At 36.4% G+C, this 69,232-nt stretch overlaps 5 protein-coding genes across 8 annotated transcripts; 1 reads left to right on the top strand and 4 right to left on the bottom strand.

Annotated features, from left to right (window-relative positions):
• Positions 1-8,710: 8,710 nt before the first annotated feature.
• LOC141338582 (uncharacterized) lies at positions 8,711-15,951 on the bottom strand. Of its 2 annotated transcripts, none has more exons than XM_073844175.1 (7): positions 15,821-15,951; positions 13,699-14,028; positions 12,980-13,101; positions 11,509-11,671; positions 9,500-9,811; positions 9,215-9,324; positions 8,711-8,901 (listed from the first exon to the last, which is right to left on the bottom strand). In XM_073844175.1, exons 2-7 carry the CDS (start codon positions 13,985-13,987, stop codon positions 8,881-8,883), a joined length of 1,017 nt encoding a protein of 338 aa, XP_073700276.1. In that variant the 5' UTR covers positions 13,988-14,028; positions 15,821-15,951; the 3' UTR covers positions 8,711-8,880. The 2 variants fall into 2 exon arrangements, with proteins under 2 accessions (XP_073700276.1, XP_073700275.1); XM_073844174.1 differs by lacking the exon at positions 15,821-15,951 and adding an exon at positions 14,810-14,897.
• LOC141338583 (CD48 antigen-like) lies at positions 14,958-18,199 on the top strand. Of its 3 annotated transcripts, none has more exons than XM_073844176.1 (5): positions 14,958-15,341; positions 15,452-15,751; positions 15,864-15,970; positions 16,067-16,169; positions 16,329-17,123. In XM_073844176.1, the coding sequence occupies exons 1-5, from the start codon at positions 15,299-15,301 to the stop codon at positions 16,358-16,360; spliced, it is 585 nt and encodes a 194-aa protein (XP_073700277.1). In that variant the 5' UTR covers positions 14,958-15,298; the 3' UTR covers positions 16,361-17,123. The 3 variants fall into 3 exon arrangements, with proteins under 3 accessions (XP_073700277.1, XP_073700279.1, XP_073700278.1); XM_073844178.1 differs by adding an exon at positions 17,160-18,199 and having other exon boundaries at positions 14,960-15,341; positions 15,864-16,169; positions 16,329-16,387; XM_073844177.1 differs by having other exon boundaries at positions 14,960-15,341; positions 15,864-16,169.
• Positions 18,200-27,567: 9,368 nt separating this feature from the next.
• LOC141337961 (uncharacterized) lies at positions 27,568-56,060 on the bottom strand. The gene is made up of 15 exons (XM_073843535.1): positions 55,935-56,060; positions 55,663-55,695; positions 54,970-55,002; positions 54,651-54,683; positions 54,321-54,353; positions 54,055-54,198; positions 53,825-53,962; positions 53,551-53,691; positions 52,286-52,328; positions 29,778-29,932; positions 29,486-29,518; positions 28,553-28,696; positions 28,320-28,460; positions 28,100-28,245; positions 27,568-27,848 (listed from the first exon to the last, which is right to left on the bottom strand). Exons 1-15 carry the CDS (start codon positions 55,999-56,001, stop codon positions 27,846-27,848), a joined length of 1,287 nt encoding a protein of 428 aa, XP_073699636.1. The 5' UTR covers positions 56,002-56,060; the 3' UTR covers positions 27,568-27,845.
• On the bottom strand, positions 46,830-49,876 carry LOC141338656 (uncharacterized). The gene is made up of 2 exons (XM_073844257.1): positions 49,667-49,876; positions 46,830-48,568 (listed from the first exon to the last, which is right to left on the bottom strand). Exons 1-2 carry the CDS (start codon positions 49,788-49,790, stop codon positions 47,649-47,651), a joined length of 1,044 nt encoding a protein of 347 aa, XP_073700358.1. The 5' UTR covers positions 49,791-49,876; the 3' UTR covers positions 46,830-47,648.
• Positions 56,061-66,621: 10,561 nt separating the features above from the next.
• LOC141338657 (uncharacterized) lies at positions 66,622-68,721 on the bottom strand. The gene is made up of 5 exons (XM_073844258.1): positions 67,730-68,721; positions 67,500-67,640; positions 67,288-67,425; positions 67,042-67,182; positions 66,622-66,787 (listed from the first exon to the last, which is right to left on the bottom strand). Exons 1-5 carry the CDS (start codon positions 67,872-67,874, stop codon positions 66,750-66,752), a joined length of 603 nt encoding a protein of 200 aa, XP_073700359.1. The 5' UTR covers positions 67,875-68,721; the 3' UTR covers positions 66,622-66,749.
• Between the last annotated feature and the right edge of the window lie 511 nt (positions 68,722-69,232).

The raw sequence follows: 69,232 nt of genomic DNA, 5'->3' as shown, positions 1-69,232 counted from the left end.
CTGGATACATGGTTCACAGGCAGTAAAACCATGTAATGATCACACTGAGTTACTCACCGCAGACAGTGACATTGAATATCTTGGATTTGGTCTCTTTGCTGTTCTTGATCTGTAGTTCATAAACTCTAGAGTCTGTAGTTTGGAGGTTTGTTATGGTCAGAGATCCAGTCTCACTATCCAGCTCCAATCTGCCTCTGAACTGTTCTTCATCATTCCCAGGTACAGAGAATGTATTGATTTCTTTATCAATTTCTGCTATGAATTTATTTTCACCTTGAATCCTCCACACCAGTTCCTGAGCTCCCTGTAATTCTGTATCATCAGTGCGTAGAGTGACAGAATCTCCCACCATCACTGACACTATCTTTGCTCCATCAGCACCAAACACACCTGCAGAACATACAGAAACTATTTCTAAACAGAGATTATGCTTGTAATGTGATCAGTAATGTCCTTATATATACTGTATATACAATATGCTCCCTCTAAACATAAAGATATTTTGTTTCTAAAAGATGTCTACTGCAATTCATTTGAAGTTGACAAAATTGTAGTTTGTTAACAAAGGAAAAATATATGTATACCCTAGATTTAATTCAATGTGCAATATTCTAATCTAGTACATACAACTGTCAACTGTCACTGTCAACAAGATTCTAACAATCAGAAGAAGGTATCATCTTTTCATTCAAGATTTTGTTTTCCATGTAAAATACAAAATCACTCAAAATGACATGGGCTACACCCAACACAACAGTGAGACTGTTGTTCTATTCCTTTTAAACTCCTGTTTTGTATGAAAATGTTTTCTGTTTACTTTAAATAAAATTCTCTCAGATGAAATGACTGGGGTTCTGGGTGACAATTATTCGAAAGCAGTAAAATGTATAAACATAGCAATTTAAACCCACCCCACCTAATGTTAGAAGAACAGGTTGTGGCAACAGCACTTATTTTACTCTACAGCGATAAATACGAGATTGATGGCGGTTTACTGCAAATACGTGTTTTTACAATTCCACCTGAATAAAAAACAAACTGCGACAATTATGTGTGTTGGCTGTTCATTTAAAATAGAGATGCGCAGAATATTAATAGGTCTACAGGCCGCCAGCGCCCTCTAGTGTTTACTACCAAACACACACGCAACCAACGCACCCAAAATACCCAATGGTGGTGTCATCAGTCATTATTCACTGTGATTTATCATGCATTTATGGAGAATAAAAGTCTGTATGTGCATTTAAGTAAATAAGATAACAGCAAATTGCCATTTTCTGTTTCCGGTTTATATTGAAACCGAAAGTATTGATAAAATCGTTTAAAAAGTAAATCTGACTCACCATTCACAAACAATAAAAGCCAAAAAAGGAAGGAATTGTTCCTCATACTGATATCGCGTCTGACCGCATCCAAAGTGATGGACAACAGTGATTCTGGGTAGTTATGATGGGCTGGTGTCAAACTGCCCAAGTCACGTGACTTCTGCGAAAGAGGAAGTGTTGCGTCATACTACGTGTAGCAAAGTGAACCAAAACCAGGGGTTGCAAACTAGGGGGCCGCGGCTCACTAGGGGGCCTCAGTGATCCTCCAGGACAGATCAAAAGATCAAACATTTTCAACACAGAGACAGGTGAAAGATAACTGTACCTGCCAAACAATCAAGACAAGTTCATACATGCAACCTAGTTCGGTTTATCTGTAAATATTATGTTCTTTATGTAGAAATCAGTTAAAAACTCATCTACTGGGCTTGATCTATATAACCTGTAGTTCTATCATAAAGCAATTTATCTACAGCATTTAACAGTGATGTAAATATCGTTACTGCCTTTGTTTACTATTATAATTGTTTTGCCAACCTGCATAAATTATGAAAGATTTAAGAAACAGCTAGGCCTTAAGTCACATTCTCACTTCTTCCTGTACTTTGAATATTAATGTGGGACTTGTGTTGTCATATTTGCAGACAAATTTATTTTACATTTATTCATTGAGAAATGAAGAAGATTTTTTATTAATCAGATCAAGTATAATCAACGTGACTATAGCCATTTATGCATCAAGTTATTTCACTATTATATATATTGCCTGTGTTTGAGAAGGCCCACACTAGAAAAAGTATAGCCATCTGGAAATGTGCAGACATACCATATAGGCTCAAGCTGCACATCCTGTTTTGACTTTAAAATAAAACCACAATACTGGATTTCATCACAGAATGTTTATTTTTCCAGATGTGTAGGTTTATATGTTTAGAGTGTATGAATCCCCAGCAAAATAAAACATTTGGTTTCCACTTAATTCATTTTACACTCATTTGAGCCCAAGTGAAATATATTGCAGTCTACTTTTAATTCAGGTTAGTTTAGCTAGCAGTTAGCAGAGTGACTCAAACAATTGTGTTTTTTGTTGAGTGGATAGATGTTTAATATAGGGTTTGCACTTACTTATCCCACAGTTTGGTCAGTTACATGGATGCAAGGCCATATCGTCAATACTCGGGTCTAAACAACAGCACGGATTGCAAGGTTAATGTACTACTGAATATGTTGTTTTGCTAATTTATACTGTCTAACGGGTCGAAGCTACTAAATCATATGGAGAATTAATTAATAAGCTTGGTAAACTTAAGTAAACTTGACAAACCAAAATTAATAGGTGGTAAATATGCGTAGGCTACAGGAAGTATTAATTATAGATATTAGCCTGATATTTCATCTACCTGACCAAAAAGGCTAAGAACAAACATAAATGTTGTCAAGATTCTTGCCCTGGAAATCCTGGTTCAGTTTCACCAACCACAAACATCTTTTGTCCATCAGACAGCTTTTTGCACTCTTCTCCTTGATGTGTTATAACTTTTGGCAGTCTATAGTAGGCTTATTCCAAATGTTTTTCTTGTTCCGACTGATTAGCACAGCCCAAATGACAATACTTAGCCATTTTCAGCTGCAATAATAAGCAAAATATGCGAGTTTCGTCTGGTTGTTTATGTTTAGTGACGCCAATATTGCCGATTGATGATGCAGCGTGATTTTAAAAAATAAAATCCTGATAGCATGATTCAGGTAGAGTGACTTATTTCAGTTTTTCGGTTCTGCTTACAGTAGGCCTGTATTTTCATGTTGCAGCCCGTTTTCATGTAAAATAGTAACGCTCAGAATAGTGTTCACTATACTAAACACACACGATTACAACTTACCCTCAAAATACCTTTAAAAAGTATTACGCAGTGATTTATCACAACGTATGTTTGTAGAAAAGTGCTAGTCTACATCTTTGTTAAAAAATTGTAGATATAAAAAATAAGAAGATAACTGTCTAATGTAGCTGAAATAAAAAGGTTCTAAAATTATTGCTGTAAGTAGTAAAATATGTACATATTGTGTGATTATTACGAAAACAAAACCAGACCAAACTGCAACTTTTGAGAAATTGTTTAGTTAGATGTTAAAATAGCGTAATCTGCACAATGAAATAAGACGTTAAAAAAGTCATTAAAAAGTATATATATCCAGGCCAAATTTGTCTATGGCATGGTTTGGTAGTTGTTTATGACTTATTTGTCGCTTAATAACTAAATAATTAAATAAATTAATAATTAATTAATAAAAAGTGCATCAGTCAGGTCACTTTGCATCTGCTGAGAGAGATACTGTCAAACAGCTCTGCAGGATGTGGTCTACTGGATGTCAGTCTGATAAAATAAAGTTCACTCAAAAAGTAGTGTTTGTGTTTGTGATTTTTTCAATATGCAGATCAGACACCCTACGATGACTTAAATTAATTGGTTACTGAAATTTATTGTAAAATTATAAACATAAGTCTGATTTGTTTGGCCTACTGGAATTCAAAGTGAAAATAAATAAACAAGCATTGAAGAATACTGCATGTCATCACATGCAATCAAAAAAGAAAAAGTGTAAACTTGTCTGAGCTTTTATGTAGTGTGAGGTCTCATCCCCTCATCTTAACTTTGGAACAAAACTGAATGCTTTTGACACTAGCAACTCTATTTCCAAGTCAAAGTGAAACCAGTTGCGGTCAAATGAATGTGGTTTCTCTTGAATGGACAAAAGTCTTGCTTCTTTCTTTACTGTTGCATGTGTGCAGTTGATTTATGGTTAATGGACAAATAAATAATTTTCCTTTAAATTTCCACTATACACAAAATAGTACCAATAGTTTGTCCATGCAGATCCAGGCTATTTCTTTATTTTGAGCTGTGTGTCAGGGATCTGTACTTGGTAAAATCACTATTAAATATATCTTGGAAACAAACTTGTTTCGTGGACTATATTATGGTGTTATAAAAGGCTAGAGATATAAATCAAAATGCGAAACTGAGCCGCAACACAAGTTGCTGCTTTTACTGACGCGTTCAGGTCTACACAAACACACGCACTTCTTTTTTTTTTTTTTTTCTGGTTTCTAATTGGCTGAAGAGTTTTTATCTGCTTACCTCACCATAAGTTATCTACAAACAATAGTTAAGACCACGAAGCAAAATGCGACCCTTTGACCGCAAGGTTTCAATTTGACTCAGAAAAAGAGCTGCTGGAGTTTTAAAAGCATTCCGTTTTATTCCGAAGTTAAGATGAGGGTATGAGTGTTTTTTTCCTCCCTAGACATCAAAAGATCAGCCACTGGACGGATCGGTCAAATGGTTCAAGAAATGATTCACACGCTTGTTTTATTCTATTTACATTTTTCCCCTCTTATTGGTGAGTAATAAATGTGTTTATGGATTTAGTTAATATTTATATATCTGTAAACTAAATATATATATACACACACGTTTAATTTTGTTCTCTAGGTGCTACAAAATATATAACTATCTCAGCGATGGAGGGAGATTCTCTCACACTCCCCACTGGTCTTACTGAAACACAGAACGATCACGAGATCGAGTGGCGCTTCGGATCAAGCAGAACTCGTATAAACAAAACAGCGGAGGACAACACTCTTCCGATATTCAGAGACAGAGTCCAGATCGAAAGACGGACTGGAAATCTCACCATCACAAACATCACTAATGAACACACTGGAGTTTATGAACTAAGTGACGATCTTGGAAAGACGGACATTAAATTTATTGTCACTGTTTATGGTGAGTAGCCTATAACAAATGTAAATAGTAATGTTTTATATTTAAGTTTTCTTTGTAGCCTATAACACCACTTTTATATAGGCTACTGTCAACTGTATTTATTCTTGGATTTGTTTTATTTTACTCCAGCTCCTGTGCCTGTTCCTGTCATCTCCAGATACTCTCCTCAATGTTCATCATCATCATCATCATCATCATCATCATCATCATCATCAGCGTTCAAAAGTGTTCTGCTGTGTTCAGTGGTGAAAGTGAGTCACGTGACTCTCTCCTGGTACAAAGGAAACAGTTTATTGTCCAACATCAGTGTGTCTGGTATTAGCATCGGTCTCTCTCTACCTCTGGAGGTGGAATATCAGGATAGAAACACCTATAGCTGTGTAGTGAACAATCCTGTCAGCACCCTGACCAGGCATCTGGACATCGATCAACTCTGTCAGACATGTTCAGGTAGGACAGTGCACCAGCGTTCCTTTACACTGTCTTACTGTCATCTTAAAACAGTAAGAGTATATCAAAGAGTTTTTTAAACAAGTAGGTACTTCTTTCTACAGACTGTGACCTCTACTGGAGTCAAACGACTGAAGCTGTGATCCGATTGGTCATCTCTGCTGTGGTGGGCATGGCTGCTGTTGCTGCTGTTGTTGTACTGGTTTATGACATCAGTTCCAGAAGAATTGAACTGGACAGGAAATCTAAGATCATCAAATAGAATAGTAATGTAAAAACAAAAACTGTTTATATCTTTTTATGAATGTATTTTTAAGAGAATATCAATATAATGATAATGGTGCATTACTTATTCTAATGTCATGTTCTGATACCAATCTATTACAACTGATATCATTTAATGTACAGTTAAGGAAACTGGTAAAGAAACTAATAAGACAATTAAAAGACAATAGGCATAAATTGATATTGATTTTTTGAAAATAAGAATTGTTCTATTCCTATACATTACTGGCAAAACTGGCAATTAAGTGTTTTATTTGGAAGATGTGTTTTTGTAAATTGTGTTCTGTTTTGCTTTTGACCTTTTTTGTAATTAAAAAAGAACATATTCTACAAAATATTCAATATTCAGAACTGTGTATTAAATGATAGAGTGCCTTAAATGATGATGATTATTAAAAGTAGTAGTATCTTTGGACAGAACAATAAATTCTTGCATTTGAAAAAAATGACTTTAGTCTAAACAAGAATTATGACTGAAGTCAGAGCAGAAGATCATTTATTGAAGCATATGTGAATATAACAATAACTGATTAAATAATCAACATTCAAAATATTTAAATAAATAGATAAATAATGTACATTAAATAAATAAACTACTCAAGAGCTGTGTAGTGAACAATCCCGTTAGCAACCAAACCAAACTGGACATCAGTCAACTCTGTCAGCCATGTTTAGGAAAGTAATGATATTAGCCTAATACATTAATACAGTACAATAATGTATAATGATATTTTCAATCTACCTGCAAGTTAACGTAAAGCAGAAGTTCTGATTGCATACAGCTTGTACATGTCTGCAAGTGCTCATAAAGGTTATTTGGCTTAATTTTATTGATGATTGTCTTTCTTTATCTTTCCAATACCCGGCCCACAAACTTTTTCACACCCCCAATGCTCATCTCTGATTGTGCTGGCCTCTGCTGCTGCTGGATCTCAGTTTCTTGTGTCTGCGGTTGAGAAATTCTGAGAGAGATTAGATCAGAGCATATTAGATCTTGACACTTCCAGCATATAACTGTTAAAACAGAAGATGTTTCAGCCTTCAGGGTGTTTCAGTTAAAATGAATTTACATAGACTTGCTGATTGACAACAAGCTGAAGATAGGTCTGCAAACTTGAGTACAAGTCTGTTCTTGCCTGGCATTGAGTAATAAAACGCTGTTATAAAATACTTTTGGGTGCTTATAAGAAGCACTGCTTCATAAGAATTTTGCTACAAACCAACAGTTCAGAGACCATTTTAACTTCCTCAAGTCTTGTGATTTTAGCAAACAATGCAGTTTTTGTCATATTGTTACAATCCTTAATGTTTAAAGATTAGATGGCATTGATTCTGGTGAAGCAATGAACTGATCTTGGGTTTTTATTTCGTGCTGTTTTCTGAGGGCCATTTAATTTAACAATATCATCTTTTGGTTTCAATCTTTTTGAAAATCCTGCATCAAATTCTGTTGCTCCAGTTACTGTCATAACCTTGGTTCCCTGAGAGGCGGGGCTTAACAGGTAACAATTCCGATCTTCTTCTGAGGAGGCAGTGCTTAATCTCCCTATTACATCATACATAGGAACATTCCAAAAGCTATGGTTTTGGCAGACTGCCTTCAATATAAGCTGTTTTTAGACTAACGACAAAGTTTTTATAGTTCAAAGACCTTTTAAGGCTGGGACACACCAAGCCGTCGAGCAGCGTCTGTCAGACTAGTTTGTTTGATGTGTTCCAAACGTTAACTCTCTTCAATGGGAGTTTCCACAACCGAGAATGTTGAATCGGTGTTGGGACCGTCTGTGCAATTAAGAACTCTGATTGGATGTTCTGTTTGGCCAACGAGTCAGTGCCCAAGAATTAAAGCAAAAGTGATGAAAACGAGTAAGCCAGGCTGAGAGACCAGCTAAAATCAGTCACTTCCAGCTTAAACCATCTACAACCAGCCAACCATTCACAGCTTAGGCTGTTTTCAGTCTCATTTGGTTATCCTAGTAATTTGTTCATGTTAGCTTGGTTTCATTTATTAATACAGTTGCAAATTTAGGTTTTAATAACATGTTATTAAATGTTGAAATTCAGTAAGACTAATGAATGCTTTAGACACATTTTTCATTGGCAGTTTTTGTTAGCTATATAAATTAACTAATACTAACTAATGGAGCCTTTAACAATAAAGAATCAAAACAGATTCAAATTATATCTAGTACAAAATAAACAAATAGCCTATTAAATCTATAGTATTTATTTAGTGCTGCCATGAATACCATAGCAAATACAATATCTGAATGGTAGCACAGCTGCTTTGTTATGGGGTTACCGGGGTGAAGGCTGCATTTCTGCTGTTCCATCAGCACCATCTGCTGTTAGAGCGTGAATCTTCACTTTCTTTCATTCAGTCTCCTGTCTCCTTCACTCGTTCCGCCATGTGCAACTTATCCGTCTTGGGCTTATTTAAAGGGTTACTTCACCCCAAAATTAAAATTCTGTTATTAATCGCTTACCCCTATGTCCATCCAAACCCGTAAAAGCTTTGTTTGTCTTTAAAACACAATTTAAGATATTTTGGATGAAAACCGGGAGCTTTGTGGCTGTCCCATTGACTGCCAGGTAAATACCACTGTCAAGACCCAGAAAAGTATGAAAGCCGTCGTCAAAATAGTCCATCTGCCATCAGTAGTTCAACCATAATTTTACGAAGCTACAATAATACTTTTTGTATGCAAAGAAAATAAAAATAACGACATTATTCAACAACTTTCTCCTCCTCTTCACCGTAGTGCCATTTTGGATAGTTTCCTTGTTTATGGTAAAATTATGGTTAAAAACAACTTACAAACCATCCACACTTTCGCTCTGGCGAAAAAAAAATAGTCTCAGTTTCATCAAGTTTGATTGGCTTTATTGTTTTTTGTACATAAATCCATATGTATCAGCGCTGCATGCACATAAAGATTCATGAAAATGGCACAACAATTATACTTTTCACAAATTACAATGATTATAAACAGTTGTTTTTATATAGTTTTCATGCTGATCCAGAGAGTGATTTACTTTATATTCACTGAAACCTGTTATAAAAACACATAAAGAATCACAGTAAAAACAATAAACAAGAAACAAGTAATAATTAATAATAGTTTTAATAATAATAATAAGTTATCCTTCACTACAGGATAACTTACAATAGGAAAATCAATCATCTGTTATCTTTTCAACAGTTTTATACTTAAATTAAAAACCAAAACTTTCTCAAATATACATGTAGAAACAAACAACTCAAGCTCAAACTCATAAAAAACTCAACTTTGCTTATTCATTTCTTTCAAATACTAAATCATTTCATTTTTAGCTCTTGCTGTATGATTTGAATGTAATACTTACACCTTTGCCTTCGTTGTCTACAAATTTTGCCAATAAAAACACAGTTACAGCCCAAACCAGACCAACACCAGCACCACATATCCCTGATGCAGCACCTGACTGAGGTGGAGCTGTAATGATAACAAAAGACAGTCATTAGTGTGAATGTTAAAAATCAGCTTTATAAAAAATGTAACAAAAAAGCATAGCATTTGCAGAGTTCAGATTTACCAAAAATATTTATTTTTCCATTACAGCATGTTCATAATCAGAATAATGCAAAAAAAAAATAAAAGTTCTACTCACTCTTGACAATAACTCTGATGGTCCTCTGTAAGGTGTATGCGCTGTTGCTCATGTGTAGATCATAATCTCCAGAGTCAGTGGTTTTGGAGTCACTGATGGTGAGATCTCCAGTCTCACGATGAAGATGTAGTCTGCCACTGAATCTCAAATCATCTTCATCACGAGGTCCAAACAGATTGGTACGTTTATTGATTTCAGCTACAAGATTACCTTCAGTCTTCCACTCTATCAGATCATATCCCCGTATTTCAATAACACCAGTATGTAGATTGACAGGATCTCTCTCCATCACTGATACTGACTTTACACCACCTGTAACAGGAACAAACACATATGGAGAACATGTAAATAAATATATGAATAGTTATTTTTTTTTAGAGAAAAGTAAAGAACAGGCAGCTCTCTGGGGAAAAAAATAATAACCTGCTATGACACTTTATTTTCATTCACAAAGAATTGAGTAAGAGGTCAAGAGTGAAGGCAGGTGGTTTTATTTGTCTGGAAACAAGGTTGTGTTTACAAGGTACAGGAAGAAATGCTGTTAAGAAAGAAATAATCTCAAGATTTTCAAGATTTTCACCCTGTTTAGATACACTCTTAAAAATAAAGGTGCTTCACAATACCATAGAAGAACCTTTTTTTTGTTTAAATTGTTCCGTAAAGAACCTTTAACATCTGAAGAACCCACCTGTTTCACAAAAGGTTCTTTGTGGCAAGAGAAGGTTCTTCAGATTATAAAAGGGTAAGAAAGAGATGGTTCTTTAAAAGAACCTTTGATGGAATGGTTCTCTGTGGAACCAAAAATGGTTCTTTTATGGAATCGCTGTAAAGAACCTTTTAAAGCACCGTTATTTTTAGGTCCCCAACAAAAAGGTTCTCTGTCAAACCCAAAGTTTGTAACAGTTCATAGCATAAGTTATCATGGCGATGGACATCTGCATCATTTCCTATAAGTCTCTAAGACGTCAGACCTCATCCTGTCAGATGTTATATAGATGTTTTAAAGGGGTCATCGGATGCCTATTTTCTACAAGTTCATATGATTCTATAGGGTCTTAATGAAAAGTCTATAATATACATTGGTTAAAAATTCTCAGTAGTAGTGTAAAAACACACCCTTTTACCTTGTCAAAATTATCTCTGCAAAAAATTGACTCATATTATTGTATGGCACTTTAAATGCAAATGAGCTCTGCTCGCCCCACCCCTCTCTGTGCGTTAAGCAGCATTTAGCGCATTTAGAGACGAAACTTGCCAACAAGCACCTTATTAAGAAATGCCATTTGCAAAGATGCATAAAAAAAACCCTTATACTCACTTATGCTGTGAGTGAAGCTGCATCAGGAATGATTTGCACGAACATACGCATATGTAGTTGGGAATCGGCACTTTCATTTAAAAAAAAAAGTAAAGTTAAAACTCTGCATCTTCAGTGGCTCAGATGTCGGGAATAAATTATTACTGCTATGTTGATTATTACATCCAACAACAGAACAGCATCAGTTTGTTCAATCGGATACATTCTTGTTTTCCTCTGCACCTGAGTCGACACAATGGTGATTGGACTGTTTCAGCAAGGTGAGGGCCGGTCTAAGGTAAGGCGCTCATGTCAATCTACTATTGTGGGAGTGTCCTCTGTCGGTGTGCGGTCACAATGACAGGAAGCTGAGAATGACCTGATTTTAAAAAGGGAATATTACTTTTTTTTAAGATTTATTTTGATAGAACAGATCAGAATTGACAGGATGCAAAGTGGGAGAGAGATAGGGGTGAGATCGGGAAAGGTCCTCCAGTCGGGATTCGAACAGGGGGCGCCCCGGAGCGCAACGGCGCTGTATGGATTTTTACCAATGGGTGGATTTTTTATCATTGTAGGGTGGTTGTGTATACAAACTGCCAACACACATTAATGTTCAACAACATGTAAAGTTAGTTTTGCATCCGATGATCCCTTTAAAAAAAATGTCTATGATTTCAAAATATGATAGAATTTAACAGAATCTACTCACCACCAACAGCAATAAGGAATTTTCTGTGCAAGACCATGCTGATGGTGTTGATCTCCACTTTATACAATCCAGACTGATCGCTTCGGATGTTGCTGATGATGAGGTCTCGGTTCTTATCATTCAGACGAATATTTCTCCATTTTGCGTCATCAGGGTTGTTTAATCCATTAACTTGCTTGAGACCATGGCCGGTTCCAATGTTTGTTAGTTTACTTTTACTACATGATTTTACTATCAAATTGTAATGAATTTTTACAAATAATACCCCAATTTAAAGTTTAAAGGCTTTAGCATCATTATTTATGATCGTAATGTCATAGACATGACACCATTTTAATTCCGAGCAAGAGTTGTCAACAATACACGCAACATCGAAACAGAGTTCTGACCAGTTTCTGTCTAGTAGTGATGAAAAATAAATCAAATTGTACAAACATCTGCACGGTTTTAACCGCAATAACCCAAAGAAAAAAATATGTTAGGACTTTTTGGTTTAAAAGTGCTGATGTAAGAGAGATATCGATGAATTCTGCCGTTTAAATAACATCCGATATAATTCTTTGTCCATTTTGTAGTAAATTATGCACTCCAAAGTTGTGTTAGTTGTACATCAATATATGAAGCTTTCTAGAGTCGTACGTAAGTAAAAATAAATAAATAAATACAACTCAGATCCCGGTGTTCTCTGCGCAGCGCTGATTGGATAATAATGTAGAATATTCTTAGAGCACTGCGGTCATCCAAACCTGCACAACCTACAGTATAATCTTTGCCTTATAGCTGAGAAAGGTACACATGGTAGTGTGGTGTACAAACATAATACTACATGTATCATATGCCAGTGTATATGGCAAGAGAATTCATTCTGTGCACTCATATTGCTTACCGCATATAGAAAACCTATGTCCTCTTTTCAACTATAACTTTAAAACTCAGACAAAGACTGGAGGGAAAATTGTATTAGTGGATGCACACTGCTGTATGAACAGGTGTAAATGTGTACCATCACTGTTCGTGTTAGTAAATGAATGCTTCAACAATTACGTTCAGTTTTAAATAGTGTTGAATTGTGTTTCATCCTCATATTAATGGGTTACTTTCACTAAAAACAATAATCTCATTATTAGTGGTGCCTCTTTAAATTTGAATTAAATCTTATTCAAGCAAGTGGCTTTAATGTCACATATTTTGTAAGTTGCTCTGGCAACATTTCATATATGTATTACTAAATATCTCTTATTCTAAATTAATAGAGCAATACTTAACAAAATAGTTAAGCGCCACTTATTGCTGTTCAACAGTAAGGTATTACAGTTTGATTCTTGGACATCAAACTGAGAAATAGCATCTTTCTAAAGAGCCCATAGTTATGTTTGTAGTCCAGAGGGTTCATGAACTGTGACTGTTTTCGTTTGTGTAGGTCATGTTTAGATTTGAGCTGAGCTAGTGGGGGTGACTGTTAACAGGTTAAGGGAGCAATAGGGATGACTTGATCTTCAAACTTCCACAGTATCTGATCATCACTTTGTATATTAATGTCAGTATGTAGAGTGACAGAATCTTCCTCCATCACTGACAAAGACACCACATCATCTGTCTCAACAACAAACATGAGAAGCACACACAAACATTGTTTAAAACAAATATTGACTTTATATGCTGATATTTCCATAAAACCAGAGGAGTCTAAATTCGGAGACAGAAAAGTTTGAATAAACTTTCCTCCTATAAAGCTATTTTTCTGTTTTAAGAATACATCGGAATTTCAAATGCATTTCAGATCCCGTAAATGTATAGCCTCATATGGTTGACATAAATACAATAATAAAGATAAATTAAACAATTGAACAAACTGTAATTCAATACAAAACTAATTTTGTGTAATTTTAAGACATCTGATTTGGTCATCAACATCTTTGTTTGTTTGTTTTTTTTCTTATAAAGCTGACATAAAAATTTCAAACTTCTTCAGATAATGTGAAGTAATTGTAAAACTAATAATTGGCATAAGTGACATTTTGTGTTATCACATTATACTTATTTTTACCACTTGCTGCTGTTGCAACAATAACATGATGATAATAAAAATAAATAATAATAATATAATAGCTTAACTCATAATGTTAAGAAAAAATATATTCATTCCACATGATCTAACCTGTCCACAGGCGATTGACATGAGTTACTCACCACGGACAGTAACTTGGAATGTCTTCAGTTTTGCATCTGTGCTCTTGATGTCTACACTATAATGTCCAATATGTTCAGTTCTGATGTCTGTGATGGTCAGAGATCCAGTCTGTTTGTCCAGCTTCAGTCTGTCTTTAAATATTGCACCGGGGCCATCATATGTAAAGGCATTTCCTCCATCTGCTTTATTCATTTTAGCTATGATTTCATTACCAAACTTCCATATTATCCTAGTATCCATCAGTATTTCAGAAACATCAGTACGTAGAGTGACAGAATCTCCCACCATCACTGACGCTGTCACTTCATCTGCATCAACATCAAACACACCTGAAGGACAAACAGAAGCAATTTTGTTAATTAATATTGTGGTATTGTAAACTTAAACAATACTTTAATATTTGTGCTACATGTTCTTGTGCAATGCTAAATTAAATTAAATAGTTTACATACCCTTGCAATTATCTATTTACCATAAAACCAGTCACTTTACCAAGTCTCTTAATACACCAACCTGTCAGTAGTCTGGTATATTTACAAAATGAGGTTCTTACAGTCTTACAAAATGAAGGGAAAAAAGTTGAATATTTATTTAACTTTTTTTTAACCTTGTATTTTCTGAGGCATAGCTATTCTGAAGAAGTAAATCTTGTTAAAACACTTAAAAACAAGTAAATCCCACCCTAGGTAGTCCTAATGTTACAATAGCCATAATTAGGAATTTGATAGTAGTTTATGGCAAATAGCAGGCCTACTTTGACGTATAGCCGCACCCTGAATAAGACCGACAGTAACTCAACCACACTAAAGTCCAATAAAGAGACTGACTGATTAAATGAGAGAATTACTTATTTCACCTTTTTTTATTATTTTCTGTTCTGTTTCGTTAAAACAATACACGCGTTCGTGTTGCAGCCAGCTTTCATGCAATCGGAATATTATAGGCCGTCAGCGCCCTCTAGTGTTCACTATTGAACTTAAGTGTACAAACAACTTCCTGTCAAAAATCACGTTTGTTTAAAAAAACTGTTGGTTAAAACAACAAGATAACAGTCTGTTTCTGATTAACTGAAACAAATATGTTAAATGCATACAAATATGTTTTACTCACCGTTCACGAGTAATAAAAACCCAAAAAGAAAGGTATTAATCCTCATTGTTATGTCGCTTCTGACCGCGTCTCACCTACAACAGCATTGAATGATGAAGGACTCGTAAACCTTCCAAGTCACATGGTTTTCTTGAGAAAGCGGGTGTGTCACGTCATAATTTATGTTCCAAAGTAGAACTTGGGCAGGTCAAAATTATTACGTTTATTCGAGGTTTGTAATCTTCTGCATAATCTTAGTCAGTAACAGGTAAGTCTGAATTTTTTTTTCGAAATTTCTGTGGAAGCAAGCTATAAACACAAGGTTACGCGGAAGCGCTCAGACCTAGGCTGACGAGTTTTGATCTGCTTGACTCACCGCAATTATCTACACGCAGTATTTATGACAACGAAACATTGTTAAACGCGACTCTGTTGTTTCATGAAATCGACCTAATTTTTCTTTTAGACATTAACGGATCAGAACGGATCTGTCTCAAACGGTTGAAGAAAATGATTCTGTATTTGTTCTGTTTATGTTTTTTTCCTCTGATAGGTGAGTAATAAATGTATTTATGGCTGAAACATGCTGAAACATTTAAGGATCAATGGGTTTAAATTATTTAAATATTAACATTGACATTTACATTTAATTTTGATCTCTAGACGCTGAAACAGATGAGATAGTGTCAGCGATAAATTCGGGTTCTTTCACTCTCCGTACTGGTTTTACTGAAATACAGAGCGATCATGAGATCGAGTGGCGCTTTGGATCGAGAAGAACTCTCATAAACGCAGCAGAGAAGGTGAACCTTCTTCCGATATTCAGAGACAGACTGCTGATCCAAAGAGAGACTGGAGATCTCACCATCACAAACATCACTAATGAACACACTGGAGTTTATGAACTAAGCATCGTTTCAGGACAAAAAGAGTTGCAAAAAAAATTAATTGTTACTGTTTATGGTGAGTATTACAGATGTAAACTTAGCCTATATGTACGTTTTAAATTTACGTAACAACTCTCTTACCTACCATCAACTGCATTTATTTTGGGAATTGTTTATTTACTCTCCAGCTCCTGTGCCTGTTCCTGTCATCACCAGATACTCTCCTCAATGCTCATCGTTATCATCATCAGCAGCAGTAGCATCCAAAACTGTTCTGCTATGTTCAGTGTTGAATGTGAGTCATGTGACTCTCTCCTGGTACAAAGAAAACAGTTTATTGTCCAACATCAGTGTGTCTGATCTCAGCATCAGTCTCTCTCTACCTCTGGAGGTAGAACATCAGGATGAAAACACCTACAGCTGTGTAGTGAACAATCCCGTCAGCCAACAGACCAAGCATTTGGACATCGATCAACTCTGTCAGAAATGTTCAGGTAGAACAGTAGATATATCAACGTTTCTTCATAATGCATTAACACCTTAAATACCGGTACCTGATGTTTTAAAACAATAAGAGTAGACATGTCAAAGTCTGTTTGTAAGAATTTGTATAATGCATTTTTTTTTAAAGAAATGCCTATTTCTTTCTACAGACTGTGACAACCGGTGTCAAAAGGAGCTGTGATCCAGTTGGTAGTTTCTGCTGTTGTGGGTATGGCTGCTGTTGTTGCACTGGTTTATGACATCAAAGTTCACCAAACAGTAAAAAAATAAATAAATAAATAAATAAATAAAAAACTCATATGGAAGATTTGTTTTTGTAAATTGCATATTTGGCATGTTTTGTTTTTGAATTTGGCAAACAGTTTCATGAAAAACTTAGAATGTCCTAAATGATTACCATGCGTTTTTTTTATTAATTTTTTGTGGACTATCACCTAGTGTTGATTTACTGTTGCATGTGATCTGATTTATGGGTAATGCCCAATATATTATTTTCATTCAAGTCAGATTTCCATTATACACAAAATAGATACATTATAAAACAAATCCATAAACAATCAGAATTTTTATTGATCAAAATTCAAGCTCTTTGTATGTCCTTGATCACTTAAATATAATTAAATATATCATGGAAACAAAGCTTGCTTCTGTGGAAGCAAGATATAAACTCGGATTACATTTTATGGTGTTATAAAATGTTCCAAAGTAGACCTTGGGTAGGTCAGTAACTTAATAAATGTTAAATGTTTTGTTGAAATTTCTATGGAAGCAAGCTATAAACACAGGTTACTATTTTATGGAGTTATGAAAGGCTGTATAAAGTGGTATAAATCTAGATACAGAACTGAGCTGCTGTTGCTATACTGAGGCCTGAGTTTTTATCTGCTTGACTCACTGCAAGTTATCTAAACAGTACTTAAGATAATAAACAATGTTAAACAGGATTCTGTCGTGAAATTTACCTCAATTTTTTTTTTCAGACATCAACGGATTAGCCACTGGACAATAACTTGACTGCATGTTGAATAGATTTGTTCACCTCTTTATATCCATGAATAAATTACATCTGTTTATAAAATGCCATTTCATCAGTAGCATCAAACATAAGAAAAAACAAAGGGTTACTACTCTTTTAAAACATGTTAATTGGGCAAAAACACTCTTTATGACCTTAAACCTTAAACAAGTTCAGGCAGTTAGACACTGTTTGCAAATTGGACTCTTTGCAAAACTTGAGATGCAAAACCCTAAACACAAGTAAGCCAAAGTAATTTAAAATTGTTTACACTTGTTTCTAAATAACATTGATCAGAGTGTACAGACTATAAGCCAGTTCAGTGAGTATTACAGTTTAGTTATGTTTTTTCCTGTCCTTTTCACATTTATGTAATAAATGTCTAAATGTTTTCTATCTGTCAATTACTTGGGTTACACAGAATGAGCAGTGGTGGTATTTTGACAAGACTGTTCTTGCAGAACCAGAGGCTTGACACATGAGAATATCAGACAGTCTCGCCACCAGCATATAACTTGGAATATAGGGCAAGAACAGACACAAGTCTCACTATAAACAAGACAAGATGCAACAAGATAACAAGGCAAGCCACAAAATCAAGAGACAAAATAAAGCCTGTTGACCAAAAAACAATACAATAAAATAAGTAAAATAAAATAAATGCAAGTTCTGATTACATTCAGCTTGTGGATGCTTGTTCATGGTTGCTTGGTTAGGACCCCTTGGTGTCACGTTTTAAAGCTAATAATCAACATATTTTATAATTCATAATTATGTATTTTTAACTACTTACATTTTTCTTTGTCGTAACAACCAGTCAGCAACACTCCTAAAAATAAAGGTTCTTTATTGGCATCAATGGTCCTATGAAGAACCTTAAAGGAACAATCCAATTTTTTTTGGAAATAGGCTCATTCTCCAACTCCCTCCGAGTTAATAAGTTGAGTTTTACCTTTTTGAAATCCATTCAGCCGTTCTCCTGTTCTGGCTATATCACTTTTAGCATAGCTTAGCATAGATCATTGAATCCTATTAGACCAATAGCATCACATTCAAAAATGACCAACGAGTTTCCATATTTGTCCTATTTAAAACTTGACTCTTCTGTAGTTATATTGTGTACTAAGACCGATGGAAATGCAAAGCTTAAATTTTCTAGGCTGATACGATTAGGAACTACACTCCCATTCTGTTGTAATAGTCAAGGAAGTTTGCTGCCATAATAAGGCTGAAGCAGGAGCAGTAATACCACGCAGCACATGTGCAAATGCTAAACTAGCTGGGAACTCATTTCTGATAATACTCCGCCTTTAGTTCCCAAGATGCAACAAGATAACAAGGCAAGCCACAAAATCAAGAGACAAAATAAAGCCTGATGACCAAAAAACAGTACAATAAAATAAGTAAAATAAAATAAATTCAAGTTCTGATTACATTCAGCTTGTGGATGCTTGTTCATGGTTGCTTGGTTAGGACCCCTTGGTGAAGTTTGCTGCAGTAATAAGGCTGAAGCAGGAGCAGTAATACCACGCAGCACATGTGCAAATGCTAAACTACCTGGGAACTCATTTCTGATAATACTCCGCCTGCTTCGGTCATATTACGGCAGCAAACTCCCTTGACTATTACGCCGGAATGGGAGTGTAGTTCCTAATCTTATCAGCCTAGAAACTCGCAGCTTTGCATTTCCACCGGTCTTAGTACACGATATAACTACAGAAGAGTCAAGTTTTAAATACAACAAATATGGAAACTCGTTGGTCATTTTTGAACACGATGTTATTGGTCTGATAGGATTCAATGATCTATGCTAAGCTATGCTAAAAGTGATATCGCCAGAACAGGAGAACGGCTGAATGGATTTCAAAACGGTAAAATTCCACTTATTAACTCGGGGGGAGTTGGAGAATGAGCCTATTTCCAAAAAAAAGTGGAGTGTTCCTTTAAACATTCATAGAATCTTTTGAATGCAAAGAAGGTTCTTAAAGTCAATTAGATTTTTAAAATGTTCTTCAAAATGGTTCTTATATGAACTGTTAACTGAAAATGGTTCTTCTATGGCATCACCGCAACGACACCCTTTTGGAACCTTTATTTTTAAGAATGAAATACACTATTTTTAAGTCCCACAGTGAGTTGTAGTTTACACAGAGGCGGACTGGCCATCGGGAGAACCGGCCTGCTGCCATTTTTTATTTATATTTTATTTTCATATATATTGTTGTTGTTGTTGTTTCTGTTGCCTGCCGAATGTACTAAAGTGATTATTTCCAAATTCGCCATTCAATAATAATACTCTAATAAATCGTAATCCGGTTCGTCTTGACTGACAACGCAATTCGCCACGCGCACAAAATAATGCAAGACTCGAGAATGGAGCGCCCAGGTGGAGCAGAGTCGAAACTCTCCTCACTACTTCATTTACAGGTCAGATACATCTGTAAATAGACTATTGTAGTTTTGTTTAATTAGTTAAGCATTAAACTGCTTGCAAATATTATCAATAGCAGTCAGTTTGCTGCAAAATTAACAAAATGGCATAACTTGTAAAGAGTAGGAACTTAGCAGACAAATATTCACATTGTTTTATAACACGTTTAGAGGGAGCTAAGGCTAACAACAATACAACCCTTACAAAAATTAACCATGTTTTCACTAAAAACCAAAAACCATTGTTACTATAGTTAAACTATGGTAACCACAAATTAACAAAGGTTTTGCTACACTTTATGGTATTTGTAGTAAAACTCTGTTATACAAATTGTAATCAAAATGCCAAAAAAAAAAAAAAACATGGTTACAACTATACTTTTACCATAGGCCTGATTAAACCATGGTTCATTTTCCTAAGGACAAAACATGACCCATGATAATGCAAAAAAAAAAAAATTCAGTATTAGGATTTTACTAAAGATATATTCAAGATGTAGCTATAATTGTAGGCCAACAGTTTTGACATTTAGGCAAGATAAAACAATAGCACATGGTCCTAATTTAATACCGGTACTTACATTTTTATAAAAAGGTAAATGGAAGTTCAAGAGATAATCTTTAATTATTTTGCATGGCACCAGCCAATGGATTATACTTTATGTGATAATAATAATGGCTTTACAAAAAAAAAAAAAAAAAAACTCACTAGAAAGAACCGACTCATAAAAGCATTCGTTTGGGAAATAGACTACACTGGGGACACTTTCACACTAGCACGTTTTGGTGCGCACCCGGGTTCGTTGGACGTCAGAGTTCTGTATGTTTGGTTAATGTGAAAGCTGTCATGCAAATGTTGGGTTTACATGTTTTATGGGGACATTCCATAGGCGTAATGGTTTTTATACTGTACAAACCGTATTTTCTATCGCCCTACACCTAAACCTAGCCCTCACAGGAGATTGTGCACACTTTTACTTCATTGAACTTCATTAAAACTCATTGTGCATGATTTATAAGCCTGTTTCCTGATGGGGACCTGAGAAATGTCCCCACAAGGTCAAAATCTACTGGTATTCCTATCCTTGTGGGGACATTTGGTCCCCACAACGTGATGAATACCAGGTACACACACACACACACACACACACACACACACATATATATATATATATATATATATATATATATATAATAGTACTCACTCTGAATACTATGTTTCATTGCAGCTCTATGCAATAAATTTAATAACATTCAAAATTAGTTGCATGAGACTCTGTCATTTCAAAATTCAGTTCACTAAATCACCTAAAAAGAAGGACACAGAAAACACGGAAAAAACACACTCACTTGTCGCCATCTCCTGGAGTACTTCAAAACCTAAACATAAAAAAACTGACTTGAGCTATAGAGAGAGAGAGAGAGAGAGAGAGAGAGAGAGAGAGAGAGAGAGAGAGAGAGAGAGAGAGAGAGAGAGAAATACCTCTGAACTTTTAACAATCTAATGCTATATGTTCATACGAAAAGGCATTGTCCAAAGCTGAACAAGTTCATCTTCAGGATCAGCCATTTTAACTACCATCTAAGAGTTGGCCTTTCTCACTAGAACTTTTGGTGAGGTCCAGAATTCCCAGCCAAGCTCAAACTCTTAAAGGTGCCATAGAATGCATTGAGAGAATATTTTAAATTGTTCTCTGATATCTACATAGAAGGTATATGACATAGGAAAGGGCAAAAAATCTCCAGAAATGGTTTTACAGGTCCATTTACAACCCTAGGATTTGTCCCTAGAATGAAACAGTCTGTTTTTGCCTTATTTGGAAGCTTCATGAATATTAATGAGCTCTGCTTTGATTGGCACAGAGCTGCTCGTCTCAATAGCTCACACATGGATAAATATATATATATATATATATATATATATATATATATATATATATATATATATATATATACTTAGAGTTGCTGCTAAAAGCACTTTGTCGTTTCTGTTTAATTACTTATTCCTAAGTATTAATTTTAAGCCGCTGTTCTCTTAAGCACTCTGTAGTTTCTATTCACTTATTGGTTAATATTAAATTTGAGCTGCTTCTAAAACGCACTCTGTAGTTTCTATTTACTTATTGGTTAATATTAAATTTGAGCTGCTTCTAAAACGCACTCTGTAGTTTCTATTTACTTATTGGTTAATATTAAATTTGAGCTGCTTCTAAAACGCACTCTGTAGTTTCTATTCACTTATTGGTTAATATTAAATTTGAGCTGCTTCTAAAACGCACTCTGTAGTTTCTATTTTGGTTAATATTAAATTTGAGCTGCTTCTAAAACGCACTCTGTAGTTTCTATTTACTTATTGGTTAATATTAAATTTGAGCTGCTTCTAAAAGGCACTCTGTAGTTTCTATTCACTTATTCGTTAATATTAATTTTGAGCTGCTTCTCAAAGTACTCCGTTGTTCTATTTAGTTATTCGTTTGTTTTATTTACATCTATTCACTGTTAGAAAAGGAGTGTTCTTCTGTTATTTGTCCTGCGATTGTTTTTGCTTTAAATTCTAGTTTTTATTGCAATCATTAAAATTGATAACTGAGCATACGGCCAAGGGAAGCTTTTGTTTTTGTCATATCGTTCCCTTCTGGAGCTATTACAAGTGCGAAGCTGTTGTTTTTTGAGTTTCGATTGAGCCATTTTGCGTGCGGGCGAGACATTTGCGGCTCACTGAGCCTAGGAGGCGTGGCTAGCTTTTATCATTGAAGCACTGTTTGGTTGTCTATTTAACTGCGTCAGAACAGCTGACGCCGAAGCGTCAGCGGAAGCGTTCAGCCTCCTCGCGTGAAGACTGACGAGAGTAAAGACTTGCGACTTTTCCTGCGCGACTTATCCGAGCAACGACACCGACAACGCACTTAAGTACTCCTTTCCTTTATTTCACTCTTCTTTCTGTCCTCCTCTATCATGTGTTTCCAACTCATTCCGGTGGTCTCTTCACACCGCACTAATATCACACGCACACGTCGACGCAATATATCTAACCTGCGTCCTATCGACACTTCTTCCACTGAACCTTTCTCTTTCACGGTTGGACTCTGGAACTGTCAATCAGCTGTCAACAAAACTGACTTCATTTCAGCATTTTCTGTGCAATCTGGTTTGAGCATTCTAGGCTTGACTGAGACCTGGATTCGTCCAGAAGACTCTGCAACCCCAGCTGCTCTTTCTAATAACTTTTCCTTCTCTCACACCCCTCGTCAGACTGGAAGGGGTGGGGGGACGGGACTTCTTATTTCTAACAACTGGAAATACTCAACCCATTCTCCTCTATGCAATTATAGTTCTTTTGAATCTCATACAATCACTGTAACATCTCCTATCGAACTCCACATTGTGGTAATCTACCGCCCTCCTACTCAACTTGGCACCTTCTTAGAAGAGCTGGATGGGCTGCTGTCCTCGTTTCCAGAGGATGGCAGCCCACTTCTAGTCTTTGGGGACCTCAACATTCACCTTGACAAACCCTATGCTGCTGACTTCAATTCACTTCTAGCTTCATTTGATCTACAACGTGTTATCACTACAAGCACTCATAAATCTGGCAACCAACTTGACCTCATTTACATGCGAAATTGTATTTCAGACAACATTGTGGTCAAACCCCTACACATCTCTGACCACTTCTTCATTACATTTGACCTACATCTTGCTACTTGTGCACTACCAACCCCTCTACCTGTTACTTTTAGAAGAAACCTACGCTCTCTCTCACACTCCCATCTTTCTTCTTTAGTATCCTCCTCCCTTCCCTCTCCTACTCACTTCTCATCCCTGGACACTAATGCAGCAACTGACACCTTATGCTCCACTCTTACCTCCTGTCTAGATGTTATATGCCCTCTCTCCTCCAGGCCAGCACGATCTGCTCCAACAACCCCTTGGTTATCCGATGTTCTTCGTGAGCATCGTTCCAAACTTAGGGCAGCTGAGAGAAAATGGCACAAATCTAAGGATCCATCCGACCTCAGTAAGTATCGGTCTATGCTCTCATCTTTCGCTACCCAAGTACATACAGCCAAATCTTCATACTTCCACAACAGGATCAACAATTCCCCGGACGCACGCAACCTTTTCAAAACATTTAATACACTGCTTTGTCCCCCTCCACCACCTCCCACAACTTCTATAACAGCTGATGATTTCGGCACATTTTTTACAGACAAAACTACATCGATCAATAATAAGTTCTCAGCTCCACACATACAGGAACTAAAATTGACCACAATCACGGCTGGAACCCCCCACTTCTCCTTCTGTCCTTGCTCGGAGGCAGAAGTAACCAAACTTTTCCTCTCCAGCCATCCGACGACATGTCCTCTTGATCCTATCCCCTCACACCTTCTCCAAGCAATCTCCCCTACAATCCTACCGGCGCTCACACACATCATCAACACATCTCTTCTCACAGGCACTTTTCCTACTACATTTAAGCAGGCCCGGGTAACCCCACTGCTCAAAAAACCTACACTTAACTCTTCACTCATAGACAACTACAGACCTGTCTCCCTCCTTCCATTCATAGCAAAAACACTGGAACGGGCTGTTTTCAACCAGCTATCCTTATTCCTCTCACAGAATAATCTACTGGACTCTAACCAATCAGGGTTCAGAAGCGGCCATTCAACTGAGACTGCGCTACTGTCTGTCACTGAAGCCTTGCGGACGGCAAAAGCTGAGTCCAAATCATCGGTACTCATCTTGCTGGACCTATCTGCAGCTTTTGACACTGTGAATCACCAGATCCTCCTGTCCACCCTCTCAATGCTGGGTATTACAGGGACTTCACTTCGCTGGTTCAAATCCTACCTCTCTGGTAGGTCTTTCAGAGTGGCCTGGGGAGGCGAGGTATCCAAAACTCATCAACTGGTCACTGGGGTTCCTCAGGGTTCAGTTCTTGGACCTCTCCTCTTCTCCATATACACTACATCTCTGGGCCCCATCATACAGGCACATGGCTTCTCCTACCATTGCTATGCTGATGACACACAGCTCTATCTTTCTTTCAAACCAGACGATCCATCGGTAGCTGCACGGATCTCAGGTTGCCTGGCGGATATCTCTGCATGGATGAAGGAACACCATCTACAGCTCAACCTAGCAAAGACGGAACTCCTTATCTTTCCTGCCACTCCATCTCTACAGCATGACTTCTCCATCCAGTTAGGTTCATCAACAATTACCCCATCAACTTCAGCCAGAAATCTGGGTGTTATCTTTGACAACCAACTGACTTTCAAAGATCACATTGCTAAGACCGCTCGATCTTGCAGGTTTGCATTGTACAACATCAGAAAGATCAGGCCCTTCCTAACAGAGCATGCTACACAACTCCTCGTCCAGGCCCTGGTCATTTCCAGGCTGGACTACTGCAATGCTCTTTTAGCTGGTCTTCCAGCATGTACAATCAAGCCTCTACAAATGATTCAGAATGCAGCAGCACGACTGGTCTTCAACGAGCCCAAAAAGGCCCATGTCACACCTCTCTTCATATCCCTGCACTGGCTACCGGTTACAGCACGCATCAAATTCAAGACACTGATGCTGGCCTATAGGACAGCCACCGGATCATCACCTGCCTACCTCCATTCACTACTACACATCTACACTCCTTCCAGAAGACTGAGATCCTCTAGTGAAAGACGCCTCATTGTACCACCACAGAGAGGTATTAAATCACTGTCCAGAACATTCTCGTTCAACGTTCCTGCCTGGTGGAATGATCTTCCCACCCCTATCCGGAATGCAGACTCCTTAACAGCTTTCAAACGACTGCTGAAAACCCATCTTTTTCGACACTATCTGACTCAATAAAAAAAAAAAACTCCCTTCTAGCCTGTTTTTCCTCTCTTTCTTGATCTTCTCCTTCTAGCCTGCACTCTTCTAACAACGCCTGATATATGGTATTTTTGAACACTTCCTATGTTGATCTGCCTCCTTAGGATGAATCACTTGTTGTATTCCCAATTGTAAGTCGCTTTGGATAAAAGCGTCGGCTAAATGAATAAATGTAAATGTAAATGTAAATATAATTAGGAGCTCTCGCCGCTTTTAATAAAAGGAAAGGAGGTGAAGTGAGGCCAAGTATGGTGACCCATACTAGGAATTTGTGCTCTGCATTTAACCCATCCAAGTGCACACACACAGTAGTGAACACACACACCGTGAACACACACCCGGAGCAGTGGGCAGCCATTGCTGCGGCGCCCGGGGAGCAGTTAGGGGAACGGTGCCTTGCTCAAGGGACTCACCTCAGTCGTGGTATTGAGGGTGGAGAGAGTGCTGTACATTCACAATCTCCACCTACAATCCCTGCCGGACCTGGGACTCGAACCTGCAACCTTTGGGTTACAGGTCCGACTCTCTAACCATTAGGCCACGGCTGCCCCATGCGGTTTGTTGAATCTGCCGTTTTGAAACGTGGACATTTTAGTCTGATTACTGTGTTATTTCTCCATCATTCACCATCATCAGCGCAGTCATCTCTCTGTTTATGTGGTAAGTGAAATCCTATGTATTGCAATGTAACAGGCTAGCGCTAGCATTAAGCTAACCGTGTCCCTTCAGTGGCTTGCCTTGTTTAACTGATGTGCTGACGTTACCGATGATTGGGCGATGCAAATGTTGGAGGCGTAACTATTAACGATCCCCGGGAGTTTCGTAACAGTCGGTGTTATGTTGGAATTGTCCTTTTTTTCGGTGGTCTTTTGCAAATACTAGATTTATATAAGATGGAGGAAACAATGGTGTTTGAGACTCATAGTATGTCACGTCCATGTACTACACTGTTATTATTTAACTATGCCAAGGTAAATTCATTTTTCCATTCTATGGCACCTTTAAATTTTGTGCCAGGTATATTATTAGATTTTATTTTGTGGGTTTTAGTGAAAATGACCCGACAAAATCTATGAGTTTGTAGTTCAAAACAGCTTTCAAAACAGATTTTGAATGATCCAGCTTTATAAAATTCTTTCTATACAAAGAACACATGTGAGAAATATGTGAGGCTTCTTCTTTGTCTATGAACTTTCAGGTGTCTCTTTGGGTCTTGTGTCCTAAGAAATTTTTACCTTACTTATTACAGTTATATGGTCTGTCTCTAGATTCAAAAAGAAGATGTTTTTTTATACAGTATAGATCCTCTCATGACTGAATCTCTTTGGACAGTTTGAACACTTGTAAGGTTTTTCTCCAGTGTGAATTCTCTGGTGCAATGTACATTCACACCACTGTGTCTTTTCTGGTGTAATTTAAAATAATCAAGTGATCACCCTTTTCAGACAGAGAAGATGTGAGGTGTCACCTTTGTATGAACTTCAGGGATTCTGCCTAAAATAAATTGTTTGCCAGAACGGAGATGTAATTGGGCAAAACTCTTCTCTTGAGTGATCACATTTGTGCAGTTTCTTTCCAGTGTAGATTGTCTCATGCATTTTTAGACGTCCTGATCACTTGAATCTTATCACAGCATGAAACCTAGTTTGTAAGTTGTAATAAAGGCCTACACTTTAAGACCTACACAAATACTTCATACTGTATGAGCAGGGTGAAGTAATGTCTATGGTAACATTAAACCATACAATGATAATGGGGGAAAAAGTGATTTACAGTTCAGATTCAGGTTTTCACAAAAACAGTTCATAAAATCACAAGTTTCATAAGCACATTTCAATCATATTTTAAGAAAAGGAATGAGTCAAAAGATTCAGTTATCAGACATAAATTATCAGGACTATATTAAAAAAAAAACAAAAAAAAAAAAAACTCAAAACTAATAAACCAATATTTACACAAATACTACATTTCTCTTGCATTAGAGTTACCCTGCATTCTTGGTTTGATTTCTGGTAGATTTGTACCTTACCCCAACAACAATAACACAGACACAGAAGTTTCACTAAGCTGTGGGATTTATTTAATGAATGCAAAAGATCTCAAGTATAGCATAGAAAGAGAGAGAGAGAGAGAGAGAGAGAGAGAGAGAGAGAGAGAGAGAGAGAGAGAGAGAGAGAGAGAGAGCAAAGAAAATACAACCAACAAGGACACAAAGGAAAAACCGGAATGGTTAGCTGCATGTATGGCCACAGGTGGTTGGACAACACATCTGTCCGGCAAAATATTGATCATCATGGGGAGAGTTGTCAGCACACATTTGGTTTGAGACATGGTTTCACTACATGGATAAAGAGAGAGTATCAGTAGTCAGATTTAGTCTGTCAATTTAGCGACAGTCCAACTCATAAACAGCACAAAATACTAAAAGTTTTACTTTTAAAGTGAATTGTATTACAAGTATTATTAATCTTTATTCTGAAAAGCCATGTGTTTGAAATAGCACTATTGTGCAAATTCAGGTACTTATTAGTCATTTAAATATGTAAAACACTCAAAAACTGTGGACCTAAGCATCAATATAACAAATACCTCTAAAAGATCATTTGGAAATGCACATTTACGTCCACATCTGGTGCTGCAGCATTTCTCATCTTTCGGACAGTCAGTGTCATTGCCGCACAACTTGTCACAAGACTGTTCTCGAAGGAGTTTCTCTGGACACACTCCTGGCTTTTCTATACAAACACATAATCGCTGAATGACTCAATAACTGCAAAAAAAGCTGACAAAATACATTAGTATACCATACCTTCAAATACAGTCATACACTGGTGTCCACATCCATTGCTGCAGCATTTCTCATCATTAGGACAGTCACTGTCATATGAACACATCTCAGCACACACTCCAAATCCAAGTGTACTTTTTGGACACACTCCTGGCTTTTCTGCTATTTAAACATGAAGAAACATCATCACTAAACACCTCAATGTAATTAACAAAAATAAATAAGTAACCCACACATTAATATCATATAAATACCTCTATATGGAAGCATACACTCATGTCCACATCCATTGCTGCAGCATTTCTCATTGTTCCGACAGTCACTGTCTTGGAAGCACATCTCGGCACAGAAGCCCACTTCATCAAGATTGTTTTCTGGACACTTTCCTGGCTTTACTTCTGTACAAAACACATAGGAGAAAAACCACAATCACTAAATAAAAAGCAATTAGGTTCCATTTTGGTTGAAGCAATATGGCACCTTTTATGGATCTACATTTCGTCACCTTAGAATTATAAGGTTCGATCTGCATTCTGAGCACTTTCGAGATATTGAGCTTCAAAGTTTTTGCGTTCCATAGACTTCTGTAGATAGAACCATTTTTGTTTTCTAAAAAAGGCCCCGAATGTACATAGCTTACAAAAGAAATATCAAATAATGTAAATAAGTTGTCACATAATAAGTGAAAAACTAAATTTTATTTGTAGTTTGTGTATATATATACTCTATATATACTCAATTTTATATGATAGTGGATCTGCCAATGAACCACATATTTAGTACTATTTTTGTTTAGAGTGTACCATTACAACAACAGTTATGTTTTAAAGAGCAGGTCATGTTTGTTTAGTTTTTTTCTCGAGAAACTTGAAAAATTTATCTTTATTTTGCGACACAATATTTTTTATGTATAATTTACTTTTTTGATTAACAATTTTGCAGACAGTTTGAAAAATACATTTTAAATATAATGCTAAATTTAATAGAGCTGTTAAACGGGTAAAGAACAAGCCATTTGTAAAATTTAACAAAAAGGCTTCAGTAGTATTTAAGCTTCTATTAGACGTCTTTATGTTTATGATTTAGAATGTACATAAAACTGACATCTTACAGACGTCTGCCAGATGTTTGGAAACAGCAGATGCTTTCCCGATCAAGTAGACATACAGTAGCGATGGCATACATACCTGGTAACAACACTTCATCCAAATCAAAGGCTCCTAAATAAGTAAATAAAAGAAGTTCATCTTAGTCACTGTGTTTCCCGTGTACTCTTGAAAACTATAAACACGTAACAACTTACAATTTAAATATAAACATTATTAGGCTATTTAATCAACACCAACATACAAACTTTAACTTCAACTAGACCTCTGTATTGTATATTTATATGTTCTGTCATGTGCCTAAGGTCATAGTTTGTATAGGTACTTATTTACATATTTTTTTGTGCCGTGTAACGAAGTTGAAAGACCTCACCTGTGACAGGTCCTTTGGACAGACACAACATAACAGCAATCAGCAAGCTGGACACTGGTGCTGCCATCCTCTCAACCTGTGATCTCACAGTGGAAAATACGCTCAGATGGTACTCAGTTGGTGAGTCAGGAGGTTTATGAAAGCAAATTGTGAAACTGCATTTTTAAAGATTCAAGGAGGTCTGACACACCTCCAGCCCAGAAACTCACCTTCCTGTAGGCTAGTAGCCTGAGTAGAACTCCAAGGGTGTGAACAGCTCCAAAGTACGTCATGTGTTGCAATCTCTAAATCAAAAAAATAACGACATAGCGGAAATGCAGCATTTGTTAACGGGTTTGTCTCTTTTGTTTTTTCTTTCAGAGTTTTAAACAAGAGGACAAGGAAGTGTAAGGTGTTGTAATTACATGTTCTTTGAAAAGTTTCCCCATTATCTAAGCTTTATATAATTATAAAGTTCTTTTAGGCCTTTATTTATCTAGAATTTGTGATTTACCCTGTTCTTCTACTTATTTTTTAGTCTGTTATGTATGTGTTTCTTCTTCCCCATTATACTTACAGAGTGTTTTGTACAAACTTTAACTTCAACTAGACCTCTGTATTGTATATTTATATGTTCTGACATGTGCCTAAGGTCATAGTTTGTATAGGTACTTATTTACATATTTTTTTCGTGCTCTGTAATGAAGTTGAAAGACCTCACCTGTGACAGGTCCTTTGGCCAGACACAACATAACAGCAATCAATAAGCTGGACACTGGTGCTGCCATCCTCTCAACCTGTGATCTGTTAGGTCATGTCCCAAAGCCATTCAAACTGGCGGTTATTAAGCCTCTTATTAAGAAACCACAGCTAGACCCTAGTGAATTGGCAAATTACAGACCCATCTCTAATCTTCCATTTATGTCTAAAATTTTAGAAAAAGTTGTGTCTGCTCAATTGTGCTCCTTGCAAAAAATAAATAAATAAATAAATAAATAATTATATCTTTGAAGAATTTCAGTCAGGTTTCAGGCCCCATCATAGCACAGAAACTGCACTTGTAAAAATCACAAATGACTTGCTACTCGCGTCAGATCAAGGCTGCATCTCATTGCTAGTCTTACTTGATCTTAGTGCTGCGTTCGACACTATAGATCATGACATACTCATAGATCGATTACAAAGCTATGCAGGTATTCAAGGGCAGGCTTTAAGATGGTTCAGATCATACCTGTCCGATCGCTACCACTTTGTTTATCTAAATGGGGAGTCATCGCAGTTATCACCAGTAAAGTATGGAGTGCCACAAGGATCTGTTCTAGGTCCTCTGCTATTTTCAATTTACATGTTACCCCTCGGTAATATTATTAGGAAATATGGGATTAGTTTCCATTGTTATGCCGAAGATACTCAACTATATATTTCAACAAGACCAGATGAAACTTCTAACTTAGCAAAGTTAACAGAGTGTGTTAAAAATGTGAAAGAATGGGTGACCAATAATTTTCTACTATTAAATTCAGATAAGGCTGAGATATTACTTATTGGACCAAAAAAAAAAAACAGTACACAGAATCTCTTAAACTGCAATCTGCAACTAGACGGATGTACTGTTATTTCCTCTACAGTCAAAAATCTGGGTGTTATATTAGACAGCAACGTGTCTTTTGAAAATCATATTTCTCATGTTACAAAAACTGCATTCTTCCATCTTAGAAACATTGCCATGCTACAGAAAATGTTACCTGTTTCTTATGCAGAAAAGTTAGTTCATGCATTCATGAAGTCTAGACTAGACTATTGTAATGCACTACTAGGTGGTTGTCATGCATCTTCAATATACAAGCTACAGATGCAGCTAGAGTCCTTACCAGATCAAGAAAATATGATCATATTACCCCAATTTTAAAGTCTCTGCACTGGCTACCTATTAGGTTCTGTATCACTTACAAAATATTACTTCTGACCTATAAGGCCCTTAATGGTTTAGCTCCTGCAACGCTACAATCCCTCACGCTCCCTAAGGTCGCAAAACTCTGGACTTTTGGTAGTACCTAGGATAGCAAAGTCCACTAAAGGAGGGAGAGCCTTTTCACATTTGGCTCCCAAACTCTGGAATAGCCTTCCTGAAAACGTTCGGGGTTCAGACACACTCTCTATGTTTAAGTCTAGATTAAAGACTCATCTCTTTAGCCAAGCATTCACATAATGTATCTCATAATGTTGTACTTCAGTTAGATCTGATCACATGCACATCAACATTCTTCAGCTTGGGCTAAACACATCATTTTTGCTTGGTTGGAACAGCAGCCACGCTAATTATTTCTCTATTTTTTTCTCTGTTTCTGCCACGGGATTTCCATCCCGTGGTACCTAGGAATTACATAAGATTAAGTCTGGATTCAGAACAAGAGATGATGCCAACGCCTCAGAGGACCGCCGATGATGCCAGCCTTGAAACAACATACAGCACTACATAATTTTTCTACAAATTTGATTGCAACACATAATCATTACTATTAGTATTCATCATGATTAAACAATAACCAGTTTTTAACATTTATACCATATGTACATCGACTTGACAAACAGTAGTCACCACTAATAAGCTACTAAATATATTGTGGTAGCCTACATTTTTGTACAGCGCTTTGCAACGATTTGTATCGTGAAAAGCGCTATACAAATAAACTTGAATTGAATTGAATTGAATTGATCTCACAGTGGAAAATACACTCAGTTGGTAAGTCAGGAGGTTTATGAGAGCAAATTGTGAAACTGCATTTTTAAAGATTCAAGGTCTGACACACCTCCAGCCCAGAAACTCACCTGCCTGTAGGCTAGTAGCCTGAGTCCAACTCCAAGGGTGTGAACAGCTCCAAAGAAGGTCATGTGTTGCAATCTCAAAATCAAAAAATAACTACCACATAGCAGAAATGCAGCATTTGTTAACGGGTTTGTCTCTTTGTCTCTTTTGTGTTTTCTTTCAGAGGGTTAAACAAGAGGACAAGTGTAGGTGTTGTAATAACATTTTATGTGAAAGGTTTCACCATTAATTACCTTCATATAATTATAAAGTTATAAAAACTTTAAGGCCTTTATTTATCTAGAATTTGTGATTTACCCTGTTCTTCTACTTAATTTTTTAGTCTGTTATATATGTGTTTCACTTAAAGAGTGTTTTGTTCAGAGTTTCTTCATCCACTGTTCGTTCCACTGTTTCATCCAAGTGTTTGTTCCAAATATTAGTGTATACTAGAATATACAAGTCCGACTCTCTAATACTATAGAAATGAAATATTGAATATGTACCTGATTTAAATCCACATTTGTAGTGGCTCAGATCAGATTAAAAAAAAAAGAAGAAGAAGAAGAATAGAATCTCGTGCAACTAATTCTGACCTGTGTTAGATAGGAGTAAAAATTTAGATTTTTTTTTTTTTTTTTTTTGTGCTAATGAGAAGTCAACCAATGTATAAGCTGTCTTAAATAAATAAATCAAAATGACAGTGAGAAAGTCTTCAACCGAGGAGTGGCAACAATTTTTAAATGTCTCCTACTTAGGGCCTCAGTTGTCATGGCAACCTTAAGTACAGGATACATGTCTGGGTTTCAAAACTTCCAGCTGAAGTTCAAAGGGGAAGTTGCACTAAGCAAGCAAGTCTATTTTTTTATTATTATATTTTTGTCAGAACAAGGTAAATTGGAAGTATTCAGTGTTACAGACACTTTCAAAGGCATTCCTTTTTTTGCTTTTTACCCACAAAATCTACTGAAATTAAAAACAAAACAAAACAAAAAAACAAAAACAAAACAATAAAAAAACACACACACATATTATTAAAAAAAGAGGGAGGGGGGGAGGCTCAAAGTTGGAGGGGTACATTCTTCTCAATATAGATTATTAAAGGATCCCAATACATGTAAAATGATTTAGTTGATCTTCTGAGAAAAAAACAAACAAACTATTTTTTTCAGTTTTTAGAAATGGCATTATATCATAAGCCATAGTGACAATTTAGGTGCCATTGGTGATTTCCATTCTAAAAGAATTCTTCTCCTAGCTATTGGTGTTGCAAATGCAAAGGCATTTTCTTTTTCTTTACCTCGTCGCTTGTGACACCAAATAATGCCGTTATTGGATAAGGGGGAATTTTTAAATCAAATGCGGAGTTTAAAATTTCAAATATTGAGAGCCAGAAATGTCTCAGTTTGGAACATGACCAGAATATTTGGGTATATTTTAGCCAGTTTGGTTTTACTATAGTGAATACGGTAGAACACTTTCATCTGGATTAGATTAAACCATGCACAAGAAGTAGTTTTATTTATTTTGTCAACAGCTTTATCCCAAGTGTCCTTGGATATGTCAATTCCTAACTCTTCTATCCATTCTGTTTTGGTCTTATCAATTGATATATTTTTGAATGTCGTAATAAGGTTGTATATTATGGAAATGAGGCCCTTGAGGTTTGTAGGGGTCTTGAGAACTAAATCCAATCCAGATTCAGAGGGCATTTGAGGAAACTTGACGAACCTGAAGAAATTTTGAAGGTTACATTTTTGAATTAGATTACTGTAATCAGCAAACATGTTATTAATAAAAAAGTCTCTACATCTAACTAAACCAAAGTGCTGCCATTGCTTAAAAGTAGCATCTAGCTTGGCAGCTGGGAAAAGATGGTTATTACATATGGGGTTTTCCAGAGAAAAATCTGTGAGTTGAAAGGCTTGTCTGAATTGATTATATATTTTGAGAGTTGAAATTACAACTGGAATTGAGGAGAACTGTGATGGTGAGAATGGTGACTTCATTGTAATCAGCACCGCCAGTTATGTCGATTTGCAAGATATTGCTTCTAATTCACACCATTCTGTAAGTGGAACCTGAAACCAATAAATAACCTTTTGAATATTTGCTGCCCAAAAATAATTTAGCAGGTTAGGAAGAGCCAGTCCACCATCTTTTTTAGGTCTTTCAAGAAGCTCTCTACGTATTCTTGGCTTTTTGTTATAAACAATAATAGATCGTCGGCATATAGACTTTAATCTCGACATACATTCTTTTAATACCACTGATGGACTGTGATGACCGAAGTACTAATGTTAATGGCTCTATAGCCAAGATAAATAGCAAAGGGCTAAGAGGCCATCCTTGCCGTGTGCCTCTAGACAAGGAAAAATATTGTGAAATTATCCTATTTGTGACCACCGCTGCTTGGGCTGATGATAAAGCAGTTGAATCCATGAAATAAATTTTGAGCTGAATCCAAATCTATCTAATACACCAGAAATACATAGTTCCATTCAACTCTATCAAACACCTTCTCTGCGTCTAGAGAAATTATCATATTTAATTATAAATTATTATAATTATATTAATGAAAGCGTTGCGTCTCTTAATGAAGCCTGTCTGGTCTCGTGAAAAAATATCTGGTATTATATATTCGATTCTAGTGGCCAGTATTTTAGACAAGATTTTAACATCTACATCTAGTATGGAAATAGGTCCATAAGAACTACAATCAAGGGCATCTTTATCTGGTTTCAGGAGAACTGTAATATGGGCCTGTGTACGACTTTGTGGTAATTTTGATTGGTCAAAAGAGTGATTAAACATAATAAGAAGCAAAGGGGACAGTTGTAAGGAGACTTTTTTATAAAATTAGACGGGGAATCTGTCTGGTCCTGGGGCTTTACAGTACCACTCTGCATGGCTCTTGATTGAATCTTCTATTTCTTGAAGTTGTAGGGGTTTATCCAGATTATTATTTTAGTCTTTATTAACAATGGGTAGGTTAACATTAGCCAAAAATGCTGACATGCAAGAGTCAATTTCTGAAGTATACAAATCTAAATAATATTTATGAAAAGTAGAATTAATCTCATGGGGATCTACTGTAATATCTTGTGATGTTTTCCTAATCTGTGGAATAAGCCATGCTGATTTACTTTTTAACTGCTGTCACCATGTTTGTAAAATCTGGCAAAGGTAAAAACTAAATCCCGTTCTGTTTTTTCTGTCAATAATGAATCATATCTTGTTTTAAGACTAAGTTTTTTCTCCAGATAGCTCTTCTGTTGGGGTCATAGCATACTGACGATCAGTTTCCTGTATAGATCTGATAAGTTTCTCCTGTGTTCGCTTTTTTATTTATTATGTGAGGCAGAGTATGATATTATTTCTCCCCTTATTACAACATTGAATGTTTCCCATAATAATGATGGTGATACAGAGTCGCTTTTATTAGTTAGTAGAAAATTGTCAATCGCACATGTTAAAAATTGGCAGAATTTTGCATCTGAAAGTAAAGTAAAGTGTTTAGTCTCCAACTGGCTGTGCTAGGTGCTTGTAAGAAAAACAAGTATCAAGAATTACAGGGGCGTGATCTGATTTAAGCAAGTCTATTTTAAAGGAACCCTCCACTTTTTTGGGAAATAGGCTCATTCTCCAACTCCCCCCCGAGTTAATAAGTTGAGTTTTACCGTTTTGAAATCCATTCGGTCATTCTCCTGTTCTGGTGATATCACTTTTAGCATAGCTTAACATAAATCATTGAATCCTATTAGACCAGTAGCATCGCGTTCAAAAATGACCATCGAGTTTCCATATTTTTCCTATTTAAAACTTGACTCTTCTGTAGTTATATCGTGTACTAAGACCAGCGGAAATGTAAAGCTGCGTTTTTTAAGGCCGATAAGATTAGGAACTACACTCCCATTCCGGCATAATAGTAAAGGAAGTTTGCTGCGTAACATGTCCGAAGCAGGCGAAGTAATATCACACAGTGCCTAAAATTAGTTCCCAGCTAGGCGTAATTCCGGTTGTTGCAGCTGTCAGAGTTGCAGCTGGTAAATTGTTAGTGGCTGGATTTACCATTGTGCGATTAGCTATGGATATGTGCATTGTAAGGGGCTGTGATAGTAAGTCGAAGATGTACTCTACTACCATGTTTCATAGAATTCCCACGAAAAAAAAGCTATTCCAACTGATGACTCAATTGACATGGATCTCAAAACACCGTTAGAAACGATCAAGAAATGGCGTGTTTGCTCCGAGGATTTTGAACCAGATGACTATTTGGATAGTTTTACTGGTACTACAGCACGGCGTCTAATGGACATGGCCATCCCAACAATCTTCAGAGAACAGACAGGACAACAAGGAGCATCGTCCATGGCTGTAAGTGTAACATGATTAATTGCTATTGTTGTTGGCTAACATTACCTGTGAAATGCAACCCCTGACGACTAGGTTTGGGCGAACAGTTGGCTTACAGTATTTGCAAGGACCAAATTCCACGTGTGATTGATAAAGAAAGTTACTGCGAACGGTCGGTGATGTTTTAAAGTGAGTTTTGAGTAAAAGTGTACATCATGAATATAAGTCTGAAAATGCAAACTGACGGTATGCATTCAAAATCTTTATATTATATATTGTAGTGGTTGCAGGAATAAATTACTCTTGCGAAAGCTGGCCATTAGGTCCACTCGGCGTGTGACGTTTTTTCCAGTTTATTTTGTCAAACCGGAAAAAATAAATCTACTTCTGCAGGATGCAGCATTGCATCCAAGTCCTCGGATGTTGCGACACATGCCACTTCCTCATCAGGTAGATCCACTCTTGCCATCGATGTCAATACCAGTATGACAAAACCAAAGTCACGTTGGATATGTTGACGGAAGTAAGCATTTGCACATGTGCTGCGTGATATTACAGCGCCTGCTTTGGACATGTTACGGCAACAAACTTCCTTGACTATTACGCCGGAATGGGAGTGTAGAAAACCGGCCTAGGAAACCGCAGCTTTACATTTCCGCTGGTCTTAGTACTTGATATAACAGAAGAAGATATATACTGAAGAGTAAAGTTTTAAATAGGACAAATATCGAAACTCGTTGGTCATTTTTGAACACGATGCTACTGGTCTAATAGGATTCAATGATTTATGCTAAGCTATGCTAAAAGTGATATCGCCAGAACAGGAAAATGACCGAATGGATTTCAAAACAGTAAAACTCAACTTATTTACTCGGGAGTTGGAGAATGAGCCTATTTCCAAAAAAAGTGAGTGTTCCTTTAATACAGCGAGATACACACACAGCATACCGTTTTCATATCAAACCTTCTAAATTATAAAACAACACTTAAAGGGAATATAAAATAGTCAATTTTAGAACAGCAATGTCGTTGCACAATGCATCTCCTAAGCAGAAGAAAGATGAAATCTTCTAAACTCTGAAGTAACACATAACATTTCACAAGCGAGCAACACTTGCTCCATCTCTGATTAGATCAAACGTTCAGCAGTTGTTGACCACAAGCGAACATGTTCCCACCTGCGACAACATCAGACTGTGTCTAAAACTTATCTGAAGCTAAAGCAGAAGTTTGAAACCTTAATGATTCTAAATCATTTGCTAAATAATCTAAAAATCATTCAAAACATCTTTCAGCAATTCCCTTCTTTACATCCTCTTGCTTAATCAATCAAAACCTCCCCAAAAAAGAGGATTTGCTGATGTTCTGACCCTGTTGAAAAAAACAGCATATGCTGGTTAGGTTTGTTTTGGTGCTGGGATGCTGGTTTTAGCTGGTTTATGCTGGTCCTTTTTGTTTCTCTGCAATTGTTCTATAAATAAATCATCATAATAATAGTTTACCTGGTTCATTTTTACTGTTCCTTAGTGAGATTAGCTCAGGAGATTGTGCACCTTATTTTGTATGTTGTAGCTTATTGTAGCTTTGTTTTTCTGTTGAAATCTCTATTTTACTATCACTCTCTGTTGTTTAAAGTGATAAAATATAGCTTAATTCCCACCACATTTCTGATATTATCCATCAAACTAATCTGATGGATCTGATCGTTCAGTTTTATTCTATAATCGTGAGTGCAGCATGTTAGCATTCCATTAGCCGTTAGCTAGCCATTTGTGTCTACTACCACTTTCTTTTCTTCTCTCGCTTTGTTGTTTCTCCCCCTGCTCTGTTCTTCACGAGTTCATCAAACAACAGTGGCAAGTTGGAATTGTTATATAATCACGGTGAGTAATGACTTCTTCTCTGGCTATTGTTGTTTGCGCCGCTTGTCACATGTACAGCTTATCTATCTCTGTGTATCTTCTCCTTTGTATAGTTGCTGCATTGATCATAGCTCAGCAGACTTTCTCTAAAATGGGAATGCCAATTTAATTTAAGTTTCTGCATCTACAAAACTCTTCTCATATTGATCACATGTCTTCTCTTCGGTGTGGATCCTCTCATGCTTCTTCTGTTGAAATGGCCATTTGAATCTCGTCACAGTGTGAACACTGGTAAGGTTTTTCTCCAGTGTGACTTCTCTGGTGCTGTTTCAGTTCAGAATCTGTAATAAACAATCCAGACGTGAAAAGGTCTTTCCACAAAATGTACACATGTGAGGCTTCTCCTTTGAATGATCTTGCAGGTGGTCCCTCAATGAATCTGGAATAGAGTTAAATTGTGTTTCTCCAGAATGACAATGCAGATGTAATTTAAGTGTGTTTGCTTGTGTAAAACTCCTTTCACATTGATCACGTGTATGGTTTTCTCCAGTTTGAATTCTCATGTGATAAAAGACACGAGGGAAGGTGGAAGTTTTTTTCGCCTCTTGTTCACAGTGAGCAACTCAAGATTTATCTTCAAGATTCATTCATCTACAAGATTCATCTTCAGTTTTGTCATGTTGTTTCTCCTCCGGTTCATTCAGTTTTTTTGCTCTCCTCATTCTCTTCCAACAAGTCTTAAATTTTAAGTCTAAGTTTTTTGGCCTGCTGAATACCAACTCAGCCTTGAGTTGTGGTTATGAACAAGGGTGGAGTTTTTTTTTTTCCATCTGGAGAAGGTCAGTGCTGCTGATCATTTTATATAGCTATCAGTTAACATCAGCATAATGTTATAAATATAATTATAAATAAATAAAATTAAGACTTTTAAGACCTACACAAATACTTCATACCATATAAGCAGGGTGGGGCAATCTCTATGGTAACATTAAACCATACAATGTGATTTACAATTCAGATATAGGTTTTTACAAAAACAAAGTTTTATGAAATGATAGACTTCACACTTCAGTCTTAATGCTATGAGATTTATTTAATAAAAGCAAAAGATATCAGGTATAGCTATAAGCATGGATAGAGAGAAAAAGCGAGAGAGAGAGAGAAAAAAGAAGAAAACACAACCAACAATCGAGGACTTTTCCCAAAGGTTAAATCGACAATGGTTAGCTGCATGCATGGTAGCAGGTGGTTGGGCAACACATCAGTCTGGCCGGATATCGATCATCATGGGAAGAGTTGTCAGCAACCATGTGGGTTCTGACATGGACCTGGAGAGTATCAGTAGTCAGATTTAGTCTGTCCATTCAGTGGCATTCAAACTCATAACCAGCACACAACACGCAAAGCATGAACCACAAGGTTTACTTTTAGAGCTAGTTGTATTCCAAATATTATTAATCTTTATTTTGAAAAGCAATGTGTTTGTGGTGCTATTGTGCATATCCAGGTACTTTGCCATTGGAATATGTAAAACACTCAAAAACTGTGTGTTGAGGACCCAAGCGTCAATATAACATATACCTTTATATGGAGGTGAGCATTTACGTCCACATAGAGTCTTGCAGCATTTCTGTTTTCTGGGACAGTCAACATCATGGTTGCAAAACTTGCCACACACTTTTACTTTCAATTTGTTTGGACACACTCCTGGCTTTTCTGTTACACAAACATGACAGGGAAACCAGATCACTGAATACTGAATGACTCAATCACTGTAAAGGGGGAAAAAGCTGACCAGTACATTAGTATAACATACGTCTAGGAGGCAAACACTGAAATCCACATCCGTTGCGGCAGCATTTCAGATGTCTCGGACAGTCTCTGTCACAGGTACACTTCTTGCCACACCGTCCTGGTTTATAAAGATTTCTTCGTGGACACCGTCCTGGCTTCACTGATGTACAAAACACATAAAAAGAATAACCATAATCAACTAATTAAAAACAAACAAACAAACAAAAAACAGTCCTGTTCATATATTTCATATAGTTCATACATCAAATGCTGTAATGTAGTCAAATAATTAGGTATACAATTAGGTGCCATATAACAGTGGTTCTCAATTCTGGTCCTGGGGGACCCCTGCTCTGCACATTTGGCATGTCTACCTTGTTTAACACATCTAATTGAGCTCATCATCTCATTAAGTAAGAGATCCATGAACCGAACTAACAAGTTCATGATCTCAATTAGGTGTGTTAAATAAGGGAGACATGCAAAATGTGCAAAGGTTCCCCATGACCAGGATTGAAAACCAATGTCATATAATACCAAAAGAGGTTCCCATATGATTACGAGCCAAAGAACCACTGTTGGGTAGGCCACCGGACTACCATTTTATATAAGCAACATGGCACCTTTTATGCACCATTTTTGTTTAGAGTGTATACCATCACAACCAGGTAATATGTATTTTTAAGCATCTTAATATAATAACAGGTTTAAACGCATCAAAGGTCAGAAAACATTGTAATTTTTTTCAAAATATACAGCTGCTAATCTGTAAACACATAAAACAATAATGGTGGATATGTTAGCCAAATGTTAACATGACTAACTGATGAAACAACAAAGTTTGTAAACCAAAATATACCTAAGTTACATTCTTTATTATTAAACAAAATAATTAGAACAACAACAACAGTCTACATTTATCGACACATTCTTAGTAGTCATAGTGCACTGTAATAAGTTTACACCAGTTTTAATTTAAGTTAAGTGCTAAATTTAGCAGCTGTCTTAAGGATTTAAGTTAAATCAACTTAAGTCATTTAAACTCACAAGTTATATCAATTAATTTTTATTGTAATAAGTTAAAATTACTTGCAGTTTTAAGCTGATTTAACTTAAAATCTTAAGGCAGCTGCTGAACTTAGGTTTTTAAGTTGAATCTGGTGAAAACCTTTTTACAGTGTGGGTTCTCGGCGAATTATTAGAAATATTTCAGTAAGAGAGTAAATAAATAGTCAAGGTTTACCTAAAAACCTAAAGCTGCACTAGGTATAAATTACACATGAGCACAAAAAACTAGATATTTTGAGCACTGAAAAAATAAAACACATAATGTATCAATCGTACTTACAGGTTGTGGTTCGGAGACACTTGTTGGTCCAAATAAAGAAGGTACAGACTTATCTTTCATGGACAAGTGTTTAATAAATCCGGTGTTGAACTCGCCAAAATTAGAAAAGCAGTCCTTGATAAAATTATGAGCACTCAACAAAAGGTTTAAATTGCATTGCTGTGGTATTGTGGAATATACGTGGTATATATGGTTTACACTGAAGGATAGCTATGTAACTAACTGCAAAAAAAAAAAAAAAAAATATATATATATATATATATATATATATATATATATATATATATTTTTTTTTTTTTTTTTTTTTTTTTTTTTTTTTTCAAAAACCCATATGACCTGCTTTTTAAGCATTTTCATACTCAAGAAAGAATCAAAATATAGTAATAACAAATTTGAAGAAAAACAGACAGAACACATTAAACCCAAGCGGCTATTTGAACAATTGGCTTGTTAGGTAGTACTTAGTTAATGTTATAAGTTATAATTAGCTCCTATGCTAAATTGAATAGAGCTGTTAAACGGGTAAAGTACAAATCATTTGGAAAATTTAACAAAAGGACTTCAGTAGTGATCTATCAGATGTCAAATAGACTTCAAGTAGATGTCTTTAAGTTTAGTTTTATAGCGCTTTTCACTATGCAAATCATCTGTGTAAAACTGACATCTTACAGACCTCTGTCAGATGTTTGTACACAGCAGATGCTTTTCAGATCAAGTGATCTTTAACAGACATCTTGCAGACGTACAGTAGTAATGGCATACATACCTGAGAACTTGTTTCCCAAATCAGCGAATCCTAAATAAAATAAAATAAATAAATAAATAATAAACAATAAACAGTGCTTATCTTTGTCATTGTGTTTTCCTTGTACTATGGAAAACTATAAACAAATAACAACTTAGATTTAGATATAAACCATATTAAACTTATTAAACTGCATTTACAGCTGGAAGATGTTTTTTTTTCCCTTATAGACATCTGTCTGATGTTTGCACACAGCAGATGCTTTCCAGATCAACAGACATCTTGCAGATGTACAGTAATGATAATATACATACCTGCTGCCTCTTTATCCAAATCATTGGCTCCTAAACAAAAAACAAACAAACAAACAAACAAAAAATTAAAATTTTTGTCATTGTTTTCCTTTTATAATGGAAAACTATAAACACATTACAATGTATGATTTAGATATAAACTTTAATAAACTGATTAAACCATTTACGTCTGGAAGATGTATTTTTTTTAGAGTGTTTACTCATCTGCAATAAAACTAGGACATTTCCTATCAGATGTCAAATAGACATCTTTAAGATGTTTAAAATTTCAATTGTATGTAAAACTGACAACTTACAAATGTTTGTACACAGAAGATACTTTCCAGATCAAGTGATCTTTAACAAACATCTTACAGATGTACAGTAGTGCTGACATACATACCTGCTGACTCTTCCTCCGAATCATCGGCTCCTAAATAAATAAATAAACAATGCTTATCTTTGTCACTGTGTTTTCTTTGTACTATAGAAAACTATAAACACATAACAACTTATGATTTTGATATAAACCTTTATTAAACTGATTAAACATCTGGAAGTTTTTTTTTTTTTTTTACAGACATTTGTAAACAGCAGATGCTTTCCAGATCAAGTGATCTTTAACAGACATCTTACATACACACAGTAGTGATGGCATACATACCTGCTGGCTCCCCCAAATCATCATCTCCTAAATAAATAATAATAAAAAAAAAAAAATCAACAATGCTCATCTTTGTCATTGTGTTTTCCTTTTGCTGTGGAAAACTATAAAGACATTACAACTGATTTAAACTTTCTTAAACTGAATAACCTGCATTTACATCTGGAAGATGTTTTTTGTTTGTTTGCTTTTTTGTCTGTTTGCTGTGCAAATGCTTTTCAGATCAAATGATCTTTAACAGACATCTTACAGACGTACAGTAGTGATGGCATACATACCTGCTTCATCCAAATCAACGGCACCTAAATAATAAAAAATAAATAAATAAAATAAACAATGCACATCTTTGTCATTGTGTTTTCCTCTTACTGTGGAAAACTTAAAACACATAACAACTTATGATTTAGATATAAACTTTAATAAACTGATTAAACTGCATTTATCTGGAAGATGTTTTTTAGAGTTGCTTATCTGCAATAGAACTATACAACACTTCCTAGCAGATGTCAAATAGACGTCTATTAGATGTCCTTAAGATGTTTACGATTTAGAAAGTATGCAAAACTGACATCTAACAGATATCTGTCAGATGTTTGCACACAGCAGATGCTTTCCAGATCAAGGGATCTTTAACAGACATCTTGCAGACGTACAGTAGTGAAGGCATACATACCTGCTGCCACCTTATCCAAATTGTCAGCTCCTAAATAAAATAAATAAATAAAAAAATAAACAATGCTCATCTTAATCATTATGTTTTCCTTGTACGATGGAAAACTCTAAACATATAACACCTTATGCTTTAGATATAAACTTTATTAAACTTATTAAACTGCATTTACATCTGAAAGATGTTTTTTTTTTTTTTTTTTTTTTTTTACAGACATCTGTCAGATTTTTGTACACAGCAGATGCTTTTCAGGTCAAGCAATCTTTAACAGACATTTTGCAGACGTACAGTAGTGATGGCATACACACCTGGTGTCACTTTATTCGAATTAACGGCTCCTAAATAATGTGTTTTCCTTGTATATGGAAAACTATACTGCCCTCCAAAGGCAAAGCGCAGTAACTACACATTTGGTCAAAATTGAGTTAAGGCTTAAAATGGACTTTGTGACAACTGTTTTGTCTTGTGGCAAAGTCTTCTGGATCAATTTTGTCCCGTTTCAGAGAAATGTTCAGAGAAATGAGAGTGTCAACATGTTTGACTAGCTGTTGTAAAAACTTTAAAGACATTTTTCGCGTAGATACTGCACTTTGCCTTTGGAGGGCAGTATAAACACATTACAAATTATGATATAGATATAAACTTTATTAGGCTATTTAAACTACACCAACATACAAAATTAAACTGGACATCTGTATTGTATATTTATATGTTCTGGCATGTGCCTAGTCATATTTTCTTTGCGCTGCGTAATGAAGTTAAAAGACCTCACCTTTGACAAGACCTTTGGCCAGACAGAACAAAACAGCAATCAGCAAGAAGGACACTCGTGCTGCCATCCTCTCGACTTGCAATCTCACAATGGAAAATGCACTGAATTGGTAGGTCACAAAGGTTTTGAGGTGCTTTTTAAAGAGTCAGGGAGGTCTGACGTAGCTCCAGTCCTGAAACTGACCTGCCTGTATAGGCCAGTGGCCTGATCTTAACAACACTGATTGACTAGGAGTGTTTAGGTGAGTTCCAGATCGGAATTACTGTTATTTTAAGATACCAACTTCACATTGTTAAAAAGCATACACATACTTTATATACATAATTACAACTTGTGAACTGGGAGTTTTCTGAGAGCTGCAACTTGCAACTGAACACTTCAGATTCATTAGGCCTTATGTTTAGGCGATGATAGTGTGAGTCCAGCCCCAAGGGTGTGAACAGCTCCAAGTAGGTTAAGTGTTTTAATATCAAAATCACAGTAATTAGAACATGGCGCCAATGCAGCATTTGATAACGGATTTGTCTCTTTGTATCTTTTTGTTTTCTTTCAGAGTTTTAAACAGGAGGATAAGGAAGTGTAAGGTGTTATTAAATTTTCTGTGAAAAGTTTCCCCATTAATTATCTAAGCTTTATATCATTATAAAAGCTTATATAAACCTTTATTTATCTATAATTTGTGAATTTACCCTGTTCTTCTACTTCATTTTTACTACATTAAACATGATACGTGGCCATATCCCTCAAACCCGCAACCTTTAGGTTACAAGTCGAACTATTAGGCCAAGACTACCCAATTTACAGGTGCATCTTAATGAATTAGAATGTTGTGGAAAAGTTACATTTATTTCAGTAATTCAACTCAAATTGCAAAACTTGTGCATTGAATAAATTCAATGCACATAGACTGAAGTAGTGTCTTCTCAACAAATTAGAATACTTCATAAGACCAATTAAAAAAAAATTGTGAATTGTTGGTCTTCAGGAAAGTATGTTTATTTACTGTGTATGTACTCAATACTTGGTAGGGACTCCTTTTGCTTTAATTACTGCCTCAATTCATCGTGGCATGTGATTGAACAAAAATTTTAAGAAAAATTTAGACTTTTGTGACAGAAAAATGCAGAAAAAATATATATGGTGTTTGTTTGGCACCTGGAGGCTGTTTGTGGTATAACGCCCTAAACAATCTTTCAAAGGAACCTTAATTTTTTTCATATCAACTTCAAATTTGGAACATAACTTATTTAGATGTGAGGCTTCAATTTGATATCAAATATAGGATAAAACCTGTTATATAAAATATGTATTTTATATCAAATATAATAAAAATTGTACAGTGCATTTTGTTTACAGTAAATTTAAACTTCTATAATTTTTTGATACATTATTATTTAAATTTTTTTTGAAGAAAAAAAAAATCCACTTCTGCAATAATCTTCTGATTGTCTTCTTTAAAAAGAGACCAACTTTAGATCTGTATTCCAAAGTGTTCATGAATTACAACTATTGAAGTTTGGATAGTGCACTTAAATGCTTATTTTAGAAAATGTGGGTGACAGTTAAAGGGTTAAAACGACCAGCTGGTGGAGCTTGAAAACGCTTTGATGGCATAGTGTTTTCACAGGTGCTTTAGTTGCTAAGGTTTGAAATATCCATGGCAACAATGTATTACTAGTTAAAAAAAATTATATATATAATAATTAAAATTTCAAACAGACAGCAAGGCCAATAAACTTTTAATTATTTTGGCAGTGCATCAAAATTCAGTGTCATCAGTTTGCCAAAAAGAACAGAACATTTTACTGGCCATTTACGCGTGGTAGGGCGTAGGTGTACATCTCTACTTTCGTACCAACTAACATTTTGAAAATACGAACATTTTCATGAATTTGAAAGTTTACATCAGAACGGCTTTACAAATGATTTACAGGAATATTCACTCTGCTCGTGTTTCATGAATGAGGCCCAATAAGAATCTAAACATCAAACGGTGTCCAAACTCGATCTTGGAGGACCGGTGTCCTGTAGTTTGGCTCCAAGACTAATTAGACACACCTGCACCAGCTAATCAAGCTCTTACTAGACATACTAGAAATTTCCCAGCAGGTGTGTTGAGGCAAGTTTGAACTGAACTCTGCAGGACACCGGCCCTCCAGGACAGAGTTTGGCCACCCTTCATATAGATATATACCTACTTATAGTGTAAATCTAAAAACACATAAACTGAGAATAAGCTCTTTTGAACAAAAACAGATGTTTTCTGACCATTACATCCAGTAGTGGTTTATTATTATTGCCATATGAGCATGTAATACTATCGTCATGGCAAAAGCTGAGTTGCAATAATACAAATGTATCATAAACACAAAATTAAAACCAAGCTAACTGAAAAAATACAGCAGTTAAAATGACCTAATACATCCATTCTTGTACTGCTACCCTTATTAAGACAAACTAATCCCGGTTCATCCATTACTTCCTCAATTATGGTACCATTAAAATCAATAAAAGCACCCCTTCACAGGTTATTTACAATCTTTTTATCATCTCTGCATGTCAACTGGAGACTTCGATCTGTGTCAGATAGGAGTAAAAAATGGGATTTTTTGTGCCAGTGTAAAGTCAGCCAATGTATAAGCTGTGATAAATGTATTCCCACAATCGAGGCACATTTGATTTCTCACACCACTGTCACTTTCCTGGTGTATTTTTGAAGCACCCTGCTGAGTAAAACTCTTTCCACACAGAAAACATATTTGAGGCTTTTCCTTTATATCGTTGCTGAACTGATAACAGTTCAACGGTCTTTCTCCAAAATGGGAATGCAAATGTAATTTAAGAGTTTCTGCATCTGCAAAACTCTTCTCACATTGATCACATTTATTCTGGTCAGTGTGGATCCTCTCATGCTTTTTCTGTTGAAATGGCCAGTTGAATCTCTTGTCACAGTGTGAACACTGGTAAGGTTTTTCTCCAGTGTGACTTCTCTGGTGCCGTTTCAGATCAGAATCTCTAATAAAGGTCTTCCCACAATTTTCCCAAAAACACATATAATTTTTCACACCGCTGTGTCTTCTCTGGTGCATTCTAAAACTGTCCAGACGTGAAAAGCTCTTTCCACAAAACGTACACATGTGAGGCTTCTCCTGTGAATGATCTTGCGGGTAGTCACTCAGGGAATCTGGTGGCCTTTCACCAGAATGAGAACGCAGATGTAATTTAAGTGTAGTTGCTTGTTTGAAACTCTTCCCACACTGATCACATGCATATGTTTTTTCTCCAGTGTGGATCCTCTCGTGTGCTTTTAGTTGTCCTGATTGACTAAATCTCATTTCACAGTGTGAACACTCGTAATGTTTTTCTCCAGTGTGAATTTTCTGATGTGATTTTTTGCCTTTTGTTCGCAGTGAGCAGCTCAAAGATTCATCTTCAGTTTTCACATGATGCTTCTTCTCTGCTTCATTCAGTTCTTTGCTCTCCTCATTGTCTTCTATCAAGTCTATAAGTAAAGTTAATATTCAAAGTTAATTTTTATATAATAAAGGTGGAGTTTTTCCATCTGGAGAAGGTCAACTTTGCTGTTCATTTTATATAGCTATTAGCTAACATCTGCATTAGACATTTAAAGTCATTTAGCTCTAAATTCACTTTCAGACTGCAATGAGTGTTTGAAAATAACTTCTGTTTGTGATCCATAATGGATTCTCACTACTTGTATAAGGCAGAATTACATTATTCATATGCAATGCAAAAGGCTATGAACACCATTACTGCTGTAAACAGTAAATACAAAACACTGCAAATGTATTTGGTCACATATTTTATATGTCAGTGTGTTCAGACCAGCTGATATCCATATTTAACTGTGTATATATATATATATATATTTTTTTTTTTTTTTTCCTCAGGATTTTTGTTCTGGATCTTCCACTAAAATAATAATGCTATATTATTAAATGGAGAATCAGATGGAGAAATGATAGAAATCATCATTCTTTAATGAAATGTGATGTAATCATACGGATTTTTTTTTATGTGCATGCTTGTGTACTACTGCCCATGTTGTTTTGTATTGTATTGTATTACAGATAAACAGAAACATACGTAAATATGTACATATGCCCTCTTTTTGTGCATGAAATAGCAGTAATACCACTTCATTTATGCTTAATCAATGTGCATTCATTGTAAAACAATGGTATAACATAAATGCAGGTTTTTAATCTAGTTTTTAAAAAGAGGGCAAGCAAATGGACACTTTTATTATGTCTGTTATCATGTTCCATTTTATTGAAAGAAAAAGGGGTTTTCCAAGAATATATGTTTTGTTTGAGAAACAGCCTATTAAATCATAAAACTATTACTTTATTATTACATAAAAAATGCGTTTTAAAATTAGACAAAGTAGCTACAGGACCAAAAACTTCACTAAAGGAATTGTTGACCACTGCATTTACTTAAGTTAATTAAGCCAAATGAACAGGCTATGTTATACTGACTGACTGACTGACCGACTACAGCCATTAAATCTTAAAAAAAAAAATAACTCTAATATTTCACAGCATCATTACTTAAAGAATCAAGAATAAATACCAACCAAGGGGTTCTTTCGTATCTTCATGCTTCGCTCTGAAGGGTTCTGGGTCACTTTTAATCTCACCGTAATCTTCAATAAACTCTGTTTTTAGCGATTTATGTTCTTCTTGGTCCTCTGAATGCATGACTTGCACGCGTAAATACTAGCTGCTTTGAAAAAAAAAACTGGTTTGTACTGTTTCAAGAACTTAGCAAATCTTTTGTTTTCAAACAGCAGCGCGCCTCTTCGCTTCTTTCTTCTTCTGGTGTTTTAGGCGGCCTGCAAACCTACGTAAAATGCGTTTGCGCCATCTACTGGTCGGTAGTGCGGAGCGCACAGTTTAATAAGGAGGTAAAGTAATGATAAAAAAGGGTAGAAAAGACGAAATACTTTACATACATTATTTGTTATCTTTTTAAAATATGCAAACATTTCATCATATACTATTGATTGCCTTTATCAGTTTTGCTTATTTTACTTAGGATGATACAATTCCCCTCAGACCTTATTGTATAGCTACTTTTTTTTTCTGTTTAGTGCAAACTGTAATTTTGTCAGTCTCTATTGCCATAGCTAATTCCCTCACCCCCAAAGGTTCTGTACTTGGTATAAATGTATTTCTTTAATTCCATTATTTCACATTAATTTGCTTTTTTATTTCTACAATACTGATATTAATCTCTTAATTTTGGCTTCACTTATTACTACCTTGATTTTATCTTGCGATTGTAGTGCTGTCTTTGGAGTGAGTCTCAGCCAAAAGGCATGTGATTTTGCTAAATGAGGCTTTTAAAAATGCAAAACACACTGTACAAATGTATAAACTTAATTAATAAACAACATTTGGAGGTTGCATTTAACAGACAATGCATTACTTTCTCAAATAAATGATACCAATAAAATCAGTTTAAAAAGTATTATCATTAGAATCTTCTATATTTTCAGGTGTCTCTTTTCTGAGTTTATTATCCCAGATAGCACACGTACATCTGCAAAATGTCTTTTAAAGACTCAGTAGGCAAAAAAAAAAAAAAAAAAAAATGATCCTACTAAATAAATAAATAATAATAAATACTTACATTTCACATTATTACAAAAATAAAAATAAAATAAAATTGAGTGGCTGGGATATTCAGAAATGTTTTGTTTATTTTCAATAATCTTTATATATTCTAACAAATGCTGCAGAGGGCGGCAAAGGCCAGGTGATGTTTCATTTTGCAGCATGATTCAAGGACGTTTAAATCAATTTAATTTTATGGCCAGGTGCAAACTCAGAGCGAGGGTTAAATACTTTTATTTTAAAACTGCGACGTACAACAACTCGCATATTTAGAAAATGTTGATGTATTCTCCTTTGCTGGCATAACTTTACAAATTATTTATTTTACAAATCTAATTAGCCTAGATAACGCAGACCGTTTCCCCTGATAAACGTTTAGCAATACAAAAAAATCATACAAGCTTTATCAAAGGCGTTTACCACAAACTCAACTTCATATTAATATCGCGAGACCGCTTTTCACCACTAGGGTAATCATTGTCACGTAATAACGCGCTGCATTGGTCGTTTTGCGTGGAAAAAAAAAATGTTTTATCGAAAAAAAGAACACTTATTTCAATGGGGTTTCCAGAATCTAAATTTCAAAAAGTCAAATTTAAGAACTTCAAACACCTTGTACGAACCCTGTTTCCAGTCATTGTTCAGTGGGTCATAAGTGTCTCTCAGTTTTCTCAGAGGCATTTGACGTTTTGCAACGCTTATTCCCACAATTTATAACACTAAAATATTTAGACATTATATTTGTAATAGAAAATATTACAGATTTGTGCCTTTGTTTCACAGTTGATAAAGAAAAGGAAGATACTGAACCTCAACAGAAACAACAACAAGCCATTGGAGACTGCTGCAACTATAAATACCCATGTTGATGAGTGTGACTTATAAAATTTAAAGACAATCCTACATTTGATACTGGATATCAAGATTATATATATATCTTCTTCTTATTTTCTGTTTATTGGAGGTTGGCAGATCAGCTTTAGATGCATTAGCACCACCAACTGAAAAAAAAAAAAAAAAAAAAAAACTCTAGAAGACATTTATCTCTCAAGAGATTAAACCAACATAATTACCACCTTTGGTCATTAAAAATTAACTGATAATTCATTGAGAATTAACAGAGATTTAGGTGATGTCCGCTTTTGTTAAGCTCTTGAAAGGTAGATTTTTTTTCTTTTTCTTTATTTATTTTTTCTTTTGGAATAGTGTATATTTGTAATGGCAAGGACACTGCACTTCACTGCACACTTGTTGTGGCATGTCATGATGGCATTCATCATTAAGTGGGTTGATTTTCTGATCTCATCTAGTGACTAATCTTTGATTATATAACCATCTATTCCTCTGGTTTCACAGACAAGGCTTAAGCCTAGTCCTAGACCAAAATGTAAGTCTAAACTGTTTTAACTTAAAGAAACTTGGTCTTAAAATAGCTCAATGCCCTTGTTTTGTCTCGAGATGCACACCAGTAATGTTTTTTTCTAAGGCATGTTTATAAAAACTACAAAAAATGTCCTAATTAAACTATGGCCTAATCCTGTCTTAGCCATGTCTGTGAAACCAGCCCATAAATTCACATCATCATCATCATCGTCGTCACAGGGCAGGTTGGGGCAATGTCTATGGTAACATTAAACCATAAAATGATATTGGGGAGATAAGGTGATTTACAGTTCAGATACAGGTTTTTACAAAAACAAGGTTATATAGACTTCATATTCATATATTATGCATTATCATCAGGACTAAAAAAAAACAACTACTACCAAACCTTTTGTCTTTAGAGACATATTTAGACTTGTGTAACGGAGGCCAGCTAGTAGGAGCTGTGCGGGTAAACCTCACTCCCCGACGCACTAGCGACCGACGCTAGAGGTTGCAGCCTTTTAGCCTCCTTGTTAGTGCGTCCGCCTCCCGTGCCGGAGACCCATGTTCGAGACCCGCTCGGAGTGGGTGCGGTAGGACCCGGGTGTGAGGGGTTACATTGGTGCCGTGACCCGGATGGGAGTGAGGTTTAGGGGGGTGAGTGTAACGGAGGCCAGCTAGTAGGAGCTGTGCGGGTAAACCTCACTCCCCGATCTCAAGAGACGCACTAGCGACCGACGCTAGAGGTTGCAGTCTTTTAGTCTCCTTGTTAGTGCGTCCGCCTCCCGTGCCGGAGACCCAGGTTCGAGACCCGCTCGGAGTGGGTGCGGTAGGACCCGGGTGTGAGGGGTTACACTTGCTAAATACTGAAAGTTTTTCAAAATTGTAAAAATCAATATTTACACAAACTTCTCTTACATTAGGGTTACCTGGCATTCTTGGTTTAATTTCTGGTAGATTTGTACTTCATATATACACACGCCCACACACAAGTTTCACTAAGCTATGAGATTTCTTTAATGAAAAGGAATGCAAAGGATCTCAGGTATAGCATGGAGAGCAAGAGAGAGAGAAATCGAGGATTTAACCTGATGGTTTAATCGGCATGGTTAGCTGAATGCATGGCCACAGGTGATTGAGTAACACATCTGTCTGGCAGGATACTGATCATCATGGGAAGAGTTGTCAGCACATATTTGGTTTGAGACATGGACCAGGTCTCACTGCATGGATACAGAGATAGTATCAGTGGTCAGATTAGTCTGTCAACTCAGTGGCATTCAAAGTCATAAACAGCACAAAAAAAGCATGAACCACAAGTTTTACTTTTTATTCCAAGTATTATTAATATTTGTTTTGAAAAGCTGTGTTTGAAATGGTGCTATTGTGCAAATGAAATATGTAAAACACTACTGAAATATGTAAAACATTCAAAAACCGTGTGTGTTGTGGACCCAAGCATCTATATAACAAATACCTCTATATGGACGTGTACATTCACGTCCACATCTAGTCCTGCAGCATTTCTGATCTTTTGGACAGTCACTGTCAAAGGAACACAAGTCAGCACACACTCCAAATCCAAGTTTTCTTCTTGGACACATTCCTGGTTTTTCTGCTATATAAACACATGACAGAAACTCATCACTATACAGCTCACTGCATTTGAAAAATAAAAATAAATACATGTGTGTGTGTGTGTGTGCATATATATATATATAGACACCCACATATTAATATCATATAAATACCTCTATATGGAGGCATACACTCATGTCCACATCCATTGCTGCAGCATTTCTCAGTGTTTGGACAGTCACTGTCATATGAACACATCTCAGCACACACTCCATATCCAGATTTTCTTGGACACACCCCTGGCTTTTCTGCTATAGAAACACATGACAGAAACCTCATCACTAAACACCTCACTGCATTTGAGGGGGGAAAAAAGACCCACACATTAATATCATATATATACCTCTATATGGAGGCACACACTGGTGTCCACATCCATTGCTGCAGCATTTCTCATTGTTCGGACAGTCACTGTCACGGAAGCACATCTCGGCACACAAGCCTAGTACGTCAAGTTTGTTTCTTGGACACATTCCTGGCTTTGCTGCTGTGTAAAACACATAACAGAAGATAAAAAAAAAAAAGACATTAATTAAATTGCAGCAGATGCTTTCCAGATCAAGTGATCTTTAACAGACATCTTGCAGACAGTAGTGATGGCATACATACCTGGGAACAATTCTTTATCCAAATCAATGGGTCCTAAATAAATAAACAATATGTATCGATATAAATTTTATTAAACAAATTAAACTCCATTTACATCTGGAAGATGTATTTTTTTTTAGAGTGTTTGCTAATCTGCATATTGTCTATAGAACGTTTCCTATCAGAAGTCATACAGGTCATACTATTAGATGCCTTTAAGATGTTTATGATTTTTAAATTTATGTAAAACTGACATCTTAAAGACGTCTGTCAGATGTTTGTACACAGCAGATGCTTTCCAGATCAAGTGATCTTTAACAGACATCTTGCAGACAGTAATGGCATACATACCTGGTAACAACTCTTTATCCAAATCAAAGGCTCCTAAATAAATGAATAAATAAATAAACAATGTTCATCTTTGTCATTGTGTTTTTTTTTGTACTTTGGAAAACTATAAACTCATAACTTATGATTTAGATATACATTTTTTAAACTGCATTTACATCTGGAAGATGGATTTTTTACATCTGCAATATGTCTATAGGATGTTAATATATGTCTTTAAGATCTGTATGATTAAGAATGTATGTAAAACAGACATATTAGACATCTTTACGGTGTCTTTAACAGATATCTTTCAGACGTACAGTAGTGATGGCATACATACCTGGTAACAACTCTTTATCCAAATCAAAGGCTCCTAAATAAATAAACAAAAAGTGCTCATTTTTGTCATTGTGTTTTCCTTTTAATATAAAAAACTATAAACACATAACAACTTATGATTTAGATATAATCTTTATTAAACGGATTAAACTGCATTTACATTTGGAAAATGTGTTGGGGTTTGTGTGTGTGTGTGTGTGTGTGTGTGTGTGTGTGTGTGTGTGTGTGTGTGTGTGTGTGTGTGTGTGTGTGTGTGTGTGTGTGTGTGTGTACCTGGTATTCATCACGTTATGGGGACCAAATGTCCCCACAAGGACAGTAATACCAGTAGAATTTAACCTTGTGGGGACATTTCTTAGGTCCCCATGAGGAAACAGGCTTAGAAATCATGCACAATGAGTTTTTTTGAGGAAGTAAAAGTGTGCACAATCTCCTGTGAGGGCTAGGTTTAGGTGTAGGGTAGGTGTAGGGCGATAGAAAATACGGTTTGTACAGTATGAAAACCATTACGCCTATGGAATGTCCCCATAAAACATGTCAACCCAACATGTGTGTGTGTGTGTGTGTGTGTGTGTGTGTGTGTGTGTGTGCTTGCTCAACTGCAATAAGTCTATAGAATGTTTCCTATCAGATGTCAAAAAAGACATCTATTAGATGCCTTCTTGCAGACGTACAGTAGAGATGGCATACATACCTGGTGACAAATCTTTATCCAAATCAATGGCTCCTAAATAAATACATAAAAAATAATGCTCAACTTTGTCATTGTGTTTTCCTTGTACTATGGAAAACTATTAACACATAACAGCTTATGATTTAGATATAAACTTTTTTAGGCTATTTCTAAACAACACCAACAAACAAACTGGACATCTGTGTTGTATATTTATATGTTCTGACATGTGCCTAAAGTCATGTATTTACATATTTTTCTTCACACTGTGCAATGAAGTTAAAAGACCTCACCTGTGACGGGTCCTTTGCCCAGACACAACAAAACAGCAATCAGCGAGCTGGACACTAGTGCTGCCATCCTCTCAACCTGCGATCTCACAGTGGAAAAAAAGCTCAATTGGTAAGTCAGGAGGGTTTTAAAGCGCTTTGTGAAATTGCTTTTTTAAAGATCTGAGGTCTGACGCAACTCCAGCCCAGAAACTCATCTGCCTATAGGCTAGTAGCCTGATCTTGGTGCCCCTGATTAACTTGTTTAAGAGTGTTTAGGTGCGTTCCAGACATATCAAAATTACTGTTATTACATAATTTCAATTTGTGAACTGGGAGTTTTCTAAGAGTTACAACTGGCACTACCTGACAACCTCAGATTTGTTTAGGCATTGATAGTGCAACAGTCCAACTCCAAGGGTGTGAACAGCTCCAAGGTAGGTCATGTGTTGTAACCTCAAAATCCCAGTATTACGACATGGCGGAAATGCATTTTTACAGAGTTTTAAACAAGAGGATAAGGATGTGCAAAGTGTGGTAATTACATTTTCTGTATAATTCCCCACAAATTATCTAAGCTTTATATAAATATAAAATTATAAATGCTTATATACGCTTTTAGGCCTTTTTTTAGTCTAATTTGTGAATTGACCCTGTTCTTCTACTTCATGTTTTACTATGTTAAAAGTTATAACATTTATGTTTTTAGAAGACAATGTAGAGCATAGAGCTGTTTATTTAGTAAAAAAAAAAAATAGAAATTTAAAGACAAGTTAAGACAAACTGTTCAAAGTGTTTGTTCCAAATATTAGTGTAAACTAGCATATACAAGTCTGACTTTCTAACGTTAGGCCAAAAATTCCCCATATATATTGCAAGAATTTACAATTATTTCACTATTTTTCCTTTACTTAGATTGCACAAATTATTTATAACTAAGCAAATGCAGATGACACTGTTTTGATTTTAAGTTTTTGTTCAGGTTTTTATGCAGACCCCCCCCCCCCACACACACACACACACACACACACACACACATCCAAAAAAAAAAAAAAAAAAATAATTGCAATGCATCACCTTTCTTACAATATCACAATATACTGTACTGCAACCCCTGCATTGTGATACATATTGTATTGACAAATTATTAGTGAAACACAGACGAAAATGCTCTGTTCAAGCTTCTTCAAAGAATATAAAAATATATTTAATATGTTTGTGTTGAATTGATGTAATAAAATATAATTGTTCAGGTTTTAACACATTATCTGTCCTACATTTTTTAAGATAGCAGTGTTCAGGTAAAATGGTCCAGCCATTCAGCAAAAATGGGCCAGTCAAACAGCAAAGTGCTGTCACGGTGTGTGTAGAGGAGGAGGCGCACAAAGATGAAATGCAATAATAAGTCCTTTTAATGATATCCACAACAGGTAAATACACATAAGATTTATAAGATAAGGGAAACACACAAAGTAACCTTGAGATCCCACAAACAACACTGAACCGAATCCAACTTAAATAGACAGGATAATAATTCATAACAAGGAGAAACCAACACAAACAGTTGGAAGGGGTTGATATTACTCCCCCCTCCCGGAAGGCGCGACCTCGCACCATAGAAACAGGAAATTGATGGACGAAGGGGACTTAGGAGGTGGAAAAAGGAGTGGATGTGAGAGGGAAACAGGAAGTCTGTAATGGTGGAGGATTCGGCGGACGATGGACACCCGGGAGGAGGACGATCAACCGAGTCCAGGGTGGATCAGACGGAGGAATAATCCAGGAAGGAGACAGAAGGGATCCGGAGCAGGAGGAAACAGGTGAGACCCAGGCCGCAGCAATGATGGTAGCCCACGGTGGAGCCCACGGAGGGAGGAGCCATGATGAAAGAAGGGCTGATGACTCCAGGGGGCCGACCGATGGAGGCAAAGCAAATGGAGTTGGAGCCCGAAGCGGAGACAGAGGGCCGATGATCCCGGGCGACACAGAGGATCCTGAGGGCCAAGGCGGAGCCCAAGGCTCTGCCGACCGAGGCGGAGATCCGGAGGTCCGCGGCAGAGCCGGAGTAACAGAGGACTGAGGTGGAGCCGGAGGAAGGGAGGAGCCCGGTGGAGCTGGTGGGCAGATGGACGATGGTGGAGATGAGGGAGCTGAGAGCCGGGGTGGAGCTGCAGGGACGGAGGGCTGAGGCGAAGTCCAGGAAGACGAGGGATCCTCCAGCCATAATGCAGACTGATAGATCCGCGCCGAGCCCACCACACAGATAGTGGGCTGAAGGTGAGCAGACAGTGGTGGCAGAGCTGAGGCATCAGGGCTGATAGATGTAGATATCAGAGGGAAAGTGGGTGGGAAAACTTGTCTTGTGACTGTGATGACATCGGACAAAAAGTCTATTAGTTCCAGCTGTTCCAGGTCCACCCTCAGCAATGGTACAGTGGGCGATCCTCAGCATTGTCCCATCCTTCGGCAATGGTTCGTCGATCACGTCGGGCCCTGGCTCTCCATCAGCGGTGGGCTCTGGCTGCTGCTCCACACTGTGGGGTGATGGTGGGCTGGGCACTGGGTGCTGAGTGGGGCTGCATGACACCAGCATTATTTTTTTTATGGTTGTATTTTCTGTCACAGTTTGTGTAGCGGAACAGGCGCACCAAGACAAAATGCAATAACAAGGCCTTTTAATGATATCCACAACAGGTAAATCCACATAAGATGGGCAGGGAAACACACACCAAATTACCTTGAGATCCGATAAACAACACTGAACTGAATCCAACTTAAATAGACAGGATAATGAGACATAGACAGGTGTGGCTGATTAGCAATTAGCACACATGAGGAGGACAGGAACAGGAAGGACCAAATATGGGCACAAGAGGGAGAAACCAACAGGGGGGTGTGACAAATACATTTAATTGTATTTAATTTTATAATGTAACAGTGTAACATTGCATTAAATTTACATTAGAACATAAATTTGAATTAAATTAAAACATACATTTCAAAAGATACACAATAAACAGCAAGTTTTGAACAACTTTAAGGTTAGTATATAAAGATATGAAGACCCTGGACCACAAAACCAGTCATAATGTTTTTTTTTGTTTGTTTGTTTGTTTGTTTGTTTGTTTGTTTGTTTTTTAATTGAGATTTACAGTATCTCACAAAAGTGAGTACACTACCCACATTTCAGCAACCATTTTAGTATATCTTCTCAAAGGACAATACTATAGAAATGAAACTTGGATATATTTTAGAGTAGTCAATGTGCAGCTTGGATAGCAGTATATATTTATTGTTCCCTGACAATTGCTCAACATACAGCTATACAACCATTTTAAAATAAATGAATTGTATGAAAACCTTCATGAATCAGGTACAGTGATCTTCCAAATGTTCTTTCACAAACTCTTCTTCACTCACAGACCAGTGAAAATATTCCAGCATATAAGAAAATATGTACAGATTACACAATGACCTAAAAAATAGCTTATAAATAAATCATTTATATTTTTATTACTGTAAATATACAAAGTACAGTGAGTTAATAGCTCAACTTACCTCAAGGCTGATGCAGCTATGCTAAGGTGATGTCTTCTTTTCTGTTTATTGGAGGTTGGCAAACCAGCTTTAGGTACATTAGTGCCACCAACTGAAACAACTCAAGAAGACATTTTTCTCTCAAGATGTCAGAGTGTGATTAAACCAACAGAATTACCACTTTTACTCATTACAAATGAACAGATAATTAATTGAGAATTAACAGAGGTTTAGATGTTGTCTGATTTAGTTGGGCTCTTAAAAGATTGATTTGTTTTCGTTTTTTTTGTTTTAGTTTTAGTTGTTGTTGTTGTTCTTGTTGGTGTAACTGCACATTTTGTTTTGGCAAGGACACTGCACTTCACTGCACAAGAAGTGTGTAGTTTACACACACACACACACACACACACACACACACACACACAGAGAGAGAGAGAGAGAGAGAGAGAGAGAGAGAGAGAGAAGTTTCAATAAGTTGTAAGATTTATTTAATGAATGCAAAAGATTTCAAGTATACCATGAAGAGAGAGAGAGAGAGAGAGAGAGAGAGAGAGAGAGAGAGAGAGAGAGAGAGAGAGAGAGAGAAATAAAACAAAACCAACAATCAAAGACGTTTCATAAAGGTTAAATCAGCATGGTTAGCTGCATGTATGGCCACAGGTGGTTGGGAAACACATCTGTCTGGCAGGATATTGATCATCATGGGGAGAGTTGTCAGCACACATTTGGTTTGAGACGTGATTTCACTACATGGATACAGAGATAGTGTCATTAGTCTGTCCATTCAGCGGCATTCAAATTCATGAACAGCACAAAAGACTCAAAGCATGGGCCACAAGTTTTGCTTTTAGAGCTAGGTGTATTCCAAGTCTTATTAATCTTAATCTATAAATCATTTTCAGGTACTTGTGGAAATATGTAAAACATATTTCATAAAAACTGTTTGTGTTGGGGACCCAAGCATCAATATAACAAATACCTCTAGAAGTCAATGTGGACGTGCACATTTACGTCCACATCTAGTTCTGCAGCATTTCTCATCTTTCGGACAGCCAAGGTCACTGGCACACAACTTGGCACACGATTTTACACGAAGGAGTCCCTTTGGACACAGCCCTGGCTTTTCTGTTATACAAACACATGATAGGGAAACCAGATCACTGAATGCTGAATGCTCAATCACTGTAATGGGAAAAAAAAGCTGACCACTACATTAGTATAGCATACTTTTAAGTGGTGCCATACAGTCATGTCCACATCCATTGCTGCAGCATTTCTCATCATTTGGACAGTCACTGTCATATGAACACATCTCAGCACACACTCCATATCCAAGTGTTTTTGGACAGACTCCTGGCTTTTCTGCTATACAAACACAAAACAGAAACATCATCACTAAACACCTCACTGCATTAAAAAATAAATACATACCTATACATTAATATCATATAAATACCTCTATATGGAGCCATACAGCCATGTCCACATCCATTGCTGCAGCATTTCTCATCATTTGGACAGTCACTGTCATGTGAACACATCTCAACACACACTCCAAATTCAAGTGTTTTTGGACAGACTCCTGGCTTTTCTGCTATACCAACACAAAATAGAAACCTCATCACTAAACACGTCACTGCATTAAAAAATAAATAAATACCTACACATTAAAGGCTGTATCAGCGATTTCTAGCCTAAAACATAAGTGTCAATTTCAGCTTACCTTTCTTCAGGATCCGCTCGCTGACTGCCCCATAAATTGTCTGTGAAAAAACCGCGTCTCTCTGGTCAGCCTAGGGTCCGAGATATGCCAAAAAAACAATCGGTACTACCAACCTTTCCACACAAAAACAAACAGTGTTCCAACCAATCAGCGTCAGGGGTTTGGTGTTGTGGACGTTCGCTCCGCCTCCCTCACATCCCTGCACCAGTAGGAAAGTCCACAACACCAAACCCCTGACGCTGATTGGTTGGAACACTGTTTGGTTATCTGTGGTGTGTTGATAGCGCCGATTGTTTTTTTTGGCATATCTCGGACCCTAGGCTGACCAGAGAGACGCGGTTTTTTCACAGACAATTTATGGGGCAGGCAGCGAGCGGATCGTGATGAAAGGTAAGCTGAAATCGACACTTTATGTTTTAGGCTAGAAATCGCTGATACAACCTTTAATATCATATAAATACCTCTATATGGAGGCATACACACATGCCCACATCCATTGCCGCAGCATTTCTCATCATTTGGGCAGTTACTGTCATAGGAACATGACTCAACACACACTCCAAATCCAGGGTTTTCTGTTGGACACACTCCTGGCTTTTCTGCTGTACAAACATGGGAAAGAAACCTAATCAATATACACCACACTGGTGTTTTAGAAATGTACACATACACTTTCCAGCGATATCGTATACTATTTGAACTGAACTGAAAGATGATATCACTGAATTCATAGATGAACTGCCTTTAACTGCAATCTGTTTTGTTAAAAGCGCTATATAAATAAAGGTGACTTGACTTGACTTGACAAAAAAGGTTATTCAGAACATATTAAAGAACCTAAGCTAAAGTTCTTCAGCAGTTCTGCAATATAGCACCTATAGCCCTTGTATAGTTTTTGAAAGGTTCTCAAACTCTCTCTCTCACACACATTTTATTTGGGGAAAGTTAAAAAAATAAGATTTGTTTAATTCTGAAATTATGTGGAAAGAGGAATACAATCCTTAATAGCACACAAACATCACAGAGATATCTATTTGATATCTGCATATACTGTACATCTGCACGACATATTCTTTAGAGTGTTTGCTCATCAGCAGTAGGACGTTTTCTATCAGATGTCAAATAGACCTTTAGAAAATGTGGTTGCAATCAATTTGTTTTAGCTACATTTAAATAAACAAAATAAGTTGACTAACTTTCAACATTTGTTTTACTTAAATGCAGCTAAAATAAATTGATTGCAACCACTTACCTAAAAATAGTACATTCAATGAGTGTAAAAAATTGAGTAAATTCAATTAATCTTATTATTATTATTATTATTATTATATTTTTTGTCAGTGTGATTGGGCGCTTGATTTTAACTCATTGCAATGGATATGATTTTTGCTTGGTGCAATGCAGAAAAGTTGGAACAACAGCATGGATTGCACGCTTGATATACTACTAATTGTACATTCCTTGGTCTAAACCACAGAAAAAGAAAAAAAACTGTGAATGCTGCTAAATCGAAGAGAAGGACTTAGTAAACAGGAAAGGACACAATATTTTGACAAACTAAAATTAATAGTTGGTAAGGATATGTACGAGCAGTATTAATTAAGATATTGGCCTAATATTTTTCCTACCTGACCAGAAATGTTGTCAAGATTCTTGCCCTGGAAATCCCAAAGGTATCTCACCAGTTTGTACTTATTTTACGAGGTGGCTAATTTGAGTGACAGGTATGATTTAGGGGTGGGGATAGGTGTTGGTCAAATATGTAAATAATGCTAAAATCACATGAAGTTGTACAAATTAGCCACCTCGTAAAATATGTACGAATTGCTGTAAAATCGGGCTGGAAATCCTGGTTAATCAACAAATGCCTTTAGATCCTTTATGATTTGTTATGACTTTTGTCAGTCTATAAATGTTTTCCTCAGTCTGACCGATTAGTACAAACCAAAATATGACCATTTTCAGCAGCAATAATCAGCAAAATATAAGAGATTTGTTTGGTTCAGTGACATTGTTTACGCTCAGTGCTGCCAATATGGCCGATTAATGACACATTGTGAAAACACTATAAACAGACAGAGCATTTTCCAGTCAGGGATAAAGGATTGTTTTCCCCCACGCCATGCCCCCATCTATGACGCGACACCAAACAAGTATTATATGGCATATTATACCTAATTATTTGACTACATAATAGCTGTTGTTGACAGGTGTCAAACTCCAGTTCCAGGAAGTGGCTTGTTAGGTAGCACTCCATAAACATTATAAGTTTTAATTATCTCCCATGCTAAACTGAAAAGAAACAAGTAAAGTACAAAGCATTCGGACAAAATTAATAAGTGATGGCATACATACCTGGTAACAACTCTTTTTCCAAACCAACAGCTCCTAAATGAATAATAAACAATGTTCTCAATGATCTTTGTCACTGTGATTTCCTTGTACTATGGAAAACTACAAACAAATAATAATTTATGATTCAGATATAAACTTTATTAGGTTATTTTAACTACACCAACAAAGTTTAACTTCAACTGGACATCTGTACTGTATATTTATATGTTCTGACATGAGAATAAAGTCATATTGTGTATGTACAGTATACGTGTTTACATACTTCCTTTGCGCTGTGTAATGAAGTTAAAAGACCTCACCTGTGAGATGTTTTTTGGCAAGACACAACAAAACCGCAATCAACAAGAAGTACATTCGTGCTGCCATCCTCTCGACCTGCAATCTCACAGCAATAAATGCACTAATGGGTTTTAAAGCACTATTTAAATCAAAGCATTTTTGAAGATCAAAGGAGGTCTGACGCAACTCCAACCCTGAAATGCACCTGCCTGTAGGTGAAGAGCCTGATCTTGAAGACCCTGAATAACTTGTTTAGGTGTGCTCAGGTGAGTTCCAGTCATATTGTAATGATTACAAAATAACTTGCTAAAAGTGTTCATGTCCTCCTACAACTCAAAATTACAACTTGTGAACTGAAAGTTTTCTAAAAGCTAAAACTTGCACTACCTGACCCACCTCAGAGTCATTAGGCGCTATGTTTAGGCATTAAAAATGCCTCCTAGTGAACTCCAAGTGTGTGAACAGCACCAAGTAGGATTACACAGCAAACCTGAACAAGTGAAACTCTTCCCACATGGAGGGCAGTAATACAGTTTTCCAGTGTAAATCCTCTCATGTAGTTTCATGTTTCCTGACCAACTATCTCCTGTCACAGTGTGAACACTTTCTCCAGGGTGAATTCTCTGATGCAGTTATAGTTCAGCATTTATAATAAATATTCGTCCCACAATCAAAGCACATATGACCCTTCACACCACTTTGTCTTTTCTAGTGTCATTTAAAATAATCCAGCTGTGAAAGCTTCTTTCAACACTGATTACATGTGTGTGGCTTCTCTTCACTGTGTATCTTAAGGGTTCTTTTTGCTGTGAAACCCTTTCAACACTGATCACTCAAATTCATTTTTTAGTGAATTGTTGGTCTTCTGGAAAGTATGTTCATTTACTCTATATGTACTCAATACTTGGTAGAGGCTCCTTTTGCTTTAATTACTGCCTCAATTCAATGTGGCATGGAGGTGATCAGTCTGTGGCACTGCTGAGGTGGTATGGAAGCCCATGTTTCTAACAGTGGCCTTTAGCTCATCTGCATTTTTGGGTCTTTTGTCTCTCATTTTCCTCTTGACAATACCCCATGGAGTTCAGGTCCGGTGAGTTTGCTGGCCAGTCAAACACACAAACGCAATGATCATTTAACCAACTTTTGGTTCTTGTGGCAGTGTGGGCAGGTGCTGAATCCAACTAAAAAAATAAAAATTAGCATCTTTAAAAAGCTTGTCAGCAGAAGGAAACACGGAGTGCTCTAAAATTTCTTGGTAAACGGGTGCAGTGACTTTGGTTTTCAAAAAACACAGTGGACCAACACCAGCAGATGACATTGCACCTTAAATCATCACAGGCTGTGGAAACTCATCACTGGACTTAGGCTATGAGCTTCTCCACCCTTCCTCCAGACTCCAGGACCTTGGTTTCCAAATGAAATACAAAACTTGCTCTCATTTGAAAAGAGGACTTTGGACCACTGGGCAAGTCAATTTCTTCTTCTCCTTAGACCAGGTAAGACACCTCTGACGTTGCCTGTTTCTCAGAAGTGGCTTAACAAGAGGAAAACGACAACTGTAACCAAATTCCTTGACACGTCTGTGTGGTGGCGGCTCTTGATGCCTTGAACCTTGCCTCAGTCCATTCCTTACAAAGTTTACCCAAATTCTTGAATTGCATTTGCTTGACAAGCCTCCGGTTCTCTCGGTTGGTTGTGCATCTTTTTCTTCCACATTTTTTCCTTCCACTTAACTTTAACATGCTTGGATACAGCACTCTGTGAGCCACTTTCTTTAGCAATGAGTGTTTGTGGCTTACCCTCCTTGTGAAGGGTGTCAGTGATTGTCTTCAGGATAACTCAGATCAGCATTCTTTCCCATGATTGTGTAGCCTAGTGAACCAAACCAAGAGACCATTTTGAAGGCTCAGGAAACCTTTGAGTTGTTTTTTATTTTTATTTTTTAAATTGATTAGCATGTCATCATATTTTAATTTGTTGAAATATTGATTTTTTTTTTTTTTTTTTTTTTTTGTTAAATGAGAGCCAAATCACCACAATTAAAATAACCATAACTAGTTAAAGCTGTGTGCATTGAATTTAAATACACACGTTTCACAATTTGAGTTGAATTACCAAAATAAATTAACTTTTCACAACAGTCTAATTTATTGAGATGCACACACATAATACTTCTTACCATATGAGAAGGCTGGGCCAATGTCTATGGTAACAGTACACCATAAAATTATGACTGGAAAGTGATTTACAGTTTTTTACAAAAAGTTTTATTAAATGATAAACTTGACATTTTAGACTTTATAACGTTTAAGAAAAGGGCCAAAATAATCATTATATTAGTAGCGCTGTCAAATGATTAAATCGCATCCTATTTGCTTTTTACATACACACTAAAGAATTTTAGATATATAGAAAATATTATATATATATATATATATATAGTCTAAATTAAATAGAAGTATAACTATTCATATATTTTTTTAAATCTATACATGTTTCTATATACACACACAGTAAACAAACTTATTTTGGATGCGATTAATCATTTGACAGCCCTATATATATGTCATCAGGACTAGTCACCAAATCTGGAGTTTTTAAAGAGACATTTAGACTCGCTAAATACTGGAAGTTTCTAGCGAAATTGTATTTAACCAACATTTACACAAGTACTATATTTCTCTCAGGGTTAACATGTGCCCTTGGTTTAATTTCTGGTAGATTTGTACTTCACCCAAAACACACAGAGAGGTTTCAATAAGCTGTGAGATTTAATGAATGCAAAAGGTTTCAATTAGGCTACACCATAGAGGAAAAAGAAAATGCAATCAACAATCGAAGACTTTCCCAAAGGTTAAATTGGCCTGCTTAGTTGCAAGTACAGCCACAGGTGGTTGAGAAACACATCTGTCTGGAAGGAGATTGATCATCATTGGGTGGAGTTGTCAGCACACATTTGGTTCGAGACATGGATCAGGTCTTACTGCATGGATACAGAGATAGTATCAGTAGTCAGATTTAATGTCCATTCAGCAGCATTCAAATTAACCACACAAGTTTGAAAGCATGAGCCACAAGTTTCACTTTAACAGCTAGTTGAATTCCAAGTATTATTAAACATCATTTTGAAAAGCCATGTGTTTGAAATTGTGCTATTGTGTAAAATCGGGTATTTGTCATTTAAACATAAACGCAAACTGTTTGTGTTGGGGTCCCAAGCATCAATGTAACAAATACCTTCATGTGGATGTGCACATTTACGCCCACATCTAGTTGCGCAGCATTTCTCTTCTTTCGGACAGTCAGTGTCATTTGCACACAACTTGGCACACAAAGATTTTTCTAGAATGAGTTCCTTTGGACACACCCCAGGCTTTTCTGTTATACAAACACATGATAGGAAAACCAAGTCACTGAATACTAAGTGACTCACTGTAATGGGGGGGGGGGGGGGGTGGTATAGCATACATTAGTATAGCATACTTTTAAGTGGTGCCATACAGTCATGTCCACATCCATTGCTACAGCATTTCTCAGTGTTTGGACAGTCACTGTCATATGTACACATCTCAGCACACACTCCAAATCCAAGTGGTCTTGGACAGAAGCCTGGCTTTTCTGCTATATAGACAAAACTTCATTATTAAACACCTCACTGCATTTAAAAAAAAAAAAAAAAAAAAAAAACTACATACCTCCAGCTAGAGCCATACACACATGTCCACATCCATTGCTGCAGCATTTCTCATCATTTGGACAGTCACGGTCATGGGAACATGACTCAACACACACTCCAATTTCAGGGGTTTTTTTTGGACACACTCCTGGCTTTTCTGCTATACAAATACAAAACAGAAACTGCATCACTAAACACATCACTGCATTTAAAAAAAATAATTTACCTACACATTAATATCATAAATACCTCCATCTGGAGACATACACACGTGTCCACATCCATTGCTGCAGCATTTTTCATCATTCGGACAGTCACCGTCAGAGGAACATGACTCAACACACACTCCAATGTTAGGGGTTTCTTTTGGACACACACCAGGCTTATCTGTCATAGAAACATGTGACAGAAATGTGACAAGATTATTATTATTTTTTTATTTATTTTGTAATTGTGTTGGAGGAAAACCATCCCTAATTGCACGTATACAGAGACAGGTAGGTTTAGGTGTTGGTCATTAGTACGAATTCATACGCATTGAGCAACTCAGTTTTTGCTAAAATAATGCAGTAAGAGTGAGGTCGTACGAATAGACACCTCGTAAAGCATGTATGAATTGCCCCCTCTATTGAGTAAATTGCTGGTTTAAATAAAAATGAGCGAAGAGTTTTACAGTTTAACGGTTTTCAACTGTCAGATACAAAAAAGGAAGTTTGAAACATTATGGCAGAGCATCGAAACGCATAGTCAAAAACAAAACGTTTTCCTCACCACTTACACATGGTAGGGTGCAGGTTTTCTTTCTTACAAACTACATTTGGAAAATGAGCATTATCTAACATCTTTACAATGTTTCAAACTAAAATGCTCTGCTTGCGTTTGCCAGCGGTGTCATTTTTCGGCACCCATTTGTATACCCAATTATTTGACTACATAGCAGCAGTATCTCTGGTGTCAAACTCCAGTTCCTGGAGGTGGCTTGCTAGGTAGCCTAGTACTTCATTAACGTTATAATTAGTTCCCATGCTAAACTGAAAAGAGATGTTAAATGGGTACAAAGCATTTGGGAAAAATTAACAAAAGGGCTTAAATGGTGATGGCATACATACCTGGTAACAACTCTTTATCCAAATCAAAGGCTCCTAAAGAAACAAAAGTTCTCAATTTTGTCATGTTTTCCTTGTACTATGGAAAACTATAAACAATTCATGATTTACAAATACATTTTATTAGGTTATTTAAACCAGGGGTTCTCAACCACCAGCCCCTCCCTCCTTCTCCGAATCAATTTGGAGATAGATAAAGTTTATTTTTAAACATTACCCAAACACATTTTGCCTTTGTATCTTTCTACTGAATGTAGTTTAACACACACACACACCAAACACCAAACAATGAAAGTTATACTTTTGAATTTAAAAGAAAACCCTTCACTCAGTTCTAACGATAAAGCTCATTTGCTCCGTTTGAACTGGACTGACTGAATCTGTTTGTACCTATTGATAAGTAAACATGCAACACTCACAAGACATTAATTTTACGATTATACAAATATTTTGAAATTTCTCGTAAAAAAAATAAAAAAATACTATGAATCAGAGAGACAAAATATGATCGTCGCGGGCAGACGCGGGACTTAAAAATCCGTTCCTTGCAGCGCTCTGCAGTGATTGGAAGTTGAGCAGCCGTCCAGTCTGTATTTAACATAGATAGGCTTGTTGCGCCGGATCCAAAGCAATCAGTCACAGAAAA

The sequence above is a fragment of the Garra rufa genome, chromosome 7 (genome assembly GCF_049309525.1).
Source record: "Garra rufa chromosome 7, GarRuf1.0, whole genome shotgun sequence".
Classification (NCBI taxonomy): domain Eukaryota; kingdom Metazoa; phylum Chordata; class Actinopteri; order Cypriniformes; family Cyprinidae; genus Garra; species Garra rufa.
This window is presented reverse-complemented; position numbering and strand designations above follow the sequence as displayed.

Coding starts and splice junctions, on each gene's coding strand:
- LOC141338582 (XM_073844174.1), bottom strand. CDS start 14,855: ATGAGGATTAATACCTTTCTTTTTGGGTTTTTATTACTCGTGAACG. Junction 9,812..11,508: donor ATTCCTTATTGCTGTTGGTG/GTGAGTAGATTC, acceptor TTCCTGTTACAG/GTGGTGTAAAGTCAGTATCA. Junction 9,325..9,499: donor CATCAGAGTTATTGTCAAGA/GTGAGTAGAACT, acceptor TTATCATTACAG/CTCCACCTCAGTCAGGTGCT.
- LOC141338583 (XM_073844178.1), top strand. CDS start 15,299: ATGATTCTGTATTTGTTCTGTTTATGTTTTTTTCCTCTGATAG. Junction 15,342..15,451: donor ATGTTTTTTTCCTCTGATAG/GTGAGTAATAAA, acceptor TTTGATCTCTAG/ACGCTGAAACAGATGAGATA. Junction 15,752..15,863: donor ATTAATTGTTACTGTTTATG/GTGAGTATTACA, acceptor TTTACTCTCCAG/CTCCTGTGCCTGTTCCTGTC.
- LOC141338656 (XM_073844257.1), bottom strand. CDS start 49,790: ATGCATTCAGAGGACCAAGAAGAACATAAATCGCTAAAAACAGAGTTT. Junction 48,569..49,666: donor AGATACGAAAGAACCCCTTG/GTTGGTATTTAT, acceptor CTTTACTTATAG/ACTTGATAGAAGACAATGAG.
- LOC141337961 (XM_073843535.1), bottom strand. CDS start 56,001: ATGGCAGCACTAGTGTCCAGCTCGCTGATTGCTGTTTTGTTGTGTCTG. Junction 54,684..54,969: donor GGATAAAGAGTTGTTACCAG/GTATGTATGCCA, acceptor TCATTTATTTAG/GAGCCTTTGATTTGGATAAA. Junction 53,692..53,824: donor GTGTATGCCTCCATATAGAG/GTATTTATATGA, acceptor GTGTTTATATAG/CAGAAAAACCAGGAATGTGT.
- LOC141338657 (XM_073844258.1), bottom strand. CDS start 67,874: ATGACAGATAAGCCTGGTGTGTGTCCAAAAGAAACCCCTAACATTGGA. Junction 67,426..67,499: donor GTGTATGGCTCTAGCTGGAG/GTATGTAGTTTT, acceptor TTGTCTATATAG/CAGAAAAGCCAGGCTTCTGT. Junction 67,183..67,287: donor CTGTATGGCACCACTTAAAA/GTATGCTATACT, acceptor TTTGTATAACAG/AAAAGCCTGGGGTGTGTCCA.